The 72,089-nt window shown below is 45.0% G+C and overlaps 1 protein-coding gene across 1 annotated transcript; it reads left to right on the top strand.

The window, feature by feature from the left end:
- Positions 1 to 46,956: 46,956 nt before the first annotated feature.
- DDX18 (DEAD-box helicase 18) lies at positions 46,957 to 62,518 on the top strand. The gene is made up of 14 exons (XM_058664404.1): positions 46,957 to 47,107; positions 48,520 to 48,882; positions 51,174 to 51,299; positions 53,891 to 54,026; positions 54,348 to 54,448; positions 54,550 to 54,749; positions 54,838 to 54,952; positions 56,980 to 57,119; positions 57,683 to 57,844; positions 58,016 to 58,168; positions 59,342 to 59,455; positions 60,471 to 60,527; positions 61,179 to 61,356; positions 62,121 to 62,518. Exons 1-14 carry the CDS (start codon positions 47,023 to 47,025, stop codon positions 62,261 to 62,263), a joined length of 2,073 nt encoding a protein of 690 aa, XP_058520387.1. The 5' UTR covers positions 46,957 to 47,022; the 3' UTR covers positions 62,264 to 62,518.
- The last annotated feature ends 9,571 nt before the right edge of the window (positions 62,519 to 72,089 follow it).

The following is a 72,089-nucleotide window of genomic DNA, read 5'->3' as shown; positions in this document are numbered from 1 at the left end:
TGAGATAAAACTGAGCCGTCTTGCCGTTTTAGACCAGTCTTTTGAAATAACTGCACTTTTGGAAATTGGTCTCACATTTTCCGTAAAATATTCCATTATCACCTATCCAGTTCTTTCTCAGTGCTCGAGTGGGTTGATAGCAAAGAATACCATAAGAGCTTGTACTCGTTGATCAGTTCTTTTAGATTGTTGTCATTATGGATGTGCATGTGCTTACATGAAAAGTCATTGTTCAAACCAAATGAAGAATACTGACTTCCACATCCTTAGTTTACCTACTCTGGAACAGGGCTGCCATCGTGCAGGGGGTGTGCAATGGCTGAGTCAGCTCACGCTGCCTCTTAGCGTGCTTGTGAAGCCCTATCTGGGTTTCCCAGATACTTGACAGGAATCTAAGCATGTGGGCCATCTGGGCTGCTTTGCCAAGTGCACTGAACTGGATGGGAAGTGGAGCCAGTCTCGGGGTAAATGTTTTTATGAAATTTAAATTTATCTTATCCATATCATGCATATTTGTCTCCACAATTGCGAATTGACTTTGTGTATAAACTTATGCATATATATAAAAAGGTTGAAATTTCATCCATGAATGAAGATATTCCAACATGCATATCATTGTGAAAATAAAATCTCTCAATATCCCAGCTTTTTGGGTAACTGCTTGCCTAATGGGTACCCAGGGAAGCTTTCATTCAATCTTTTCAAAAGATCCAGGCTTCCCATTATAACGTTGCAGATGACCAAAATTTTAAAGTTATGTTCATACAGTTATCAGCCATTGTGACCCAGGTTTATTTATGTACTTTTGGCCTGTTTCATTATGAACACAAACCTTCTACTCATGGCTGACACATATGTGCAACTGTCATCAGTATACTTGCATGTTTACGCTTGCAAAAATATGAATGTTGCTATGGCTTCTTTTGTTGACTAATGTGATTGTAAAGTCTTTCATTACGTCATGTTTTCTTTTAAAGATTTTTTTTATTAGTATTGGAAAGCCGGATATACAGAGAGGAGGAGAGACAGAGAGGAAGATCTTCCATCCGATGTTTCACTCCCCCAAGTGAGCCGCAACGAGCCGGTGCGCGCCGATCCGAAGCTGGGAACCAGGAACCTCTTCCGGGTCTCCCACGTGGGTGTAGGGTCCCAAAGCTTTGGGCCGTCCTCAACTGCTTTCCCAGGCCACAAGCAGGGAGCTGGATGGGAAGTGGAGCTGCCAGGATTAGAACCGGCACCCATATGGGATCCCAGCGCATTCAAGGAGAGGACTTTAGCCGCTAGGCCACGCCACTGGACCCTACGTCATGTTTTCTTATGTTTCTCAAATAAATCTCTTTCTAAAAATGTACATTAATGTCTTTGCAAACTTAAATTTTTTCCTGGGATTGTATTTTCAAGATTTTGAACTTCATGATTTAAGAATTTTTATATTTTAGATTTCAACATCTGGAATTATTATACTCAACACAATGTTTCTTGGGCTTTAGCGGCCCCCCAAAAAAAGTTGGTGGGAAGTGAAGCTTATAAGAAAACAGGAAGAGTAGGGAGTGTTAGCATCATGTGACCTCTGTCCTTTGTCTGCTGCATGTCCTTAACCAAGGAACTTAGCTGTGCTCTGTCTCAGCATCACCATCCATAAAATGGAAATAATAGCAAGAATATCTCAGGAGCATTGTAAAGAATCAAAGAATGATCATGACAGACGTATAGTCATAACCCACAGATAATAAGCTTTCAATGAATGTTGATTTTCATTTACTCTCCGCCTCAGTCTCACTTAGCACAATCCAGAACAAAAACCCTCAACCACTGCACTATCATCAATGCTGTAGGAAGAGCACAGCATTTGCATGCACTTTAGTGGCTGGTTCCCATCTGGGGCCAAAGTTCTCTGCCTGGCTGTCTTGACACCCAGCTGCTCATTCATTGGTTCTCCACCTGAGAGCACACCAGGATTACCTGACAGGCGTGTTCATCACAGCCTGCTGAGCCTTCCCTGAAGAGGACAGCTGATTTAGTAGGTCAGGATGGAGCCTGGGAATGTGCCTCTCTAGCAGAGGCTGGTCCAGGAACCATACTTAGAGAACCACTAGACTCAACATATTTTAGAATATAGGAAGTCAGCTGGACTGTGTAGGCATATGATGTAGCCAACATTAAATCAGTGTGAAAACAAAGAAAAAAAGACTTCAGATCTTTCTGCCTTCCAAGGAGGATATCATGGAGAATTCCATGAATAATGGTAAGAAGGAATAGGATTTCCACCACTTTTCTTTTTCAGTAGATGCTGGTAGAGAGACAGTAGGTTTGGGGCTGCTGTTGTGGTATATGGAGCTGCTGAAGTTCTAGATGTGCAGTGACACTCAGAGATGACTGACTGACTTGGTCTTTCTATTGCTGTTCCCTAGTAAGCAGGGGACAGGAGGAGTGATGTGCACCAAGCAGGAGAAAAGAGGAAGGGGAAAGGAGAGAAGACTCCCAGCAGGAACCTGAGTTGGTAAAAAAAAAAAAAAAAAAAATGAGCTTTATAAAGAAGATCTGTCATTCTTGGGTTGCTTGCATGTTTAAGACAGTCATCTCTAAATCCCTGTCTCACCACCAAATTCAATTCATTGAGCTGAACCGTATCCCTCTAAAATTCGTACTTCAACAGTGAAATTCCCAATAACTAAGAATGTAGTACCTGGAGACAGGACTTTTACAGCAACAATGATAATTAAATGAAATTCCTAGAGCATTTTCTAGACCAGCACAACTGGTCTCCTTCTAATAAAAGGAGATTAGGACGCTGACACACAGAAAAGAAATTTTGTGAAGTTTCAGAGAGAGGGCAACCACTGACAAGCCAAAGACATGGCTTTCAGAACACACCTCAGCTGCTTGCCAACACCTCCATCTTGAATTTCTAATCTCAAGAATGATGAGAAGATAACTTTATGTTAGCTTCTAGTCTGGTACTTTGCTACAGCAGCCCAAGCAGATTAACAATCAACCACTCTACAAAGGCATTGGTGCAGCACTCCATGAAAAAAGACCTAGGAGCAAGGAAAGAGGCAAAATGGGGCCGCTCACACAGCAGCAAAGGTGGGACAATGGCAGTCTTTGGAAACTGGATTATCCCAGGAAAGCAGAAGCTTGACATCAATGGCAGTCAGCAGCACTGTGGGCCACTCCATTCTAACTGGGATAATAACAAATTCATTGCACAGTTCAGGGTTGCATTGATTTTAGTGGCATTGACCATTGTTTCATAAGCTTTTAGCCATTGATCTTTTTTCGAGAAACATTTATTCGAATTAATCTATTTCTCTTAAGTAGATATAATGAATATGTCAAGTACAAAAATAGTAAGAATCATTGCAAAATAATTAAGAATTTTCTAATTAAATGGTTTTTCAAAAAAGAGATAAAGCTTCCTCACCCAGAACATCTGGAAACGCAGGTGCAGTAGCATTATTCCCACTGACTGTGCAATGGGAACAAAGCTGACACCATTTAAATCTCAGTGGGCAGAACACCTCAGCTCACAGCTCTGAACATTCTGAAGGAGTAAGGAGAACTCTGTTTTTTAGGTTAAAACTTTCCAGAGGGCTCTCAATGTAGCCATGGTTACCCTGTCAGTGTCATTGTTTTGGCATAGCAGATGGCCACAGCAAGAAGGGGTCATGGATTCTTCTGACATGGTTGAAACTATGAATCATGCCCAAGCGTTTGGGAGTCAGCATGCTGTGAGAGGTAAAACCACTTACACCTTCTCAAGAAGCTTCAGAGACCCCAGGAAGGAATATGTATTTGCCCTGGTGGTTAGAATGTGGGATGGATTGTCCACGCTCCACATTGGAACGCTTGGGTTCAAGTCCTGATGACACTCCCAGTTGTAGTTTACACCCTGCAAGGCAACAGGCAATGGCTCAAGCAGGTCTCTGCCTCTCATGTGGGAGACATGGTTAGAACGGAGTTCCCAGTTTGTGGGACTTAGGAATTGAATTAGCAGTTGAGTTCCCTCACTCTCTTCTCTGCTTCTCCCTTTTCCTCTAGAACAAGTAAGTAAAAGAACTCCAGGGAAGGGGAATGCAAATTCCTAAGTCACGAGAACTGAGTAAAACACTAAGAAAAAAGCAGAATATGAATTGGTTGATGGCAATTGAAATTTAGCACATAATTTGTGTGAGCTTTCCACTGTGATTTATGTGATAACCTTTTTTTCTCCTCTTCAATAAAATTCCCAAACAGAGAAGACATCTGTTTATTGGTCTCCTGTCTCCCATTCACATCCATTAGGCATCTGGGTGGGATGATGGGAACTTGTAATTATTCTGTAACTAAAATCCTTCTCCTGACTTCGTACCTGCCCAGCCTAAGAATTCTGCAGTCACACATAAAATGAATGACCCAAAGAATAGCAAATATACCTAAAGATCCGTCAGAAAGTCATCTTCCTCAAATGTTCATCAATCTGAAACTTCCTTTTTTTAATCTTATAAGATTTTGCAATCCCTCTCAAATCAAGACAGATGCCTCACTTGTGAGCTTTTGAATACGTAGCTTTGGTTAATTTGTTCTCAGGCTTGGAATTTGTCTTTGACAGTAGGGAAACATGTTGGTTCACCACAAATCATTCCTTCCATTCTCTAGATAGGCTAGCAGAGGATAGGTCTGAAAGGGATGAGTCACAGATGTGTGTGGTTGGACAGATTCTGAAGTGAGACTCGGAGAAGAACATGAAGCAAGCAACCTGGGACAGCAAATACACACCAAGTGGGTGCTTATTTCCTGGGGTGAAGGGAGAAACAAAGCAGAATAGGAGAGGGTGTTTCTCAAAGTAAAGAAATGCTGATGGCAGACCTTACCTAAGTCATACTTGCTTCCAGTAACTGGCACACACACACACACACACACACACACACACACACGCTTTGAAAATATTGTGATTCTAAGCTAAACTCATCATATGTTATCAAATGTCTTGGATACAAAAAGCATCACATGGCCTTTTAAATGTCAGATTTAACTTGCCAAGATACTTAGTGTCGCAGAGACTCATACAGAAATCCTGGGAAGGTGGAAATGACTTACACAGGCCAGAACATCAGAGGATGTGCTGACATCCTTATTGGTGCCTGCTAAGATTCTCAGGACTCAAGTTGGCAAACCCTGTTTAGAAGGTGGAATGTCTCCCAGACATGGCTGGGTTTCAGAGATGTTTTGCCAAGACTTCTGAAGATTCACTGTCAGCCCCAGGATGCTGGTGAGAAGTAGGACACAGGTCACCTTTTCTGATGGATGTCACCACTCACTCTGAGTCATCCCCAGTCACAGGGAAGCCATCTCCAATATCCAGAGAAAAAGGGACAGGAACCAGCATTGCCTCTGCAGCTCCCATTCCTACAGTCTGTCTCCCTAACTCCTCAATAAGCTTCCGTTTTCCACCTGCCAAATAATAAGACAACAGACATGGTTGCTTTCAATATGCTTTCAATATGGAGCTCTTTTAAGTGGCCTCAAGTTGATTCACTTGGGACCCTGGTACAAATAAGGAAACTATATTCCTTCATTAAGCTATACAACTATTACCCTTGGTCTGAAGTGTTGCTGATGTGTTAGAACAAGACACTTATTGTCATCTGACACTTTTTTTGTAACAAGTATCCAAAGTAATGATGTAAACAATTCACATGCTTCTTGACCTGTGATAGGGTTCGTTCCTGATAAATTCATGGCAAATTGAAAATATCCTAATGCAAAAATACATTTGCTCCACCTGATGTTCTAAAGAACTTGGCTCAACAGCACAGTGCTATGGGTGATGGCTGTTTCCCTTCATGGCCTCAGAAATGTCTGGGAGCTGCAGGCTGCTGCCTGGCTTGGACCGAAAGCACCTTACCACCTCCACAGATACTTGAAAATCTTACTGTGAAATAAAATTGAGAGTTATGTTTATTTTCATGAAAAAACCTTGAAAAACATGAATATGAAAAGATCTTTAGAAAGTTCAGGGAAAATGTGCACTCTGAAATGAAGCCATACATAGATTTCAAGTTTGGGGTGCCGAATTAGATTTATACTCTAAATTCCACTTCTTTTGCAAACTGTGATGTCACCTCTTATTGCTAGTCTAGCAAAAGATCAAAAACAAAATTCAAAATGTGGCTTCTACTCAATCTGCTTAATGAATATTGTTTCCTATGGGATGCCTACCTGCCTCATACTAGTTTAAAATTAAGAAAAATAAAACCCTATGTCAAACCATCATAAGTTAGAGACTGTGTGTATAACAGAGCCTCCTTTGAGATGTGTCCTTTTGAAGAGTGTGACCTATGCAACCTGCAAGCTCTGTAGACAGAGGCTCCAAAAATGGACAGCAAACACCAAAGAGCAAAACCAAACCCATCGCTAGATGCTGACGGCTCCGACTTGCCTTGGGAATGCATGCTTTCAGCTTGGCTTTCCCAGAATTTCTGCCTCTCAATTTGAATTATGCATATGATAATCTTATCCACATAAGGTACATTGATATGGAGTGCAGACCACCGTCAGTGTTAACATGAAAAACAATACTTTTTAGAAAAGAATTGAAATCCTTTTCTCTTAGTCTTCACGAGTACTTTACGGTGAGAGAGAAAAAGAGAAAAAGCAGCAATCAACCTGCAAATGTCAGCTTTGCCTCAAAGCCAAGGGCAAGCTGCCCTCATGGCCCAGTGACAAGGCAAATGTGTGCTCCATTGTGCTCGGATAATCATTCCAACACAAGAGACCAACACAGCTTGAAAACCAGTGGTTTGGCTTCATTCACTGAGTGATCTTTGGCAGAACATTAAGGAGCCATGCTCTATAGACTGGGATGACAAAAAGACCATTTAAATGCTTGGAGTGGGCAAGCAGGAAAGCCAAGTTGTTTTCAAATGTACCAGCTTCCGTAGAGCTGAAAAAAAAAAGAAATCCAAGGAAATCAGCAGGGCCAGAGGACAATACATCTCTATGCTGTCAGTGAGCTGAAATCTCCAGGGGAAATACATCGGTGACTGTGTCATGGTGGCAATCCATCTTGATGAAGCAGAGTTTGTCTGCTGCAACTCTTCTCCTATGAGCCAGTGCATGGCTCACCTTCAACACAGCTAACGACAGCCATTTCCTATTAGAGTGCCAGGCACTGCATTCCAGCTCTTTGTGCTTGTCCTCTGCAGAGAGCTGACCTTGCTCCACGGTATTCCTCATCATATTCTTTAGGATTGAGTTGTGGCCTATTTCTCTTGGTACTTCAGGACATTGGCCATGGTAATCTGCACTGACACCAGCCTCACTGTCTCCCCAGCCTGCCTTCTCTGAGACTCTTTTTCCTGGATCCAGCTCAGTCCTGATCCGATCCAATCCAAAAGCAAGCAGTAAATAGCTCTAACCATAAGACCAGGATCCACCTTCTAAGATCCTTTTGACTCATTAGTCTGGAGGACTAGATAGAAGAAGTATGTTGACTTCCAATTCTGTTAAATTCTACTATGTAGGGAGTGTGATTTCAACAGCATTCCAATAAAGGTAAAACACAAATTCTATACTAAAATGCCAAGAAATGTTTCTTTGGTAAAATGGCAATGCACCTAACACCCCATGTGGGATGAGTCACCCCTACTTCACATTTCTTCCCATCACATTTTTGTTTTTCCTTTTAAAAGCTTGCTTTATTTTTTTGCTTATTTATATGTATTTATTTTTATGTGGAAGAGTGAAGAGTGGAAGAAAGAGAGGGAGAGGGGGAAGAGAGAGAGATCTTCCATTCTCTGGCTCACTTCCCCCAAATGCTTGCAATAGCCAAGTTTTTGCGAAGCCCAAGCCAGGAGCCCAGAACTCCATCCAGTCCTCTCATGCAGATGGCAGGGTCCCACGTACTTGACCCTTCAGCTGCTACCCCTCAGTATGTGTTATTAGGAGGCTGAATCCACAGTGGAGTAGCCAGGACTGGAATAACCATTCAGTTGTGAGATGCAGAAGTCCCAAGTGGCAGTTGAAACCCTGAGCCAAACACCTACCTACTCCTTCACCAAATTCTTAAATTACATCAACAAGTGATAACACATTCGCAAGAATATTATTATACAGCCAACCCTAACCACTGCAAATGTCAGCATTCAGCTCCTGTCTGAGTTACAGAGAGGATAAGACAGAAATGGAGATAGGATCAGCCTGTCAATAGTGTCCACCAAGTCAGAGTCAGGATTTGAACTCAAGTTTATCCGATTCCAAGGCCTGTTCCCTATTGTCTTTATTGATTCTGCCTTTTACACAATAGGAAGGGAGAGAGAGAGCAAAAGCATCAACCAATACAAATCTAAAGGAGTTAAGAATACATAATAGTGAAGTTCAGAAGTGAGTAACATAAGCACTGGTTAGTTGCAAAAGCATCATAAGAAAGTAAATTGGGAATGGAAAAACAAACTGAACTATATGAGGAAAGAGAAAAGAAAGAGTGAGAGAGATAGAGAGCTAAGAAGATAGAAGGAAAATGCAGTTGGCTTGACCTACAAGTCTGTTTGAAGTTCATGCCATATAAGTAATGCAATCATATTCAGCATGCTAGAAAGCTACAACACTACTTAATCACTGTCCATAACCAAACATGTAAAATTCAATCAAACTCAGGGCCCGGCGGCGTGGCCTAGAGGCTAAAGTCCTTGACTTGAACGCCCTGGGATCCCATATGGGCGCCGGTTCTAATCCCGGCAGCTCCACTTCCCATCCAGCTCCTTGCTTGTGGCCTGGGAAAGCAGTTGAGGACGGCCCAAAGCTTTGGGACCCTGCACCCACGTGGGAGACCCGGAAGAGGTTCCTGGTTCCCGGCTTCGGATCGGCGCGTACCGGCCCGTTGCGGCTGACTTGGGGAGTGAATCATTGGATGGAAGATCTTCCTCTCTGTCTCTCCTCCTCTCTGTATATCCGGCTTTCCAATAATAATAAAATCTTTTTTTAAAAATTCAATCAAACTCTGACCCGATATATTATTGCATGTCATACAAAGTTATAAACTTTAAATTTAACTTGCTGGGGGCCTCTGCTGTGGTGTAGCGGGGCAAACCACTACCTGCAATGTCAGAATCCCATACAGGTGCTGGTTCATGTCTCAATACATTCACTTACCCACCAGCTCTCTGCTAACAGCCTGGGAAAAGCAGTGGAGAGGATCAATGTGTCTGAAACCCTGCCGCCCTTGTAAGAAGTCTAGATGAAGCTCTTTGCTTCCATTTGTCCCATCCCTGGATGTTGCAGCCATCTGAAGAATGAACCAACAGATGGGAGAACTCTTTCTTTTTTCTCTCCTCCTCCTCCTCTCTATAACTCTGATTTTCAAATAAATGAACACATCTTTTTCTAACTAATTGGCCTGCTATAGATTTATTGAATTTTGAGTCCTGCCTACAATTGCCTTGGCAGAGCCAGACAAATTTTCATGGACTCATTCAAGCCTGCAGGAGGGATGCTTTCCACCCCTACCTTTTAGCAAATCACAGAGTCTGCTTCCTTCCTCGTGTTTTCCCACTCCCTGTGCTAAACACTCAAGACTTTCTAAGATGAGTGGCGAACATACACATCTAATCCTGCCAGGCCATGAAGAGTTGTTACAGGCAACCCAAATGTATGAGCATGTGAGAATACTGGCTCCTCGAGACAATAAGGAAATTTCTATCATATGCTGTGGACAATGCCCAATTTAACAAACACAGATGGTATTATGTGCTGGAAAATATCTCAAACCTGATGTGCAGACTTAAACTAATAATACCTGGGAGGTGATGCTTACTGCCACAACTTTTTGAATTCCCCCCCACCTCCAGCCCCAAGAACATTTGGAAGGGTAAGTGTGACACAAAATCCACCCGGGTTGTTTAGCTCAGGTAATTTTGTGTTTCGCAGAGATCACCGCCCAGAAGAATCTTGCTGAAAGCTTCAGGCAACAGAGAAAGGGGATATGGAAGGAGAGAAGACGTTTCCTCAACAGAGAGGCCAGGTTCTCTGAACTCCCACAGTCAGTAGCTACCAGCTCCATCAGTGGGGAAGCCAATTCCGCCAGCATCCGGATGGGCACCACCTGATGTGGAACACTCATTTCTCCAGACATCCACAGAAAAGTCTTCATCTCCATCTTGACCATGTTCATGTTAGTAACAGAAAACAAGGACATTTTAAAATCCTGAATCTCAAACACATTTTTAAAATCAACAAGCACATGGCAAGATCACTGTGCATGCAGAGGCATTTAAAGACCACATTTGCCATTATCCTGGAAAGCTCAATCGGAAATAATTTCATAAGTAAACAAAATAGGAGAGCACTTCAAAAGGTGTATGAAAATGCAATTAAAAGGCTGATTTTAATTTCCTGTTCCCCCCAAAAAGCTTTTACTGAACTTTTTATGGAATACATGTTTCATGTATTAATACATTAATGTATGGGATTATGAAAAAAATATGCATGGATTTTTTAAATTTATTTTATTTTTATTTGAAAGACAGTGTTGCAGAGAAAAGGAGAGACAAAGAGAGAAATCTTCCATCTGCCGATTCACTCTCTACATGGCTGCAATGGCCAGCATCAGGAGCCAGGAGACTCCTTTGGGTCTCCCACATGGGTGAGCCATCCTCTGCTACTTTCCAAGGCCATAAACAGGTAGCTGGATTGGAAGTGGAACAGCCTGGCTATGAACTGGCACCCACATGGGATGCTGGTGCCACAGACAGAATCTTAGTCTACTATACTCGTCTCAGAAATACATATGAATTTTAAAGAAATTTTGCACCAGAATAAACTCATATCTTTAAGTCAATTTTTCCATGGAGTTTTTTAAAGTGCCTCTAAGTGTATAAAGGAGGAATGTAAAGGCTTTTGTCCCCCATAACCCTAAATGTGCTGATGTTGAAGCTTTCCTCTCTCTCTGGGAGGCCAGTAGACCTGCCTTTACCAGAGCCAGTGTTGTTCACCTGCCCCAGCCAAGTTTGTCTTTGTTGTAGAGATCTGCAGAGACAGGACTCTGCATGCCTCACTCTCTTTGCTGCTACCTCTCAAACAAATTCCCACTGATTTACAAATGTCCATAGCCCACATAAAGAACAACTTCAGGAGGAGAACTGCCAGAAGAGAATGAAGCCAAAACCTGGAAATATTCCTCTTCCTGTTAATCAGATGAGAATATACGTATGATAATAATGATGGCTGCACGAAGCTCCAAAGGATTATGTTTGGATTCTGTGTGCTCCTTGCTTGCTGTGTTTGTGGAATCCCTGTGCATCCTTCCAGCCCCTGCCCCCATGGAAGTGTTCCTTTCCTCAGTACCAAATTCAGTATGGGCATGGCAGTGCACACTGTTCTGTATGGAAGAGCATCTCATGTTTGATGTTCAAATCAATTATGGCCAAGCTCTTTGAGAGAATATACTGCGTAATATGTAATACACAACACCACTTTGCCACACAGTGGATGTTCAGTCAACATTTATTGACAGAGATCTCTAAAGGAAAGTGATTATCCACCTCATCAATAATATCCAAACATCTACAAGGAACAGACAAGACAGGAAATCATAAAACTATTAAGTCCATCAATTCACCTGGCAGCCTCTTTTGGAATTAACTCTGTAAAGGAAGGAGTTTTTTTTTTGTTTGTTTTATTTTTTTTTTCTTCCCAAATCTCTAATATCTGGGATTTTGTACTAAGACTTCCCAGTTAGGTAAGCAAAAGATTTTAGAATCCAAGAACTCAACAAAGGGCTATACAACCCAGCATTTTTCACCTTTTCTACCACATGTTGCCTTTCAGTACTCTTGGTAAAGAGTACTGAAACACATCACACTCTGAAAGTCCCTTGAATATCTCAGGAGCTGAATTAAACACTTTCCTTTATCAGCTCACTCAATTTCCACAAGCCCTCTAGATAAATAATATTAGCATCTCTATTTTAAAGATAGAGATAACAACACACAAAGAAGCATCTTTCCCTTGTCACAGATCCAGCAAGTGGGAGACACAAAACTTAGCCTGGGTACTCTGTTTGCAGACTACACTGTTCAGCTAACACAAGCTTACCCCCACATCACAGAGGAAAAACAGAACAGGTCACTTACAAAAATTCCCCAGAAGTGGGAAGAGCCAAGAGGCCTCATCAAACAAGGACATGTGACTGTTTTTGTGGAATCTAATGATGGTACTCACCCAGTATTTTCATTTCTGGACACATGGTCAGGTCATACTTCCTAAACCCCTGTATGTGAATGAGTTCATGTGACAATTCTCAGAGAAATGACAAGAGTGTCATCCCACTGACAACATGGAGCAAACTTTAGAGGTTTGCTCTGAAGTTCAATGACATCAACAAAGTTGACTTTCCCATTTCAGTTTGCCACATCAGTTGCATGGTAACAATCTCCTATGGTCGCAAGGAAACTGCCGCAGCTGTCTAGATCTTGTGCCCTTCAATGGCAGTGTTCAAAGAAGAAATCAGGGGGTGTATTTACAAACTTTCCAGAACATCTCTCTTGTTGAAGAGGCATTTAAAAAACAACCAACAGCTGCAATAGAGCTCCTCTTTCCCATAATAGGCCATTGTAATACTCACTGGCAAAGGGAAACATGATCACTATCATGGTCACGTTCCCTGAGGCTAGACACATTACAGCAACAACAAAATGGACATTCTGAGAACAGGAGAAAGGGGGTATGGTCCTTGGTATCCGTTATCAAGCTAATAATTCAGAAAGAAGAGCCCTGAGCCCAAGACAGTCCCTGACTTACGATGATTCAACTTAAAATTTTTCAGCATTGTGTTGACTATGTGATACATTCAATAGAAACTGTGCTTGGACTTTGGAATTTCACTCTTTTCCTAGACTAGCAGTATGTACCTCAAAACTATCGAAATGCTACACAGCAGCAGCTCCCACTCAACCAGCAACATGGTCATAAGAGAAGACAACCTGTGATCCACAATGTTCTCTGCTGCAAAGCTGTGATATTCCATAAGGTAAGTACATTAACTGCACTTGACTTGCAGCATTTGTAACATATGGTTGGGCTGTAAGCCTTTGTAAGTCAAAGGGCATCTGTACGCGCTCTGCCATTAACTTTGTGAAGTTTGTAATTAAGCTCTCCATACAAGAACACAGATTTTTCATCTGCAGAGTGAAGAGGTTGGGCTGAATGCCGTCTTCCTTGTTAAATGGTCTTTTAGTCTGTGAACTTTCGTATGTTTGTTGCAAAGAAATGAGTTCTTTGAGTGTCATCTTCATGTATATGTGTGTGTGTGGTGTGTGTACCTTACAATGATAGTAACTCTAGTATGTCTTTGATCATCTGTCTTTTAAAGGGGATATTTTAGCAGAAACATTTTGCACTATTTATTCCCTACTGGTCCTTAAGTATAACAGATTTTTTTTCTATCACTAGTAACATTTAACAAAATAGCCACTCAAAATCAGTTGTTAGATCTTAAAATCATTTCTGTTTAAAATGATGGCTTCCCAATAGTGTCCTAGTGAAGACATTCAAAAGACGCTCATATTTGTGCTACTAACTGTAATTCCCAACTACATATTATTACTCAATTTAAACACAAGAGACTCAGACAATGCTGTCTTAAACATAAGGACCTGCAGCATTAGCAGAAGATAAAATTGGAATCTTTAAAGTACCATGGTAATAGACCCAGTCTCTGCTCTTTGAAAGTCACTGCTGCTAAAAAGCTGGAAAACAAAACGTGAATTCCAAAACATCAGTGGAAAGGCAAACAAAAATTGGTCTCATTATGGAAAATGATCATGAGGAAACAAAAAGAACCAGCCCGTGTGCTTTTCTCTCTTGGCATACCCTGTACACAGAGATTACTCATGCTGCTCATGCTGGTGCTCGAAGGATGAATATTACATGAATAAATGGATAAATGACTCAATTTCTTTGTCAGAAAGTTCCATTTAGATGTTTCTTGGAATCTCCACACATCAGTCAGCTTAGTTCCTCACTCCTGCTGTGTCTGACAAAGATTCATGTCAGTTATTACCAATACCAACTCAACAGTCCATCGTCTTTGATTTCCATGTTCCTACAGAGTCAAGGCAAGAATGCTCAGAGGTGCTGGAAGAGTTCTGCCCCCTGGCCTGACACACAGATATTCTGCTCACCTCTCAGCAGAAGTGGAATAATTGATCCTGGAAAGATCAATTATTGATAATTGATCCTGGAAAGACCTCTTGGCACCTCTATTCCTTTTTTCTTTCTTAAAGATTTTATTTCTTTTATTGGAAATGCAGATCTGCAGAGAGTAGAAGATATAGAAAGATCTTCCATCCATTGGTTCATTTGGAAAGTAACCCAGCAGATGGAATATCTTTCTTTCTGTCTCTCCTTCTCTCTGTAAACCTGATCTGCCTTTCCAACAACAACAACAAAAAAAAAATGCTTCAAATCTTAAAAAAAAATGGGAAATGACAAATGACAGCAAGGAAGGTGTTTCTAGATAAGTGGCTGATAACTGTAAGGCGTATTTAATGCTTTCAGCCTTAAACAAGCCTTAGCAGAATAATGAGCAAGATGTCAAGACTGCAGGTGGTTGACTACAGGAATGCGGACATGGAAGGTCAGACCAGGCCAGAAGTGACTGTTCCACAGCACCAGGAGCCACCACCTTGCCCTGTTGGAGCATGTGTTTGTCACCAATCCAGCTTGAGAGGCTTCTGTTTTACCTAGAATAAGAGAAGTTTCCATTTGCAACTGGAAAACAAGAGAATCAGTATCACAACATCCTCTTTAAGAATAGGTATCATTTCCCCGGTGGCGTGGCCTAGCGGCGAAAGTCCTCGCCTTGAACGCCCTGGGATCCCATATGGGCGCCAGTTCTAATCCCGGCAGCTCCACTTCCCATCCAGCTCCCTGCTTGTGGCCTGGGAAAGCAGTCGAGGACGGCCCAAAGCTTTGGGACCCTGCACCCGCGTGGGAGACCTGGAAGAGGTTCCAGGTTCCCCGCTTCGGATCGGCGCGTACCGGCCCATTGCGGCTCACTTGGGGAGTGAATCATCGGATGGAAGATCTTCCTCTCTGTCTCTCCTCCTCTCTGTATATCTGACTTTGTAATAAAATAAATAAATCTTTTAAAAAAAAAAGAATAGGTATCATTTGTAAAATTTTATTATTTTTTCTGTTTAAAATTTATTTTATTTTGATTTGAAAGGCGGATTTTTGCAGAGAAGGAGGGAGAGAGAAAGATCTTCCATCCACTGATTTACTCCCCTAGTGGCTACAGTGGTCGGAGCTGAGCTGATCTGAACCAGGTGCCAGGAGCTTCTCCCCTTCTCATCAGGGTACAGAGTCCCTAGGACTTAGGCCATCCTGCACTGCTACCCCAAGTCATAACCAGACTGTATCATAAGTGGAGCAGCCAAAACATGGGCCAGCACTCATATGGATGTCTGCACTTGCAGGCAGAGGATTAACTTGGTACACCACTGTGCCAGCCTGCATTTGTACATCTTTTAAAAAGCGAAGACCTTAGACTCTCTAGGCGAGCTGAGAAAAAGAAACATATGTCATTCAGTTCTTGTATTTCAGGCTGCTAAAATGATGCTGCTTCTTATTAAAAATTCTTCACAAAAAAATTTAAAAAGCAACATGACTAGTGTCAGAAATAAAACATGAATTCTAAAAAAAAAAATTCCACATTGCACCTTTCCTCCCCATCTCATTCCAAATCAAAATATGTACCACTTTGATTCATAAAAGGATACATGCACTTGTGGATTTTAAAAACCCAAAGCTGGACAGTTTGAAATGAGGTCTCTAACCTCCCAAAGCAAATGAGATCATTTCCTTTCTCAGCTCTGCACTCCCAGCAATTATCCGACTGCATTTTCACCTGACTCTAGGGGAGGAGGGAAACATCTGTTTGCCCTGGCTGAGGAACACAGCAATCCCTACCCAGGTTTTCTTCCTGTCTAAAAGCCTGCCTCAAAATAAGGCTTCTTTGTTTCCCCCAGCAGATTTCCACCCCCAGACGTGCTGGCCTTGCATCGCAAATGACCCCATTCTGGCGTTTCCTGGCTGTGATGCCAGTAAAGACAGGAGCACCTCCTGCTGCGCGACTCAGTGATTTAATAATTATTAATGAGACATTATGTTTTTGTACATTTGTGACACATGATGGAGTGTGCTAGGAATGTTGAACATCACTCTCTGACGTCTGGAAATGTGATGCCAAACACCCACTCGCACTTCACACAATCAAAAAAGACAAATTCGATTACAGCTGTCCGGCAGCTTTATTGATTTGGGTGAGGGCAATATTTACAAACTGCAGGTAAAAGGTAATATGAGAAAATGCATGTGTGATGATGGCAGGCCCATTTACTTGAAAGGTTTTTTTTTCTTCAGTCATTTGGAAGTGATTTGTCTTGTAGACAGTGGTATTGGGAAACTCCAGAGTTGACTTCTTGCTTCCCTGCATGGCAAGAGGAGCCTCAGTCATGCTCTTAAATGTGTGCTCCATTTTTATCAATCCCTGGATACAGAGACTGCACTTTAGCTCAGAGATGTGATCCCATGGCAGAGTCACCAAGACAATTATACCAGTACATTCCCAGACTTCCTTCAAAGCAATTAAATCCAAATCTCTCGAGTTCATTTTAAGGCATTAGTTTTTATTTTTCATTCCAGAATGTTTCTGAAATATAGCCAGGGTTGAAAACTCCGATTTTTTTCACCTGCTGCACCAGATTTTAAAAAATGACCCAAAAATGCCTGGCTAGAGCTCCCAGCAGCAGGTAAGGTCTAAAGTCGCCTCTCTAGACTCTAGCACTGGGATAAACTGACCAATAGATTAAAGCAGAAGGGATGCTATGCCAGTTTCCAGGCTTAGGCCTAAACATTTGATAGTGTTTACTTGCTCTCTGTCCATTGAGACCTCACAGAATTAATTAGCCTCTTGGCAAGTAAAATTATAAACTCAAAATATTAATTATCAATTTTCATTTGGAAGACAGTCTGATGAGAAGAAAACCATCTCTGAAGAGCCAAATTCTGGAAAAGGATATATAAAGGCTTAAGTGAAAAAATAAGAATACAAAGGTGGATGAAGAAATGACAGCATAAGCATAGCCAGAGGAAGTTCAGGCACATGGGCAACTTTATCACCTGTGGGACAAGCAAGCTGTGTTGTTTAATCAGGCTGCTGTTGTAAGATTGACAGTAAGGTCTCTCTTCCCAGCTCCCAGACCTTATTATCTTACCTTCTCACTGTATCCTCATGTGGCCTGTCTTCTGGGAGGAAGAGAGACAGGCTGACAGAAGGAGAGGGCAGCAGAGGGACTGAGCAGCAAAGAGGGCTCTCTGATAACTTTTTCTCTAGTAAAATTTCCTACTCAGGCTGGCCCTTCCTTATACCTTCATGTACCCTTCATTGCCTCCTTGAAGATCATGTCTCCAAAGCCGGGTAACCTTGGGGGTTAGGGCTTCAGCACATACTTTTTACAGGAATACAGTTTAGAAGAGAAAATCTTAGAATTGTAGGAAAGTTCTAAATAGAATCACACCATTAAAAAAACTTTTATTAGCCATATTCTTTACAACTGATTTCATGAATGTTCAGTAGTTTACTCACAACCCTCTAGATTGTAAATCTCAGAATCTTAACAGAGAGCCATGAGCTTCAAAAACCTGTTGGCAGATCTAGCATTGCAGTATAATGAATTAGGCCAATGCCAATATCCCATGTGGGTACTTGTTTCAGTCCTGGTTGCTCCACTTCTGATCCAGCTCCCTGCTAATACTCCTGAAAGGACCCAAGTCCTTGGCCTCCATCATTCATGTTGGAGATCCAGAAGAGGCTTCCAGCTCCTGGTATCACTCTGGCTGTTGTGGTCACTTGGGAGACTGAATCACAGCAAATGGAAGAGCTCCCTCTCTTCCTGTGTACCTCTGTCAGTGTGGATGCTGTTGTTGAAACCAAGCCAAGGGATGCTGTGGTAGGGAGGGAGTGTTTCAGAAAGTCCTGTGGAGGCTTGGCTATGGTCCTAGTGTTTGCGGCTCCACCTTTGTGCACCCCTCAGCAACTCAACCAAAGCAAATACATCCTGACTGCCCACCCTCAGCAGAGCAGCTCCCTAAAGGCCTCTGACATAGGTTTCCTTACAGCCCATCAATCCTGACTTCCTAAGACTGTTTTTGCTTACTTCTTCTGCAACTCCTCAGTGCCACTAACCAACCACTGATCATGCTCAGCCAGCCCTAAAATGTTACTGACCATCCTCGCTTCTCCCTTCAATTTTTATTCTAATAGCTGCATTCTTTCAAAATGCAGAAAAAGAATCTATCACTAAATTGATAGAAAGACCGCTAAAACTCCAGTGGAAGGAATGGCCATAGTTTATCACAATTCCCATTGCAAACCTTAGGATTCTGCCAAGTTTACTGCCAATGACCTGCACTGATCCTGACACTGCTCCTGAAGCGTGGAGGCACAGCACGTTCAAAGGGAGAGTTTAAGCACTGCCCAATGTTTCAGCACAACTTTAGCTGTCCTATCCAACAAAACAAGGCAGGTGTATTTAGTGCAATAGAAAAAAAAACAACCTCTTGCTATCACAAGGAAGCTATGTTAACTGAAGGTAGGGAAACCCCAGGATTTTGCAGCCAGTAATATACCCTCCTTCCTGCATTTCAGCCAAGTCTGTCTCTATCGCTCTCTGCAATCTTAGTCTCAACCCAGAGACCTCAACATGCCCTCCAACCCAGCCTCAGGTACCAACAACATGCAAACTGTTTTATATTTTTTCTTTACCTTATACTTTTGGCCTGTGCTTTATGTCACGTATCTCTGTTGGAAACATTTCAAAGCACTGTGTTCTTTAAAAAGGAAATTGTCATAATTTGTCACAAAGACTTTTAGGAGGGAATGTAAGATGCAGGCATGATTACATAGTCTTTCATTCATAGCATAAAATTGTTATTACAAAGCCAGGGACCTGCCTTTTCTTTTATGCCTGTTCATTAAAATAGTTTGTTTTTAAAACCAATGTTCTACTTGTTCTATGAAAAACCAACATGCACTCCTATGTTCATCAGTAATTGCACAATCAGTAATTGCAAAAACATGGAAGCAGCCAAAATGCCCATCAGCAGAGGATTGGGTAAGAAAGCTATGGTTCATCTACTCCATGGAATACTATTCAGCTATTAAAAAAAAACAAAATGCAGTTCTTTGTGGCCAAATGGGCCAAACTGGAAACCATAATGCTAAGGGAAATGAGCCAATCCCAAAAGGTTAAATACCACATGTTCACCTTAATTTAAGATGATATGATGTTATGTATAACATGTTATGTTATGTATGTTATATGTTGTGTATAAACTAAAATTGAAATGTCAATGAGGTGGTCACAGAAGGTGGTTAAGAACTCGCATTTATTTTTAACATATTGGCTACACATTACTACGTCAATTAATTCCATAATGATGTAAATTTTTACTGATGGTATGTTGGAGCTTTTAATTGATCGGGATGATACTCTGCCGGCTCTGTCTTCAGACCAGAGAGGGTATACCTAAGAAGCCATTGAACTTGACTGGACAATAAGATGCTGGACTCTATGTTTGGTATATGCTTGCAATGAGGGAATCTCAACTGAACTTGAACTGTGGTTATGCAACAAGGTGGAGGAATCCACCATGGTGGGAGGGTTTGGGGAGGGGTGGGGAGAATCCAAGTACCTATGAAACTGTGACACATAATACAATGTAATTAATGAATAAAAAATAATAGTAAAACACTGAAAACTAAAATAAATAAATAAATAAAACCAATGTTCTGCGTTTTGATTGATTTTTTAAGATTTATTTATTAATGTTTGAAATGCAGATTTACCAAGAAAAAAGGAGAGACACAGAGTGCCGTCCCATCCATTAATTAACTCCCCAAATGACAGCAATTGTCAGGGCTGAGCCAAACCAAAACTAAGAACCAGGAGCTTCCTCCAAGTCTCCCCACATGTGAGTGCAGGGGCCCAAGCACTTGGGTCATCCTCCACTGTCTTCCCAGTCCACAGGCAAGCAGCTGTCTTGGAAGAGGAGCAGCTAGGACTTGAAACGATGCCCACATGAGATGCCAACACTGCAAGTGGACAATTAGCTTGCCAAGCCAGCACATCGGCCCCTAAGTTGTCTTAACGTTATAAAATTGATGTTCTAACAAAGTTGCTTCACCAAACACCACACTTTTTCCATAAGATGGTTTACATCCAGAACAACAACCTGGTGTATGGCTCTGTTTTGATAGCTTTAACCATCTGAGAATGTTAGACAAAGCTCTAGCAAGTGGGGACAGTGTTGTGGTACACTGAATTAAACCATGGCTTGCAACACTGGCATCCATTTTGAAGTTCCAATTATTCCACCTCTCATTACGCTCCCTGATAATGCACTTGGGAAAACAGCAGAAGATGTCCAAGCAGAAGATGTGCTTGGACCCCTGCTAGCCACGTGGGAGACCTGGATAGAGTTCCTTTAAACCTGGCCTAGCCATGGTTATTTCAGTCTCCCTTTCTCTCTCTCTCTCTCATTTTCCTCCTCCCTACTCCTTTTGGACTCTGACACTCTCTTTGAAAACAATTAAATATAAGTTTTCAAAGCAAGCTTCAACAATGGAACACATAGATGACCTTTACCAAGGGAGCGGGCATTGAGTTTAGTGCTTGGGACACCCACGTCTCACATCAAGGAGTGCCTGGGTTTAACCCAGATCCCGAAGCTGGCTTCACAAGGAGGTAGTGATGGCAATTCAAGGAACTGAATTCCTGGCACTCAAGTGGGAAATTTGGGTTCCAGGCACACAGGTCAGCCCAACGACTATGGGGCATTTCGGGAGTGAACTAGTGGTGGAAGCTCTCTCCTTCTGTCTCTCTGTACCTCTGGAGCTCTCCTTATGACTCTCAAGTACATTCTTAAAAAAAATTAGGAGCTAATGATGGGGAACTGTCTTTCCTGATAATCCCCTGAAATCACTCTAAGGTTTGCCCTGGCAAACAGGGCACAGATGACTGAAACCTCCTTACCTGATGGGTGAGAATAGAGGACTGGGGGGAATATGGGTAGATATGTAGTCAAACTGATACATTATTTTAATTGATTAATTCTTTTATATCTTTAAAGGTTTATTTTGTTTCTAAGAAAAGCAGAATGACAGAAGGGAAGAGAGGTCTTCCATATGCTGCCTTACTCCCCAAATGAGTTGGGCCATGCTGAAGCCCAGATCAGAAACTCCATCCAGCTCTTCCACACAGCTGGAGGGCCCAACCACTTGCACCGTCTTCTGCTGCTTTCCCAGGCCCATTGGCAGGGAGCTCAACTGGAGGTAGAGCAACTAGGACTCAAGCCAGTGCTCTCATAGAAAATGCCAGTATTGCAGCAGTAGCTTAATCCACTGCACCACAATGCTGGCCCCTGGATGAGTAATTTTGCCCATAGACGATGAAGCACATTTTTATTTTTCTCAGTAATTTAGTCTACCTCCGCTATACTACACTAGAACACACAGAAAGAGGGTCACAAATGCAATGACCTTGTATCTGGTCACGCCCAGAAAAGTACACAGAAAAAAAAAACTTTCAGAATGGAACACCCTAAATGCAACAGGAAGAGACTTTTTACATAAAATGTATTTATTTTTATTTGAAAGAGGAATTTACAGAAAGGAGAGACAAAGAGAGAAAGAAAATCTTCTATTTGCTGCTTCACGTCCCAAATGGCTGCAACACCCAGAACTGAGCTGATGTAGATCCAAGAGCTAGGAATTTCTACTGAGTCTCCCATGTGGGCTCAGGGGCCCAAGGACTTGCGCCCTCCTCTGTTGCTTTCCCAGGCCATACACAGGAAGCTCGATTAAAGGTGAGAGTAGCCAGGGACACAAACCAGCACCCATATGGGATATCAGTGCTTGAAGGTGAAGAATCAGTCTGTCAAGCCATGATGCTGCTCCCAGAAATGGACTTCTTAAAGTTCATAGAAAGTATAATTGAAAAAAAAAGTATATTTTGCTGAAAAAAAATTAAGTCCATGCAAATTTTGTGTCTTCAAAAACTCCATGAAAGATATGTTATGAAAAGTGCATGGAATTCAATTTTATCACATCAAAACTAGCTTCTCTTGTGTTTACTTTTCATAATTCGATCTGTTAGAATTTTATTTAAGAAGCAGAAAGATAAATAGATCTCATCTTCTTCCCAATAACCACAACAGCTGTCACTGGGCCAAGCTGAAGCCAGAGCCCAGAACTCAATTACTTGAGCAATTACCTACTGCCCTCCAGACTGCACAAGAGCAGGAAGCTGGACTGTGCAATAGAGCTGGTATCTGAACCCAGGCACTCCAATATAGGAAGCAGGAGTCCCATCCATCAACTTACATGTTAGTGCAAACATCCACCCCACAAACCAATCTTTGATGCATCAGCTTCGCGGGGCCATAGACTTCCCAGATATTTGGACAAACAAGATCTTAGAATGTTGATGAGACTCTTTCTGAATGGAATAAACATCTCCATCAGTAAACTGAGTAAGCAGATTATCTTCACCCATCCTTTGAGAACCTGAATACAGCATATTGGACGAGTCAGGAAGAATTCTCTCTACACCTGCCTGACTTCAAATTGTGACCCCAGTCTTTGACCTTCAGACTCAGTTTCCATGCTCATGGGAGCCAACTCCCTGTCTTACACACTGACAGACAGAGAGCAAGAAAGAAATGCTCCTCCATCTATGAGGAGTATATAGTAACTTAATTTCCCTGACCTTGATTTTGTGACCTGAAGAGATAATGCTACATTTCAGGACATGGTAGGGAATGAAAGGAGGTTGTTCAAAATAGAGCGTTAGGCCTTAGGCCAGTCAGTGACACAGGCTCCTGTGTCTCTCGCAATACCCACCTTGTAAACTAAAAATAATGTAAGTTGGGGCTGGCATGGTAACCTAGAAATCTAATCCTCCACTTGTTAGCACCAGCATCCTATATGAATGCCAATTTGGTGTTCCGGCTGCCCCACTTCTGATCCAGCTATTTTTGGCCTAGGAAAGCAGCAAAGGATAGAAGACAGTGGAGAATGGCCCAATCCCTTGAGCACCTGCACCCATGTGGGAGACTAGGAGGAAGCTCCTGGCTCACAGATTCAGATCAGCTCAACTCTGGCGATTGTGGCCATTTGGGCAATGAACCAGAGGAAGCTTCCCATTCTGTCATTCTCTCTGTAAAATCTGCTTTGAAATAAAAGTAAATAAATCTTTTTTTAAAAATATTGTAAGTGTAAGTTGGACACATTTATAACACATCTCCTCTACCAAACACATCTAAACATGCTCAGAACACAACATAAGCCTATAGCTCGGCCACTTTTCTAGTGCAGAGTTGGATATATTGAAACTAGCCTGCAAGTAGGTTTGCTTTCTCATTACCATAAAAATGGAAAATTCACCATCCAATCATTGCAAGTTGAGACTATTAGATATGTATGCACAACCTCCTGCTATTTCTCTGAAGGACCCTGACTATACGTAAGCTTGTCCAAAAGTTCATGAAAACATACATCATTTTTCATTCCATGTATTCATGAACTTCTTCTTGAAGCCCCTCATTACACCATGAACTGAATGTGTCAGGTCTCATCAGAAAAAAAGAAATCGAGACAGACAAATATAGACAGAGGTGGAGCCTGACAGAAACAAAGCAGGAAAATAGAAGCAGAGCAGACAGAAGCAGATGTGGCTAGGCACAGGGCAGAGAAACACACAGAGGCTGCTGGGGAAAAAGCAGAACCAGACTGTATAGGCGCAACAGACCCAAGATCCACCCACAAAACGCAGACCAAAAGGGCCTACGATGTGCTCATCAAGCTTTTTCCTGGGGGAGGAAGACATGGCCTCCATATTTTAACCACTCTTCTATTGTCAAAGTCACCTGTCAGCAACCTGCCTAAGCCCACTACTGTGACCTGAAGGTTTGCAAGCAGCTTCTGTGAAGGTTTGTCACAGAGGTCCAGGTTGGCAACCTACAGCTGCAGCCCGAGATGAAGCTAACACCAAGGAAGGGGGTCCACTCCAGATCAGGCTTATCAACACCACTGCCAGCTGCAGTCACCAAGTCCCGAGGGAGAGGGGCACCAGGAAGCAAAGGCTCCTCTGTCCACGACCCTAAGCCTGAACTGTGGAGTACACACCTGATAGTCCTGTGAGCAGCTAGGTTCCAGCATGTTCTCCACCTGGTCACCCAACAGTTACCACTTGAAGTCTACTCCCAAGTCTTTCCCAAAGAGCATGGGAAAGACACAGGAGCCTGTCCACTGACCAGCCTCAGGCCAGATGCTGTTTTACAAAACCTCCTTTCATCCTCACTGTGTCCTAGGATGTAGCATTATCTCTACTTTATGAGCCACAAAGTCAAAGTCAGGAAAATTAAGTGATTAAGGTCAGATAGCTAGGACGCAAAGTTGCGGGATTGGCAACCTCATGGGAAATACTTTGATGGGGGAAAAGATTTGGGGTTTCATCCCCCCGTGCTCCACGCTGCCTTCCACTGTGAGAGCTCTGACCACTAAGCCAGCCCTGCTCTGGCAGAGCATGGGGCCCCACCCTCAGGAGGCAGCAGGGTCTTCCATCTGGATGATTTTATTGAGGTCCTGCCACCTGCACATGCATTCCACTGTCACTTAGGTTAGTCCTGTCTGAGAAAGGACACAATTAGAACATGAGCCCACCACAAGTAAGAGAGCAGGAAAGAGCTTAAGCCTCTTCATTGACTTTAATTAAGCTCACCAGAGAAGTAGATCACGAGGGATTGTGCAAGACTTTTTTTTAGCTTTATTTATATTATTCTTAATTCCACTTTAACAAAAATGTTTTAGCTCCATCCTATCCCATTAAGATAGCACTTCCCTATTCATTAAGAAACAGTGCCATCTACTGATCCATCTTCATGATTCTTGTAAACCGGCAGGGCATGGAGGTAGGGGGAATTCGTTACCAACTGTTGTTCATGCCTCAATTACGAATGCTTTCCAAGACATGGCCCTCTTTTCTAAATAGCTTCTCTGCACTTAAAACCATCTATGCTATTTCCTTTTGCAGCCACACATGGCACGTGAGTTTGGAATTAAACTAGGACATTCAAGTGTAGGAATTGGAAAAAGGAGGCTGCAAATCCGAAGGTGGAGCAGCCAGACAGCCGGTGCACAGGTGCACCGCCAAGAGGCCAAGGGATCAAGGTGCCCTGTACAGCCGTGACCACAGATATTGGCCTGAACCCACCCAGGAGTGACACAGCCAAACCCAGAAGGGCATGAGCCCTCCATTCCAAGACAACGAGTATCAAGAAATCAGCCTCAAAAATAGACGCTTTCAGCAGTTACCCAGAACATGATAGGAACATTATCAAGAGAAATCAAAGAATAGCTGAGTCACTGGACAGCTGCACTAAGATTGAAACACCTTTTCACAGTATGGATGAAATCACCCCCCGACCCCACCCCATCGCATAAAGGTCAGTTTTGGAGGAGGATGAAAGGTTTGTCTCTTCCTTCATGCCAAACATAGCTACACAATGTATCTATGGTATCATAATTCCACAGTCAAGAGAATAGATTAGGGATGGGGAACATAAGGGAAAACAAAGATAGAATGTACTTCCCAATCAAAACCTTCATCAGGTGATTCTATATGCATGTCTGAGTGCATAGTCTGTGTATGCACAGATGTACATATGTGTATGTGAATTGTCAAGATGGTCCAAAGATGCACAGAGATACAAAAGGATGGATACCTGGAAGCAAAAGTGCTGACCATAAAACAAGTTTAGCGAAGCCACACGGACTAATCCAGTGTGGTTGCAGGGCTAACGGTAGGCAAAGGAATTTATAGAATCAGCTAGAAAGCACAGAAACAAATCCTCATCTGTCTGCAAATTAGGTTTATGAGAAGGACAGCCTTTTAGCAAACGGACTTTGGGTTAGCATAGAAAACCCATCATCCTTTTCCAGACCAGCAGTGTCAGCTTCTTTGGAGACTTGTGAGGGATGTGTGTTCTGCAGCCCCTTCCAGACCTGCTGATTCAGAAGCCACAGTGGGACCCAGCAGTTTGTGCTTCCACAGCCATCTGGACAACGCTGCACACACAGTTTTGGCAGCCACCACCTTGCAGGCTCATTGGAAAGGATATTTGCCGGAAGGAAGAAAAGGCGTATTTGACAAAATACAACTACAAAGGAAGACACGGATAAAGAAAAATGTAGGACTTACATCCATGCAATGATATCATAAACAAACCACCTAGCAGATGGGGAAATATACACATCTAGGACACATAAAGAGCTCTGACATGCCAGGAAGAAAAAGGCAAGCAGAATAAAAATGGACAAGAGGCTGAAGATATCCAAATGGGGGATCAACCTGAAAAGGTGTCCAAAGTCCTTAGAAGTCAGGGAACGAAGAATTTATATTACAATACTACGTAACTACAGACCCACCAGGATATATATAGCATATTATATATATATATTACATAGCATTTTAAATATAATGCACATTTTATTTATATATATATGATAAACATTATCAACATTAAGTGTTGGTGAGATCATAAACTAAAGACTGGCAAACTTTTCCCACAAAGGCTGCATGGTTAACATTTTAGACCTTGCAGACAAGAGACAAAACAAGGAAAACACGAATACAGGTGCTCATGTAGCAAGAGAGAACTTTGGTTTGCCCATATGACTAGGCTGGGTCATTCTAGGTGATGAGCTGCCGTCCCAGCCTACTTGTGGGCAGCAAACAACCTAGAGGAAGAACAGCAAGCCCAAGGAAGAGAGGCGTGATACAAGACAGATTCTACTGTCAGCTCCCCCTCAGGCCCAGGGACATTCAGGATCCCCCATGGGCTTCTATCTTGAGAAGCCTGGCCGGGCCATTAAAGTCAAGAAAAGATCAAGAGGGTAGCCATGGTAATTGGTGGAGAGTATAGAACACTTCTGTAACTTTGGGAAAACTCTATTTTTGGTCCTGGGTGCTAGTAACACTTAAATTTGTGTCACAGTAAATGAGAGATTGGTAAACCTCATCTGTGATACAAACCCACTCCATCATCTATGTTTGTAGAGAAAATTTTATTGAAGCCCAGTCACATGTTAGCTTACACACTGTCTGGCTTTACACTGACAATAACACAAATAAGCAATTTAAGCAGACACCCTGTGGCCCTTGGAACCTAATACATATACCAAATGGCCTTTTGCATAAAAAGTTTTCCAACACTTGCAACAAATCAATGAGTTACGTGTTTCTATTTTGTATGCTTTTCTGTAAATGTTTATAATGTCCAGTTATAACAATCTGTATTTGGACAACTAGATTCTTCTGTTTAGCTCTGTCTCATAGGAAAGTACATCAAAAAGTTCATGGAAAACTGAATTAAATGATAAGATTTTTGGTGCAAAAAAAATCAAAACTCATGTATAATTTTCTCATAGAAGACATTTCCATGAACTTCTTGTAGATCTTTTATATTTGGCCATAGACTTTCTATGCATAAAATAAGTGGAATCAATTACCTTGGAGAGAAAATCTGTTCATTAATCACATTAGTTATATATGATAAAATAAACTCAAGTTTAGTACTAATTTTATTCTCAGTTTCCACATCTGCAAAAGAACGAATCCTCAATATTCACTCCAAATAGTTGGATGATATATTTCCAAAAGATATGTTAAAAATTTCAGAAGGATACTTGAAAGCACTTGCTACAAGTGCCTTGCCAAATGTTGCCACATCTCTATCTGAGTTGTTCTTAAAAGATTGAATCCAGGTACATATAAACACTCCAAAACAACCAAAGGCGTCATTTTCAGCAGCACCTTATTTATTCAGTGTTGTGGGGGAATGCAACTTTGCAGACAGCTTGATTTTCTCTCTTTGCATTTAGTAACAAATATTTGCTCAGTAACATTCAACACTTAGCATCTACTGTGCCAAAACTTTTCTTTTCCTCATTTTAATGCAAATATCTCAGAAATATTTTATCTTTCCCTGCTTTTTACATAAAGAGTACAGAATAATTTAATATTTTCTTTATGACTCAGTCTTGTTATGAAACCAAGCTACAGGCTAAAAATGTTAATTTTCAAATATATGTTTTAGCTTAGGAGCCCACTACGGAATTCTAGCAATTCTAGCACAGGAAATGAATACAAGGAAGAGCTGGAAAGCTGAGGATGTGTTCATATTCCATCCACTGTTGCTTGCAGCAAAACACAGAATCATTAGACTCCAAGAACCATTGTTGGAAACCACTGATGCTGAGGGCCAAGGCTACAGAACTCTTAAGAACTATTGAGTGTTAGAAACTGTTCAACCAATCTGGACAATAAGTAGCTGGACTCTATGCTTGGTATATGTTTGCAATGAAAGAATCTTGATTGAATTTGAACTGTAATACTGCATCAAGGTGGAGGAATCCACCGGGGGGAGGGGAGGGGGAGGGAGGGGGGGATTCCCAGAGCCTATGAAACTGTCACATAATGCAAAATAATTAACAATAAAAAAAAAAAAAAAAAAAAAAAAAAAAAAAAAAAAGAACTATTGAGTGTGGCCAGCATCATGTCACAGCAGGATAAGCTGCCAGCTGGGACTCCAGCTCCAATTCAGATTCAGCTCTCTGCCAGTGCACCTGGAAAAGCAGCAGAAGATGGCCCGAGTACTTGAGCCCTTGTCAACTATGTGGGAAGACTGGATGGAATTCCAACCAAAAGACATTGGCCTGGGCAAGCTTTGGCTGTGTTGCTGTTTTTGATGCGAACTAGCAGATGGAAGATCTGTCTGTCTCTCCCTTTTTCCCTATAACTCAGTCTTTCAAATAGGTAAAATAACTTTAAAAAAAAAACCAAGATTTAAGAACTGATGAGAGATAGAAGGTGTGGTCTTTTGCTTGACATTCCTAAATTATGATCCAAAATTACCATAGTTTTAAAATGTGTTCCATAAAATTCTTCTTAAGATCAGTCATCATTTCCTGCTGTTAGCAGCCTGGCTCCTGGGCAGCCTGGCTCCTGGGCAGCTGAGCTCTCCTCCAGCCCACGCACCTCTAACATTTGTAGATGGGAAAATCAAAGTCACAGGCGCATGGGCAAATTAAGAACCCAGCGACCAGTTGGAGGATAAGAGACAAAGGCTTGACATTCTGGACTTTGAGTGATTTATTTTGCCAATTGAACATCTATTTTTCTGCTTAATTTCCAGATTACCAAATGCATATTAGAACTGTAATCCTATATTTGCAGCAGCACAATCTACAATAGCAAAGACATGGAAACAATCCAGATGTGCATCCAAAGAAGAGTGGTTAAAGGAACTGTGGTACATCTACTCCGTGGAATATTACTCAGCTATTAGGAAGAATGAAATTTACAACCAGGTGGTCCCAACTAGAGACCATTATGCTCAGTAAAATGAGTCAATCACAAAAGAACAAATACCAAATGTTCTCTCTTACATAAGGAACTCAACATGGAAAGTGTAACTCCAGTAATCCAATCCATAATTTTTTGTTTGTTTGCTTTTTTGGCTATATCCATGTGTTTTGATGTTTTTTATTTCAGTTTGGTTTATTCTAAATAATTTCTCTTCTCTTGTCGAATTCATCACAGACTCATGGATTATACAATGGCATCATTTTTCCCATGAGACTTTCGTGTTTCCTTTTTGTCATCCATGTGTTGGTTACTCAGTGGCGCACTTTTTCATGGTGCTGTAATTTGCTGTTGATGTTGTTGTTATGGCTGTTCTAACTCATACCAGTTGTTGACCTTGTTTCATGGCTTCTCACTTATGGAAATGTATAGTAATGTAGTACTGGGTTCTATCATATACAGACATGGGGTATAATGAGCATTCATCCATGTTTCCAGATGAAAGATGAACTCCCAATGAAATTGTTGAACATGTGTAGACAATGGGATGCTGGACTGTCTGACATTGTCTGTACCAACAATGTTGGGTCCACTTAAGTAAGAGACTGATAAAATTATGATTCCTTATGAAGGACTACACTATTGTAACAAAATGGAAAAAAAATCTGATGGGGTGGGAGTTTGGGGGGGAATCCCAGCCTATACTAAATTGTACCACATAATTCAAAATTCAAAATAAAAATATATTAAAAAAAAAAGAAAAGAGATGCAGTGGCCTCTAGGTAAGCCAGGAATTGTCTGTCATCAAGGAGAGAATGTCTGCATTGCAAATGGAAATTCTGTTTTCTCCAGGGAGGAAATGTTTCTCGAATCTCTCAGAGCAAGAGTTCTATCAACTCGTGACTTCCTAATGTAACTATCTGAATTGAGTCTAATAAGTTAGAATGTACTTAACCTAACATAAATTAATACTACTAATAAAAATCAGTATTCTGCCCTTCGCCACCCACCCTCAGTTTGTACCCACATATATACACACACAGAGGAAATCTTTGCTCTTCCCTTAACCCAATAGTCTTGGAACTCACCCAATGTAAAAAAGCTGCTTCCAGGAATAAGGTGTTAAAAGCATTCTAAGACAATCTTGTCTTTCCCCATCATTTCTGAGTCATACTAACGGCAGCCATTTTAGCAAATTGACATCATTTGCAGGTATTCTGAGAACATTTGGTTTAAAACAAAGTGCCTTGCATGCATTTAATAAGAGGAAAGCATGAGTATGGGTTTAAAGTAAGTCACAGAGGCAAATGTCTCCATTACATCCTGTGATCTGTCATAGAAACAAAGTGTGTGGCACATCAAAAACATTTTCTCTACAATTAAGAAATCACAGAGTTGGAGGAACTACTTTTAAATATATGTGCATATGTATTTCTTATATTTGGAGAGAAACAGAGAAATAACTTCTATCCCCTGTTTGACTGCCCAGCACCCACAGCCAGCGGGAGGGGGCCGATATTGGAGCTGAGAACTCAGTCCAGGTCTCCATTATGAGCAGCAGACACTAACATTTAAGAATCATCTCCTTTGCCTCCTAGCTAGGACTCAAGCCCAGGAACTCTGACACAGGACATGGCCAACCCTAGAACTACCCTAACTGCTGCACCAAAAATCACCCTCAAGAAATGTGTTTGTGTTTCTCTGTTGACAACTTTTCTGAACAGTTCCCATAGCTTCACATATCACTATCAAAGAGAGCCTAGAAAAACATATAAACATGGCACTGATAATAATCTAAGACCCCTAGCCAACTGTCTAAGTACCTTAATCAACATTTTAAAAATTAGTGTCCAATTAGAACCTTGAACAAAACAAAAAATGCCAGACTGGCATAGTAGCCTGGTAGCTAATCATTAGCATTGCGACAGGATCCCATATGGGCACTGGTTCATGAGCCAGCTGCTCCACTTCCCTTCCTGCTCCCTGCTTGTGGCTTGGGAAACCAGTAGAGGATAAACCAAAGCCTTGAAGCTCTACACCAATGTGGGAGACCCTGAAGAAGCTCCTGGTACCTGCCTTGGTATCAACCTAATTTCAGCCATTTTGGCTACTTGAAGAGAGAATCAGCATTAGGAAGACCTTCCTGTCTCTCCTCTCCATAAATTTGACTTTCCAAGAAAAATACGTAAATCTTTAAAACAAAATAAACAAAAAAATGACAAAAAAGAAATGTGCTGTGATGAACACCGTACTTATTGCCTGACTTCGCCATGTGTAAAGTATAAATGGACAGTATGTCCAGGACCTCTCTTCCCACCAGGTACATGACACTTTAATCTCTCCCACCGAGTGCTTTCCTTGTCCTTGAATACAGGATTAGAGAACTTTCTAGATTACTTCTTTGTCCTCTTCTTAATACAGTATATTCATTTCCACTTAACACAAAACTGCAAAAGTCTTGTTAGTCTGAGGATACTTCGAAACTTCATAAACAATGAAATGGAAAGAGATCTTCAGTCTGGCACAAATATTGAAAATCATGCATAATTCATTTTCCATGAAACTTTGCAGAGAGCCCCTTAGCGTGAGAATGTCAATGTTTTTGCACCAGCTATGGTTATCATTTAATTTATTTCTCTGTGAACTTGTAAGATCACATTGCAGATCAGTAATAAATTTACTGGAGTTGATTCACAATAAGCAGATAATGTTTATTTTTGTAAATAACAGAGCCTTAAGATCTATATTCTTTGAAGACAGTGTGATTCTCCTCCATGCCCTACCCTCAAAAAATCCATATTCTATTAGTATCCATTAGTAGAAATACTTCTTCAAACATTTCAATGAATTGCCCACATTAGTAAAGATATTACCAGCATCTGAATGTTGGTGTGCCCTCAACACCATATGCCGGGGCCCGTGCTGTGGTTTAGGAGGTAAAGCTGCCATCTGTGCCACTGGTGCCCCAGATGGGCACTGATTCAGTCCTGCCTGACCCACTTCCCATCCAGCTCCCTACTGATGCTCCCAGGAAAGCAGATGGGTCAAGTGTTTGAACCCTGACACCTACACCAGGACTCCCGGCTCCTGGCTTCAGGCTGGCCCAAACCTGGCCATTATAGCCATTTGGGAAGCGAACCAGTGTGTGGAAAATGTCTGTCTATCCCTCCCTCTCTTAGTAACTATTTCAAATAAATAAATCTTTTTTATAAGAAAATTATATTAAGACCTGACCCCAAAATGATGGTTATGAAGAGGTGGGGGGGGCTTTGGGAACTGAGTAGGTTGTGGGAGGGAACCTTCAGGAAAAGCATTCATGTCCTCCAAGAGATCCGTGGGAGTTTGCCCTTCCCTATGAGGACACAGCGAGCAGGCACCGCGTGAACTCAGGGGGCACTGAGCCTGCCCTGCTGTGTTCCCAGCCTCCAGGGCCACGTGTAGTCAAGGCTAATAAGCCTATGATGCCTTCCTAAATCCCAGACACAAATCACGCCCGCTTTAAGCACCAAACCATTACTTTATAAGTACAATAATTCACAACTCCTGTGAAGATAACCTGGGGTTCCTGAAATAGAAGATCCCAGGGAGAGCTCAGGGGAGGTCTGATATGAAAACACCACACAGCAAAGTCCCAGCTATCCTGGCTCTGCGACAAGGTGGAGAACCCTTACTAACATGTCCTTCATGCCTTTAATTGAAGAAGCAAGAACATTATTTTTCTTACCATAACAAACGTCAGGGCTTGGCAGTGTGGCCTAGTGGCTAAGGTCCTCGCCTTGATCCCATATGACCGCTGGTTCTGGTCCCGGCAGCTCCACTTCCTCTCTGTCTCTCCTCCTCTCAGTATATCTGACTTTGTAATAAAAATAAAATAAATCTTTAAAAAAAAAAAAAAAAAAAAAAAAAAAACAAACGTCAAATTTATACAAAACCTTAGCCCATCACAAAGCCAAAGATATAAAAGATTATTCAACATTACAGTAAAATTATACATATGTGTGTGTGTGTGTGTGTATATATATATACATATATATCAGAGAATGTAAAAGTAATCTCAGCAGTTGCTGCTGTATTCAGGGTGAAAATCTCCGTGCAGAAAGGCAAACTAGAAATAGAGACCAGGGCAGTCTCTTTATTTGCACCAGGTATATTTTATCAACTTTTAAACTCCGTGAGCGACTGAGCCTGGAAATCAGACAGAAACGCTTCTAGGGCCCTCTAGTGGTATTTTGTGGAACTTAGACGAAAGTAAAATGACAAGAAATGAAGCAAGCTGAGGATCATGGGGTTCAAGACCAAACTCTATAAATTTACTATCTCCTCTGCATAGCTCTTAACATTTTCAGGGGATGGAGTCTGTCTATCTCAATCAAAACGTGTGCAGTCTTTGTAAATCTAGTCACTTGGAAAATTTTTTTATAACCTCTCAACTTCCTGCAACTTGGGGGGGGGGGGTGTGAAATGAATGTGGAGTTCCTGACACCAATAATCAATACTGTTTCTCTAATAATTTTAATCAAAAGCACAGCTCTTGTCCGATACCATGGTTAATATTTCACAATAAAATCTCATAAGTCTTAGTGGTCTTTATTTATTCATAAGCACTGGCAAATGAATTACTGCTGATGTAAATCTTGCAACAGCCAATATGCTAAGAAAGGCATGGTTTTAACTGGATAAATAGTATATAACTAATTTCACCAGGAAATGCCATCAAATAGGAGATGTTCAGAGATCTAAAATCAGAATGCCTTATCCTGCCAGGTGAGATTCATTTGAGAGTGACAGAGAAACGTTCCGTCTGCTGGGTTGCTTCCCAAATGGTTCAAAGAGTCAGGGTTGATCCAGCCCAAAGCCGGGAGTCCATGAATGCATCCAGGCCTCTCATGTGTATGGCAAGGAGCTGGGCACCTCAGACATTTCTACAGCTTTCCCAGGTGCATCGGTAGGGAGCTAACTCAGAAGCAGAACAGCCAAGACTCTGATGTATGATACTGGCCAGGCAAGCACTGGTTCAACTCACTCAGCCTCAACACCAGCTACATAAACTATGCCTCTTAATCTACCTAAACCATGGCTTGTGCTACAAGTAAAATCTGATTCACCAAAGACCCTTCTGGAAGGTGTCCATCCTTGGCTAAACATTAGAATTCACTGGGGAGTGTTTTTTAAATGAGGAATCTAGCCTTATGCCAGACGCTCTGGTCGAATCGGCCTTGAAGGTGGACCAGAATATCAGGATTTTGAAGAGCTGCCTAGGACTTATGGAGAACCACAGGAGAGGGGGGTCCTTCTCCAAGCCCTCCAAAGAGGCAGCCTGAGCTGAGCCCAAACTAGAAAGGGTGACTTTCTCCACACACCTTTACCCACTCTGCCATTTCCTCCCTTTGACGACTTGAGGCAAGACTTTGCTATAGATAGCAATATACTCTGCATTACTGCTCAATTGGCATAGTTTAGAATATGTCAGGATAACAGCCAATTATAATTTTTTGAAATATTATTGTTCATAGAAATGATAAAAACTGAGCTTCACAAGAAAAGTTTAAAATTGATGAGTTATAGTGTTTTTTTTTTAAGATTTATTTTAGTTTTATTGGAAAGTCAGATTACACAGAGAAGAAGAGACAGAGAGGAAGAACCTCCGTCCACTGATTCACTCCCCAAGTGGCCGCAATGACCAGAGCTAAGCCGATCCAAAGCCAGGAGCCTGGAGCCTCGAGCCTCTTCCAGGTCTCCCACATGGGTTCAGGATCCCGAGACTTTGGGCCATCCTCAACTGCTTTCCCAGGCCACAAGCAGAGAGCTGGATGGGAAGCAGAGTTTCTGGGACACGAACTGGTGCCCATATGGGATCCCAACATGTGCAAGGCAAGTACTTAAATGGCTAGGCTACTGCACAGGGCCCGAGTTACGGTTTCTTATGTTGCCCCATCACCAAACATCAAAATTTACTAGGAGACATCTGAAGAGATTTAGCTGTCAACTAGCACTTTCTTGAAACCTTTTTTTTTATCCTTGGGTGCTATGCCACTACACTTTTTCTTTCTACCACCCTTCCTCAAAGATTGATTGATTGATTGATTGATATATGCATTTATTTATGTAAAAAGGTAAAGTGACATAAAGAGAAATAAATAAAGAACAAGATCTTCCACCTGCTGGTTCACTCCCTAAATGCCCACATCAACCAGGACTGGCTCAGGCCACAGCCATGTAACTGGGATTCTATCTAGGTCCCATGTGTGTAGGTGGTTAAGGCCATCTGCCTCCTAGGGCATACACCAACAGGAAATTGCATTGGGAGCAGAGGACCTGGGACTCAAAAGGGTACTCCAATATGAGCTACTGGTATCCCAAGAGTCAGCTTAACACGCTGCAGCTGTAACCCACCCTTAAGACCTGCTGTCAAGGGCCACAGGATCACCTGGAGGTCCCATCCCATACAGCTGGGTCTTGTCAAATGCAGTCTGTTGTTGACTCAGTGGGTCCATGGTCTGACCCCAGAATTTTCTTGCTAGCAGATTTCCACTTGCTGCTGCCACTGGCCAAGGCACTACACTTCATAAAACACCATCCTACATGACATGGTACAATTTTTCCAGTCTTCACCCTGGATCTCCCCATTTCACTTCTCAATCAACACAGCCACTTAAAAACGACATGAGTGGCACCATCGTTGTCTCTGGACAGACTTGTTGTTCTGTGAACATCTAAGCCCAACGGTCCTCTCCACACCCCTACTTTGTGATCTCAGCAGTTCATCCTACCAACACCGCAAGGCTAGACTTGTGTGACCTTGACCCCACTCAAGCCCGATCCTCTTCCTCTCCTGTCGTCCCCTGTCATAGGGAATGGCTGTGTCACCCAACCGCATGATCCCAAGCTGCAACTCATCCACTGCGGTTCATCACTGATGTTTCTCTGTAACAGCCTACTCCACCCCGGTCTGGCTGTCATCATCTCTTACTGGAACTGTAGTTCCCCCATATTTACCCCCTGTCCTACCCCTCCTCTCTATATTTTCTTCATACCACAATCAGTTATTTTTCAAAGTAAAAATTCCGATTCCATTACTTTATGTCCTTTGGGGCTTTCCATGAACTTTAGAATTAAAATCAAAATGTAATGTACGAATTACTCAGAACTATGATATTTATTGTAAGAAAGAGCTTAAAGGGTCAGAAGCAAGCAGGCATTTGGCACAGTGATTAAAATGCCACTTTGAACACTCGTATTCTATATTGAAGTGTCAGGCTTTAAGTTCCACTCTCTGAGTTCTAGCTTCCCGCTAATGCACACCCTGGGCGGATCCAGGTGCTGGGTCAGCATCCAGAGCCCTGCTTCTTCTATGGGAGATGTGGATTAAGTTTACAGCTCCTGGCTCCAACATGGCCTAGTCCTGGCCATTGGGGAGTGAACCAGCACATAGGATATTTCTGTCTGTCTCTCTCTTTCTTTTTACCTCTCCCTCCCAAACACAAACAGAAATTCTTGCAGTTAAAAAGATGAAGACAGAAATGAAGATTTAATTTTAAACGAAATCTTGACTTTCTAAAACTTAACTTGATCACGTTAGTGCTTGAATTTCTGAGACAGGGTATAATCAAGGACAATGAGACTAATGAACTTTTAAACGATACGTTTACTTCCTTGTGTTCTCTTACAAACAATACCAGGATAGGCAGTCGGCCCACTAGCATGGCAGTTTAAAAGCCTGCAGCACAGCCTGGGTTAAATTGTTGGTTCTGGTTTCTAATTCTGGATTCTCATCAGTGAAGACCAGGGCAGTAGCAACTCGATGGCTCAAGTAGTTGGATTCCTGTCCCTCACACGGGAAGCCTGAATTGAGCTCTGGGCTTGTGGCTCCAGCTCCATCCTGGCCATGGCCATGGCAGCAGCTGCAGTAACCCAGCAGATGGGAGCACCCTTGTTCTCTGCTTCTCAAGGAAAAAAAAAGGCAGGAAGCTTATCATTTAACATGTTTTTTTTTTTCAGTCACAAGAAGAAATCCTCAATTCTCAAAACTGTAAGTCCAGTACGAAAGTTGAGTGATTGGGGAAGTATTTTCTCAGACACTGGCTTAAGAGTAGAAGGTAGACTGGAAACTTTAAACCCAGAGCCGTAATGACTTAATGTCACACTGCACATTCCTAGGTGGATTCTTACCCGTTAGTTATTTAATGAACTGAAAAGGATGAGCTGGGTTTAACCTACATTTCTCTGTGTGTGTGTGTGTGTGTGTGTGTGTGTGTGTGAGAGAGAGAGAGAGAGAGAGACAGAGAGAGAGAGAGAGAGAGAGAGAGAATCAATGATGACTTCAAACATTTTTTTGGTGGCAGCATAGATGTTAAGGATTGGGATGCATTTGAAGAAAACAGAATGTATTCACTTTATTGAGAACCTTCACATTTAAAAAAAAAGAAAGAGTAGCTTATTATAGAACAGCCCTCTACCCTAGGGAAAATTACGATTTTAAGGATTATGAACCCGTCATTCTGTAAGTTATGAGCCAGAGGCAGGATCTGAAGTTTTGATTAATCTGCTCATTATTCAGTTGACCCTACTTGAAAGCCTTGACAGCAAGTAGAGAGATCTGCAGCACTAATGTTGTTTCAAGTAGAAAAACATGAAAGCGCCTTAACTGCCAGGCTCCTTGCAGCCTGCTCAGGAGATGGGGACATTTCTGAAGCCCTCTGCCCCTCCAAAAGGCTTCCTCCCAGCCCTCCTTGGGAGAACTTCAAGCTAACAGGTCTGAGCTCTCTGGAACTCTCGGGAGCGTGTCCAAGAGGGTTTGCCGGTGGCCAAAGATTAAGACCAGACGGAAGGCATGCTTATTCGCCCACTCACTTCCTCTTGAGGATCTTCTTTGTGCTGGGCGTTTCGCACTAGGAAGAGAAATAGAACAGTATTTATTCCCCGTGGCTCTAGGAGCTCGGAACCCAAAAGCACACTTTGATGGTTTCTCCTGCTACTTCTGGCCTGTAGACGTACAAACACAAAACAGTATACGAGAGGAACACCATGAGGATGCTAGCCAACATTGCATCTGCTCTCAGCACTTGACAAGTGCTTACTCATTTACCGGATGGCCCTATAAAGCGGCTATCAACAGCATCCCCGTTTTAGGCATAAGGAAATGAGTGTGGATTTCAAATTTGAATAGCTTACTCTAGGCATTGTAGGTATGTAATGGGGCGCCGCCATTGATGGCACACACCGCTGGTCAGGTTAACTGACAGAGGAGGACAGGGAACAGAAACGGAGTTTCCACTCCCGGCCCTTCCTACCTCCTCTCGCACCATTTACGTTAACCGCAAGCGCGAAAAGTACACCCCGCCCCTCCGGTGCTCCGCACCATTCAGAATAATTGATCTCACGGCAATCACCCCAGGGGTTCTGCACACCTGGCCTCTCCTGCCTCATGCTGTACTGTTAGGTGAGTTAACTCTAGGAAAACTTTGGGCTGTGGTAACTCCCTTCCTGTCTGAAACTTCGTACTGGGTGGCTGTCAATCTGAATGGAGGATGAGAGCTCCTGGAGTGTAGCAGGAGTTGCTGTTACCAAGCTTGGGGAATAAAGGCTCCTCCTAACGTCCTACACTTGGGTCCAGTGTGGATCTCTCTCGCACCCCGCAAGAGGTGCTGGGAGTGGCAGTTGTGGGTACCCAAATGCCACATACAAGAGGATAAAGAGGCATTCTTCTTTCATATTCACAAATGTGAACTTGTGAGGACAAATACCAGGAGAGCTGCCTGCATGTGCTCTGAGCTGACACCGCCATGTGCGCCACCAGCCCTTCCTTTCCAATACCTGCACTCTAATGCTAAAGCCTTATGCTTAAGAATGGGAATATAGCTGTGTGCAAGAAATAAGCCCCTGATAATGAAGCCTTGTAGGCATAAGACTTTTAATATCAACAATACTGGGCTCTTGCTTTAGTGGAATTATTTTCCTAATCCAAACCCAGGTAGGTGATGCCTATTTCATTGCCTCCTTCCCACGTGGAAAAATACCTAACAAAATTTAATCAAAATGTTTCTATAATCTGCAAGCTAATGTTCATGACGGCTTGTAACGATGGCTTCTCCATGTCCCCAAAATGCAGGTTTTGGGGTCCCTCTCCTTCCAGCCTGTGCTTGACAAGGTTTATATCAGATGCTCCAAGACTCCTGACTCTGAATCATGAAACTCCCTACTCCGTACCCCACCTTCTCCTTCCCAGATCAGCCCCTAGATCTGGTTTGGGAGGGGGGGTGAGAATCAAACATTTTGTGCAATATGACGAGTGAGAACATGCACATCTTCATTGAGATCCAATCAAAGACATCTTGAGATTTGTGCCATGAGCTTGAGAATTAACCCTATTACACAATTTTCAATGTTCAGTTAAGGTATATGAAGATACCAGTTTGGTGCTTGCTTCCACCATGGTAGCACCCAGCTAGCCTGGGAGGAGGTAGGGGATGGAAGAGGCTGGGAACTCAGGTGGAGCAGAACATGCCTAGCAACTCCCAAATGTGTGTGGGTTTCAGGTGGGCAGGAGGGGGGCAGGTGCTACTGCCCCAGGCTGGCATGCTGGTGTGGTGTACTGATGGACTGGGCTTGGGATTCAGTAACATATTTGAGTTCCTGGTGAGTGGAGAGTAGGGTTCCAGGCCTGTGCGTGTGCCGGAGGAATGACTCTGGGGTCTTGGATGGACAGAGAGGGCTCCAGGCCTGTATTCCACCCTGCCAGAAGACCGTGATGGGGAAGCCATGCGCTCGCAGGTGCTGGGGCTGTGGATGTATCAGGCAAGGTGGTATGGGGTGTGCGGGACAGGGAAACACTGAAGGAATAGCTTGCAGATGAGGAATGACTTTTGGGGGACTTATACCAACAAGGCCACTGTACTTGCATGCAAGCAAGGGGGCTAAAACTAAGCAAATTGGAGGATGGGAGCTAGAGAGCCTTTCTGGGTCAGACAGATGCACCCGCCCCTGTGGGACACCTGAGCTGAGCTAGTTAGCATCAACCACCACCAGCCAGCACACACCAACACACACTAAAACTAGGGCTGGAGGCCCACCTTGCAGGGCTCGATCACAGTACCCACCAGTGAGTGTCAAAATATGGATGGGTCAACATTAGGCTGGGCCATGATACTAACAAGCACACAAGAGAACCAGGTATGGGGGCAGATGCTGTGGGGATATGTCAGCTCACCCCTATGGAACTGCAATGTCCACTGGTTTGCTCATGAGCTGGGAGTAGTGACTGACTGAGCTCTGAATGGCCATGGAACCCCTCAACACTCATGGGTAGTGGGGTTGGGGACAGGACAGACTGGTCCAGGCTGCAGTACCTGTAGGCACCCCCAGGAATAGGGTATGCAGCAGGCCAGGCCACAAACTCCACCAGCACACACAGAAGCCAAGACAGAGGGGAGCAGACTGTGCCGGGTAAGAACATAGCACCAACTAGCACACATGAAGTCTGGGTCTGGGAGTGGGCCTGGAGGAAACTTGGGGAACTCCCCTGGGGGGCTGTAGTTCCTGCTGGTGAGCGCATGAGTCAGTGTTAGGTGTTGGTCAGGCTAAGCAAGACTGTTCCACTTGTCAGCAAGTATTTGGGATAGTTCTGGGGTTAGGGTTAGGGTGTGGGATGGTTAGGGGTTAGGCAGACTGGGCAGGGCTAGGCCAAACACACTGATATGTGCAGGAGCCAAGATAGAGTGCCAGCTGAACTAAGCTAGGCTATCACACCTACCAGTTTGCATGACCAGGGATGGGAAAAGACTGGGCAGGACTGGGCTGCAGCACCCACCAATGAGAGTTGAGATTGGGCTGGGACAACCAGGCTGCAGCATCTGATGGCAAAGGCAAAGATGGGGGATGGGCTATGCCAGGCTGCATCAGAGAAACAACCGGCACACACGAGATCAGTAGCTGGGAATAGTCCTGGTCGGGGAGCTAAGGGGACACTTTAGCTGTGTTGTGATTCCCACTGAGTGAGTGCAAGAGCCGGAATGTGGGGGTGGCAATCCGGGCTGGACATGGCTGCAGTATACCTTGGCATGGATGTGGACTGGGTATGGGGTGTGCCAGACTGGGTTAGATTCCAGCAGCCACTGGCCCTCACAAGAGCTAGGGTAGGTATAGGACAGGCTGGGTTAAGGCTCAGTACCCATGAATCATGCAAGAGCTGGGTGTGGGGGTGTACCACATGTGGCTGGGCTGTAGCACCCAACAGTAAGAGCCAGAAGGGGGCGGGCCAGTCAGGCAAGACAGGAGGTAGGCCAAGTCAGGCTGGGCCGAGACCCACTAATGCGCACAAATTTGCCACTGGGAGCAGACCTGATAGGGGAGGTTGGGGAATGCAGTCCCTGTCAAGATGCAGTCCCTGCAAGTGAGTGCAAGAATCAAAACTGGGAGCACCAAGACCAGGCCAGGTTACAATACTTGCTGGCATGTGTATGGGTCATGTCTGGAGTCAGACCAGGCTGAACCAGCTCATAACCAGAAAGGAATACAAGACAGTCCAGGTTGGGTCACAACACCAGCCAGTTCATATTAGGGCTGGGACTAGGGGCAGTCCAGGTTGGGCTAGGCTGCAGAACCTACCAGTATGAGCTGGAGTTGGGGGCAGGCCAGGTTAGGCTAGGCTACAGCACCCACTGACAAATCCCAAGGTGGAGTGGGCCACACCAGACTGGGACACAGAACCCACACCAGCAAACATGAGTTAGGGGTTGGGGAAGGGCAAAGGGGGAGTCCAGTTGGAGGGCAGTGAGGACTGCCCTGCCGGTCCACTGCTCCCTCTGGTGAGCATGAGAACTGAGACCTAGGTCAGACCAGGCTAGGCAGGGTTACAATACCCATAACCTGCATGTGAGCTGCGTTTGAGGGAGAGTCAGCATAACTATCCGACGGTACCCACTGGCGCTTGCATGAGCCAGAGTAAGGGCAGGCTGGTTGGGCTTTGAGACAACATCACTGGAAAATGCTGGGGATGGGAGCAAGTTCTGTCAAGCTAGACTGCAGAACCACCTGAAATGTGCAAGATCAAGGGCTGAGAATGGGTCTACAAGAGAAACTGTGGGCACCTCTCTGATGGGCTGCATCTCCTACCAGTCAGCATGAGAACCAGAGCTGGGGATAGACCTGACTGGACAGGCAGTAGTATCTGCCAGCTAAATGTGGGCTAGATAGTGGGGTCAGTTGGGCTGAGCTAGGCTGCAGCACTCATTGGTGTACACAAGGGCTGAATGGAATGTGGGACACATTGGTCTAGTGCGCTGCAAATGCTGCATGCGAAATAAGTTTGACCTGGAAGAGCATCATTTACATGCAATAAATATGTGTAATACATGCTGTAAATTATATGTTATGTATATAATCAACATTTAATATATGATGTAGACATGTAAATTATAAAGCATTACATATCAGTATATAAGCATTTATCTTAGAAATTGTATCAATACATGAACTAAGTACCTAGAGTCAAAAAAAAGTGGAGTAACGGCCTCAGGCTTTGGAGTGAGAGAGAGAAAGGCTGTAGCTTTACAGAGATTTACCCCTTTTTTGTCCTCAATTTCTTTATCTGTTCCAGGGATTTTATCTCACAAGATGGTATGACGATTCCAGGAGGTTATAAGTGCCAAGCGTGTTTAGCTTGGTGCTTAGCTCTTATGAAATAACATCTGTCATTACTATTCAGACACACAGAGTAGAATTAAAAAGGAGTTGACTGGTGATAAACACAGCCTGTGAAAGCCAACTGTCAGAAACCCTTCGAGATGAGGCTCAGAATCTCCACCGAGAAGAACAAGTCGGGGACAAGGAAAACAGACCTAACCCATAGCCACACGAATGCTTTCATGGCAGTTTAACGAAACCGTGTTTACAGAAGCATCCAGTAGGAGAATTCCTGTGTTTCTACAGGAAACCTGGGTTGAAATGCTGATCACACTCACTTGATCCAGCTGACCATGTACGCAAGCCAAAGCCACCCAGCTGGATCAAAGAAAGGAGAACAGGTTAGCCACAGGGTCTTCACTTGTCTCCATTAATATTCTCCAAATTCTTTATCTTCATGAGTTTCATGCAGCACATCTTAAGCTGAGAAAGTGTTTAGCATCCCGCACTCTCTTTTTTTTTTTTAAAGATTTATTTTATTTTTATTACAAAGTCAGATATACTGAGAGGAGGAGAGACAGAGAGCAAGTGGAGCTGCCAGGATTAGAACCAGCGGCCACATGGGATCAAGGCGAGGACCTTAGCCACCAGGCCACGCCGCCAAGCCCCCGCACTCTCTTAACTACTATATCCAGTGTGTTACCCCGTTATGTTAGTACTGTCCAAAACAATGTGTCTCAGGCATTCTTTTTAGCCGCACATTTTAGCCCATTAATGCCCCTACTGAGCTGCTGTGATAACCTTCTGACGAGCCTTCTTGCCACAAAAAAAAAAATTTAATTTTTTTAAGGTGCCAAAATTTATTGAGAGTCTAATGCTAAATGAAATGCTAAGAAAAAGTGTCAAACCTTGGAAGCCTTGTTCTCCCATATTGTTAATTTTTTTAAAGAAATAAATAAACAAACTTTTTAAGAGGAAGATTTCTTTTGTTTCTGTACCATGTCCAGCTCCTAGGGAGGGATCCCAGGATTAAATGCAAACCAGGCTAACACCATCGCACAACTCCTTGCTAACATATGCACACTCAACAAAACGAGATGGAAACCCCTTGTAACAAATCCTTACCAATTAGGAAAAGATCTACGTCTCCAGGGCTCCCTCAGGACGTCGAGCCTTCTCAGCAGCTAACAGACAAACGTTCACTGTGTTCTCTGGCAATAACACGGGAAAGACATAAAGTCAAGATTCAACACCTCAAGGCTTCACCTCTTCTGTTTCTTTTAAGATTTTTTTTTTATTTTGATTAGAAAGTCAGATACACAAAGAGGAGGAGAGACAGAGAGAAAGATCTTCCATCTTCCACCCCTAAATGGACACCATGGCCAGAGCTGCGCCACTCTGAAGCCCAGAGCCCAGAGCCTCTTCTAGGTCTCCCATGTGGGTGCAGGGTCCCAAGGCTTTGGGGCATCCTTGACTGCTTTCCCAGGCCACAGGCAGGGAGCTGGATGGGAAGTGGGGCTGCCAGGATTAGACCTGATACCCAAATGGGATTTTGACACACACAAGGTGAGGACTTTAGCCACTAGACCACCACACTGGGCCTGGCTTCATCTCTGTACCAGTCACTCGGATCACACTGTTTGGAGCTTCTCTTGCTCCTACTTGAACCGCTTCTACTCTCACCATTACGTCCGGTCTCACAACTCATGACCAGCACCAGGACACAGGCCTGGACTCATCTCACCAGCTCTCCTGCAACCATGGGAGCACTGGCACAGCAACAGCTTGCGGTGGTTGGCGATTCTGTGGGCTAAAACGGTGTCCCACAGCCACCCATGCCCTGGGGATGTGCTCATCTGCTGAGCACAACCCAGGAACTCACAGAACCAGAGGCTGGCCCAGGCAAGTCAGGCATGTGAAGGAAGCAGCCTGCCTGCTTACAGTAGTATTCAACTGTTTAACATCCTGTGTGCTGTGGTTAACAGGACTAAAAAATAGTGGAGACAGCATTATGGTGTGACAGGTTAAGTCATCACCTGTGGCGCTGTTCTCCCATTTGGGCACCAGTTCAATACTCAGCTGCTCCACTTCCCGTCCAGGTCCCTGCTAATGCAAATGGAAAAGAGTGGAAGGCAGCCCCTCCCACCTACAGGGGAGACCCAGATGGAGTCCAAGGCTGTAGGCGTGAGCCTAGCCCAGCCCCGGCCACAGCAGTCATTTGGGGAGTGAACCAGCAAATGGCTGATCTCCCTCTCTCTCTCCCTCACGCATACATGTGCTCTCTAATGCTGTCTTTCAAATAACAAAAATTTTTTTTAAAAATCAGCATTTTAAAATTGCTAAAAAAAAAAACCACTTCAAGAGTTTTAATTTGGGTCCAGAGTGGTAGTCTAGTGGCTAAAGTCCTCACCTTGCTTATGCCAGGATCCCATATGGCCACCAGTTCCTAACCCAGTAGCTCCACTTCCCATCCAGCTCCCTGCTTGTGGCCTGGTAAAGCAGTCGAGGATGGCCCAAAGCCTTGGGACCCTGCACACACATGGGAGAACTGGAAGAAGCTCCTGGATCCTGGCTTCAGACCAGCTCAGCTCTGGCTATTGCAGCCACTTGGAGAATGAACCAACAGGCAGAAGATCTTTCTCTCTGTCTCTCCTTTCTTTGTAAATCTGACTTCTGATTTAAAAAAAAAAATCTTTTTAAAAATCTTTTTTTTTTTAAGTTTGAATGCATTTCCTGAAGAGGACAAGTCATTTTTTTCTGATTGGTAATTGAAAGGTTTTCATGAAAGAGGCTCACTTCTTTACCCAACAAAGTTGAGCACTTTTTAGTTGGATAAGAATAAACGCAAAAATGCTCCTTTAAAATTTTATAAATACTTCTGCAAGGTTTCAGATTCCGAAAGATTGTCAAAAGAGCAGTTGGCCAAGATAGGGTTCATGTTGGATTTGAATACTCTCAGACACTCTACGGCTCCCCTGTCTCCCTCCAAGCCAGGGAAACCACTAACTAGTCAGACTGGAGCAGCTGTCCTGGACTGCTGAAGGGCCCAGGGAAACGTTTTCAGGATTTATAAACCTTTTTCAAGTCACAATCCATTGATAACAATAAGTAAAAACAACTGAGTACCTCCTCACCAGCACTTTTAACAGGCATAGAATGGTCTAATTGAGAATGGCTTGCATGTAATTGATTGCAAATAAAGGAAGAAACTGCAGTCAGGGCACTGCTTTAAGAAATGCGGCACTTGAGACCAAGGTTGTGGCATACTGAGTAAAGGCGCCAGGCATCCTGGCTGCTCCGCTTCCCATCCAGCTACCTGCTAACGAGCTTGCAAAGCAGCACAAGATGACCCAAGTGTTGGGCACCTGCACGCATGTGAGAGACACGGAGCAAACTCTTGGCCCCTGGCTTTGCCCTGGGCCAGCCCTGGTCACTGAGACCATTTAGGGGAGTAAACCAGCGGTGGGAAGATCTCTCTGTGTGTAATTCTGCCTTTCGAATACATGAAACACATCTTTAAAAGAAAGAAATGAAACGATATGTCTAAGGGATATGGAAAAAATGGGCTTAAAGAGCATGGTCAACACATTCAAACGTTAGTTTTCACTAGATTTCGCAATCGTGCGAAATCCAGACAGCGTACGAAAATAAAAGCCGGGACTCTGTTTCTTCAGTCCTAACCTATTACAAGGCGCAAATCACCAACGTTCAATTGCCCTAAGCAGCCGTTCTAAGTGAAGATGAACCTCCGTTGCACAAGGAGGCGCTACAAGAACGGTCGCCACCGTTAGCACAGACACTGAGCTCTTGCTTCTTCCTCGGCAGCATTTCCGCCCCGCCTGGCGCCAGTCTTCCGGGGACGCACATCCGGTGCGCTGAGCTGCGCACGTGCGACGGGAAGGAAGTCGCGCCAGGCGGCGGCCGAGACCCCGGCAACATGTCTCACCTGCCGATGAAGCTGCTGCGGAGGAAGATCGAGAAGCGCAACTTCAAGCTGCGGCAGCGGAACCTCAAGCTGCAGGGTGAGAGGGAGCGTCCGGGCTGGGACCGGCCGAGGGCGTCCCGGGGCTCCGGGTGGCGGCCTGGGGGCTCCTGCCGGGGCTCGTGGCTGTCTAGGAGTTCCTGCGGGGTTCCCGGGTGGCAGTCTGGGGGCTCCTGTTGGGGGCGCGTGGCTGTCTGGGGGCTCGTGGCTGTTTGGGTCTCCTGCAGGGTTCCCGGGGTTGCTGTGTGGGGTTCCTGCGGGGTTCCCGGGTGGCTCTCTGGGGGGCCTCAGGACCACCCCCGTCCTCACTGTGCTCCGCTCAGGGCACCCGTGCTGCCCGTGGACCGTCCCCCTGGCCGAGCCTTGGAGTGTCCGTCCCCCCTCGCGTTTGTCAGGCACGCGGAGCTCCCGGCCTGCCTCCCCGCGGCCCCTGACTTTGTGCGTTTCTGTCCTCCGTCCGGAAAAGCCCCATCCTTTCTCAGCATGGCTTCCCCGGCCAGCTGCCTCCTCTCTCCCCCATTGCACATCCCGAGTCTCGAGCTTAGGGAAGTCGCCTTCTCCCTTGGAACACAAAATCCGACACGCCACTCCGCCCTCCGCTGTGTGTCCGTGTCACTCCCGGTTAGGATCACCTCCGGAGTGTGAGAACAACGTCTGTGTAAATGTCGCTTTAGTTAGTGTTGTTCTGCATATAAACAGGGAAAGTTTGGTGCAGACAGCCTTGTCCATTTGTATGTGATCCAGATTGACAAAAATAAATAAATAAGGGTTTGGATGAACTGAATTTTCACTGCCGCCTACGAGCTTTATATATACACACACGTATATATATGTTTTTTTCATTTCAAATTCAGACTTACAGAGCAGTCTTCCATCCACTGGTTCACTGCCCATATGGCCAAAATGGCCAGAGCTGAGCCGCTCTGGAGCCAGGAGCTTCTTCCTGGTCTCTCCCACACAGGTGCAGGGTCCCAGGGTTTTGATCCGCCTGCCTCTGCTTTCCCAGGCCGCAAGCCGGGAGCTGGATAGGAAGTGGACACCAGCCAATCCCATATGGGATGCTGGCGCTTGGAGGTGGAGGATTCGTTTGTCGAACCTTCCCTCTGGCAGCACAGCGTGAGAATTGCCCAATCAGACCCAGGTGTCATCTTTGATGTACTCGGGTTCACCCGGCGCACTGTATTGGAATAACTGCCACTGTATGACTTGGTCTGTTTAGATGTTTGACCTCGTTGAAGTTTTAGAGAAAGGTAGGCTATTTGAAGTCAACAGACTAGTGTAGCTTTCCCTTTCTCAAGTTTGGCGTGAAGGAAGTGGCAGCCAGTTTGAGCAGCATGCACCTGTTCTTAGCCGACAGGCCCAGACGCCACGGTCTGAACGGTGCAGATGAAGGCGGTGCACACGCCGGAGGAGTCCCTTCCTTCTGTGTCACAGTGTGTGTTTTCTCTAAAGCCAGGGCCTCGGATGTGAGCCTGTCAGAGGATCAGAATGGAGACGTGCCTGAAGAGGCCATGGCCCAGGGGAAAGCCAAGAAGGCCCGAAAACGTTCCATGAGTGCCGGCTTGTCGGAGGCGCAAAATGGAGCCACGACTGAAGACGTGGTGGAAAAGGTCAAAGTTAAACAATCCCCCCAGAAACCCGCAGCACTAACCAACGGAGAAATGGCAGCAGAGTCGCCCAGTCCCGAATCGAAGAAGAAAAAGAAGAAATGTGCCACACCAACCAATGGCGAAGCGGCAACAGAGTTGCCCAATCCCGAATCAAGGAAGAAGAAAAAGAAGAAGAAGAGAAAGCTGGTGAATGATGCTGGGCCTGGTAGGTGTTTTGTTTTCTGAGCTCAGCCGTTCAAACTTTTTCTCAGATGTTCCATGTTCCTCTGGTGTGTGTGTGTGTGTGTGTGTGTGTGTGTGTGTGTGTGTGTGTGTGTGTGACTTGGTGGAAGTCGGTCTTATTCCCCTGTGTACCACAGATTGGCCTGGCAGCTCAAGGAAACATGTTATAGGGAAGAGGTGTTTGGTGACAGAATTTTCTGAAAATACTGGGACGTCTTCCCAGGCCTGTCAGAGAACTTGTCACTAATGATTCTCTTCATCTGTGTTTTTGCACCTGCGCCTGTCATTTTCCTACCTTGGATTCCTTCCTTTGAAAGGAGACATAGTTGCAGGGTGTGGAAAGTAGCATTTAGGAAACATGCAATTATAAGTAAAACGTTGATTTCCAAATGAATAGAATAACAGGTAAGTCAAGGGAAGGGGTGAAGTGTTGTTGTTTATTTACTGAGTTACTGAGAGAGCTTGTTTCCATCCGCTGGTTCACTGCCCGGATGGCTGTACCTGCCGCAGCTGGGCCAGACTGAAGCCGAGAGCTTCATCCAGGTCTCCCACGTGGCTAGGCACCCGAACACTTGGACCATTTTTGGCCAAACCATTAGCAAGGAGCTGAATCGCATGTGGAACAGGCAACTTGACCGGCTTCGCCACAGCCCTGGCCTCAGAAATGGACGTTTTGTTTGAGATGTGGCTAGGCAGGGACACTGAAGTAGGATAAGCCGAGTTAGCCAAGTGTTGGCTCTTCCACCTGTTTGAATTAGTTGATCTTACTACATCAGAGCCCATGTGGCTTGCAAAGCCTGGAGTCTTCACTGCTGATGTAGCTGAAGTTTTCAAAGCCTTTGGGGTCCTTGTTTATACTTTTCCCAGGCAAGTGGCATTATTTCTACTCTCGGGCACTGGGAGCTGGGAGTTTAACCCTCTGGAGCAATGCTAAGAAGTGCCCTGGGGACCAGTGAAGATTTCCCTGAGGCTTCTGAACAGGTCGAGTTCTCAGAGTTGGCTGCAGCAGGTCAGGCCTCTGCCTGTGCTGTCAGCGCAGTGAGAGCCTGTTCCGCTGCTGGCTGCTCGGTAACTCAGGTGAAGCTCCGCCTCACTGCAGCCCAAGCCTTGTGGCCATTTGGGGAATGAACCGGCATGTGGAAGATGACATGTCTGTCTCTATTATTTTTAAGTTCTCTTTCATTTTCTTTTTTTTTTTTTTTTTTTTTTTTTTTTTTTTAAGATTTCTTTTTATTGCCAAGTCAGATATATAGAGAAGGAGAGACAGGAAGATCTTCAGTCCGATGATTCACTCCCCAAGTGGCCTCAACAGCCGGTGCTGAGCTGATCTGAAGCCAGGCGCCCGGAGTGTCTTCCAGGTCTCCCACACGGGTGCAGGTCTCAAGACTTTGGGCCGTCCTCAACTGCTTTCCCAGGCCACAAGCAGGGAGCTGGATGGGAAGTGGAGCTGCTGGGATTAGAACCAGAGCCCATATGGGATCCCAGCACGTTCAAGGCGAGGAGTTTAGCCGCTAGGCCACCACACTGGGCTCCTCTTTTCTTTTTCTAGGTCTGCCAAGTAAACTTTTAAAGAGTTCGCTATTGTCTAGAAGGATGGCTTAAAGCAGCACGCCTGGCTGCAGGGAGCACGCAGTGCTCTCTCCCAAGTCAGTTCTAGTCACGCTGACATCACTCACTGCCATGATAGTAAAGCCGCATGACCCGCAGTGGAGCGTGTGACAGTCCTGGGAGGTGGGATGGGCAGCTGATATGGGACCGTGGTGTCGATGTAGGAGTAAGACGCTAGGAACCTCTTCCTGTACCCTTGTTCCTACACTGCCAGGAGAGAGTGGCCCTGGCTTCATTGTTTGCAGGTATGAGGAACCTTTCTCTTTCTTGCTCATCTTTAAAACCAAAGGCAGCTTTTTATTAGAAATTTGTGGTAAGTGGCATGGAGTTAGGAGTTTATAAAGATACATGGATGTGGCAGGTCTTTTCCCCTCAGTGAGGTCTGTGGAATTCACAAGTAATGTTTTTATGTTTGATTCAACTTAGGAAAGCTTTTCATGAGATGGTATTCGTTGGAGTGGCTGAAAATGGGCTTTGTTGCCAAGGCCACATGTGCCCAAAATTACTTAATATCCAAATCTTTTCATGAAAAAAATCTTGATAAATTCATTCTGAATATTTTAAATATGGTGAGAAGTACCTCTGCAGCACAAACCTTTTATTGATTTCATTTGATGTTTCCATTTTAATTAAAGAACATGTGTAATTTGTTCTTCTAAACCAAAGATGCAAAAAAAGCAAAGGTTGAAGGCAGCGACACCGAGGCCCCTAAAGAAACGGCGTCCAGTGTGGCGGCGGCAGACAGCGAGGAGGAGGACAGTGAAGTCCCCAGCCTGCCCCTGGGACTGACAGGTAACACCCACGTGTCTCCCAGCCCTCTGCCTGATAGATAGCCCTTGTGCAGCTCCATCCATGAGAGATGTAACATACATCTTTCAGCTCCTCTTTGTCTTCTGCCCTGTGATGCCTTAGTTCTTTTGTTCCTATGTGACTTTTTTTGTCCATGACCCTGAGTATCTTTGTACCCGGCCTCTAGGAGCTGTCCTCTCTGTTGTCTGTCCTTCCTGTGCTGTCATAGGCAGGTCGTTGGCCCAGAACCCTGGAGATCACGGGTTTAGTGCAGTCTTGGTAACTGCCAGGGGAAGGAGGGTGAAATAGAGCTAATGGAAGGACTTGTGCCAGGTTAGCTTGGATTCAGTGTTACCTGTGCCCAACTAGAAATATCTAAGTGTTGCCTGAGTTGTATGTTTTCAGGGATTTTGTTGAAATTACTGAGGCTCTCATGTTGGGCCCTGTGTAAGGTTCACCCTACCACACTTATAAGAGTCAGACCGGGTGCTCTGGGTTGAGTGTAGTTTGCGTCCGTTCCAGAAGTTGAACTCCCAAGGTCGTAAGTTGGTGTTAGGGAATGAAAGCTTAGCCTGGGACTCTCGGGCCTGAATCCTGCTGGCACGGACAGCAGTACACACTTTGCGCTGTATCCCGCTGCATGACTTTAAAGTAAAATAAATAAGTAAATGCCCAATCCCGGATGTGCTCATATCAAAGTTTCGATGAGTGTGGCAGGGTTTCTCACCCAGAGCAGTTTTGCATGCTAGATGGGATGACCAGCTCCTCCCAGTTTGCCTAGAACTTGCAGGATAACCCTCAGCTGGGCATTCAGGAATGGTTGATCACGGTGCCCCCAGGAGACCCATTGGATGCCAGACTGTCAGGGCAGGGTCTGTCCTAATCCAGCCACAGAATAAATTGGACATGGCATTGAAAACACCTCCTGAACATCAAGCCTTGGCTGTCCCTTAACAGGCTCAGAATACTACATAAGCCAACAGCTGGACAAAGTCATCTTAACCCCAAACCCATTTTATAATTAAGTACATTGAATATTGCTATGTTTCTATTAACTATTATATTGGAATTTAAAGCAGTGGTCTGCCCTTGCGGGAACATGTGGTTTCTGATGGTAAGCTGGATATCACATACTTTCAGACCTAAGCGTGAGCTCTCCAGGCTGTGTTGATAGATTCCTCTCCTGGCAATATACCAGTTGCACAGGCATTTGGCACAGCGGTTGAGTGACCACTCAGGAGGCCCACACCCGTAGCAAGGCGCCTGGGTCAAGTCACAGCTCTGTTCTCCATTCCACTGTCCTGCTGCCACACAGCCCAGGTGCCGCTGGTGGTGGCCTAAGCACTTGAGGACTTTCCACCCATATGGAAGACCCAGATGGACGCTGGGCTCCTGTCTTCCGTGTGGACCACACCGGATGCGTGAACCCGCAGCCAGAGGGGTTCTCTCCATCTGTTCTTCCTCTCACAGGAATGCATACTTGGCATGGAAATTCTGTAACATTTGGCAGCCACATATGACTTTGCTGAGGTGAAGTGAGATTAAGCAAGTTTTTGATTTGACTTCATTCTTAGCAGCCCAAGACTATTGGCCAGAAACTCATTCCAGGGAACCCAGTTACCAGGGTCATCACTCACTCTCAGTGCCTGCATTATTAGGAAGTAGAATGAGGAGCCAGAGTTGAGAAATTGAACCCAGCATTCCAGTGTTGAACATCAAACTCCTGCAACTGTTTCTTTTGATGTTAATTTTTAAATTAACTTTATTTTTTGTTGAGAGTCGGGGTGAGAGATCTTCAGTCCACTGGTTCACTCCCCAAATTGCCGCAATGACCAGGGCTGAGCCAATCTGAAGCCAGGAGCCATGAGCTTCTTCTGGGTTTCCCACAGGCCTTGGGCCGTCCTCTGCTGCCTTCCCAGGAGCATTAGCAGTGAACTAGAGTGAAGTGAAGTGGCCAAGGCTCACACTGGCACCCGTATGGGATGTCAAAATCGGAAACGTCTTTGTGCCACAGTACCAGCCCCCATATTAAATTTCTTAAGCATTTCTTTCTGCTCTTCTTACTTTGGCATTTCTTTTCCCCATAGAAGTACCTCATTACCCCTTTATTTATTTGATAGGCAGAATGATGGAGAGCTTCCATCCACCAGTCTGTTCCCCAGCTGTCTGCGATGCCAAGGGCTGCCCCAGGCCAACTCTAGGAGCCTGGAACTCTGTTTATTCCATGTGGATGGCAGGGGGCCCAGGCAGTTGGATCTTCCTCTACTACTTTCCCAAGCACCTTAGTAGGGAGCCAGATTGGAAGCTAAGCAGCCAGGGCTCAACCCAGCACTCCAGTAGGGATGCTAATGTCTCAAACAGTGGTTGAACTCACTAACCCCAACAGTGGCAGTCCCTGGACTTCAAGTCATACACCTCGAGCAATTAAAAATATTAAGACTACATGGTTTTGTTCACTGTGGTAGGAAACATTGTAGGAATGACAGGTTTAGTGTTATCTTATGGTAGGAAGCTCTTGTAAGCAAAACTGACTGAAGCAGCTATTAGCTCGGAAAGCAGATGTTCACTAATGAGGCTCGCTCCCTTCCACCCAGGAGCTTTTGAGGATACTTCGTTTGAATCTCTAAGTAATCTCGTCAATGAAAACACTCTGAAGGCAATAAAAGAAATGGGCTTCACAAACATGACTGAAATTCAACATAAAAGTGTCAGACCCCTTCTGGAAGGCAGGTAGGATTAATACTGATTCTCGGGTACTGGTTTTCTGTTTTAAGGGCTGATGGATGGTAAAGAAAAGGGTGTGGTGTTTGGATGTTTGTGTACGATATGTTGAGCTGTATATCCATCCCACGTTGAAGGTTTTTATGTTAGTTATTTCTAAAGGCTAGGATCTGCTTCTGTTCTGTAGCATAGCTCTTATTTCTGAGTTAGGAATTTTTGCACAGGTGGTTGATTTCGGCAGCAGTAAAGATGGGAAACTTGTATTTCTTAGGAAATACTTTCTGAGTAGCTAGGTTAACCATTTTTCTCTCGTTCCCATGTAACATGTAGAGATCTTCTAGCAGCTGCAAAGACAGGGAGCGGCAAAACCCTGGCATTTCTCATCCCTGCGGTTGAACTGATTGTGAAGTTAAAGTTCATGCCCAGGAACGGTAAAAACTTCTGATGTGTTGGTCCCGTTATCACCTCCCCACGAGCCAGGATGGACGGCCTCAGTTCTGACTTCTGCCCTGCGTGGCTCTTTGCACCTTAGGAACAGGAGTCCTGATTCTGTCCCCGACTAGAGAGCTGGCCATGCAGACATTTGGCGTTCTGAAGGAGCTGATGACCCACCATGTGCACACGTACGGCCTGATAATGGGGGGCAGCAACAGGTCCGCCGAAGCACAGAAACTTGCCAACGGGATCAACATCATTGTGGCCACCCCCGGCCGGCTGCTGGACCACATGCAGGTATGAGAACGGCCGTGGGTGGGGCCCGGCTCACGGCCTTGGCTGGAACGGGAATGCGACAGCTAACCGGTGGTTTCTGTTTTGTTAGAACACCCCAGGGTTTATGTATAAGAACCTGCAGTGTTTGGTGATTGATGAGGCTGATCGCATCCTGGATGTTGGATTTGAAGAGGAATTGAAGCAAATTATTAAACTTTTGCCAAGTAAGTAGGTAGCATTCATGTAACATAAAAGGCCAAAGAGGTGAGGATCTCATTGGTGGGAAGCTGGAACTGGGAGTAGAGTGAGGACTTGAACCCAGGATTTTCAGTATGCAGTTTGAATGTCCAGATGATGTCCTCACTGCACTGTACCAAGTATCCACCCAAAGGGAAATTACTGTATTGATGCCAGCATGTTACTGTAACCAAATGCAGTAGTTGGAATGGAAAGTCTAACTTCAGGGGTTACAGTACACATTTAACAGTCTTAGCAGGCATGCTTCCGTCTTACCTAGATGGTTGTTGTATGGTTCGGTTTTTGGGTTTTTATTTTTTTCTGACCTCATCTAAAATCTCCAGGCAGCTGTAACCTTGTGTGTTTCATTGGACCTATATGTGCCTTGATGACAGTCTTACGTTAAAGCCTGCCTTTATCTGTAGTAGGCCATGATGCCGTTCGTCGTGATTTGTTTTTAATGCTTTACTGAAACGCAGATGGCATCATTAAGCTGTGCACACTGAAGGTTTGAAAGTTGGTACTTTGAAGGCTTTACCTCCGAAACAGCTGTGTGAGATGGTGAATGCGCACAAAGCTTCCTGCGTCTGTGCACTCCCTCCCTGCTGTGCCCCTTCGCACACAGACATGTCTCTTGGGTGGCTTTGATCTGCTGTTTCTAGAGATTTTTGTGAGCAGAATTACACTGTGGTTTAGGTTCATGAGGGGCAGACCTTCCATCCACTGGCTCACTGCTCAGGTGCCCACAGTAGGTGAGGCTGGTCCAGGCCACATCCAGGGTCATGGACCTCCATCTGGGTCTCCCACTGTGGACACCAGGAGACCAAATCCTTGGGCCATCTTGCAATTTTTCCCAAGGTGCAGCAACCAGGGCTCTGAACTGGTGCACTCACGTGGGAGGTGCACATCACAACGGCAGCTTAACCTGCCATGCCACGGGTGCTGGTGTTGTGGGTTTTGTTTGTGTTTTGCAGTTCATTTGATTGCATGTTGTCAGTAATTGTTTACTTTTTTTTTTTTAAAGATTTATTTATTTTTATTACCAAGTCAGATATACAGAGAGGAGGAGAGACAGAGAGGAAGATCTTCCATCCGATGATTCACTCCCCAAGTAAGCGCAACAGCCGGTGCTGCGCCAATCCGAAGCCAGGAGCCAGGAGTTCTTCCAGGTCTCCCACTCAGGTGCAGGGTCCCAAGGCCCCGGGCCGTCCTCGACTGCTTTACCAGGCCACAAGCAGGGAGCTGGATAGGAAGTGGAGCCGCCAGGATTAGAACCGGCGCCCATATGGGATCCTGGGGTGCTCAAGGCGAGGACTTTAGCCACTAGGCCACTGCGCCGGGCCCAGTTGTTTACTTTTTATTCCTCAATAGTGTCTCATTATAAATATGCTAGTTTATCTGTTCACTTGCTGGGTATTTCTGTTGTTTTGAGGTTTGGAGTTGTTGGAAATAAACATGTCACGAACATTGATCTGAAACTCATCCCAGTGGCGGGTATCTCCCTTTCTCTCGAGTAGCCACTGCCCACGGGGGATAGAGGCGTTTAACTTTTATAAAACACAGCCAGCTGTTCCCACAGCAGGAAGGCCGCGCTGCCTTCCCTTCAAGTGCCAATGACCATTCCAGGTCTCCCTGTGAGGTCATGAAGCCAGGGCGTGTTAGTGCCTAAATTTGTATTCTTTCAGAATTGTTCTGGTGAGTTTTGCCGTTTATATTCCAGTGTAAATTTTACAATTTGTGTCTCCCTTCCTATCCCTTTTCCCGCCCCAAAACAGTCCAGGATCTTGATATAGATTGTGCTCGGTAGAGGCCACTGTGGAGGACAGAACCGCGTCAGGGAACCCATATCGGCCTTAGAGGTCTCGGCTTCCTCCATCATGTGGCGGTTTTCATTCACTGTGTGGGTCTCGTTTCTAGAGGGCAGGACAGAGTAGCTTCTCCCGGATGCTCTGTGCCTGTGGGTGGTTCCGGAGGCTGCACAGGGTGGGCTTACTGATGGGCGTGTGTATTGTAGCCCGCAGGCAGACCATGCTCTTCTCTGCCACACAAACTCGGAAAGTGGAGGACCTGGCGAGGATTTCTCTGAAGAAGGAGCCGTTGTACGTCGGCGTCGATGACGACAAAGCCAACGCCACGGTGGACGGCCTCGAGCAGGTGCTTGGTGTGAACAGCCCCAGACTGAGGGATCATGTTGGATACTGGCCAGTAGATGCTGGGGTGATCATTCAGAAAGCAAATGAGTCCGTGACCCTTGCATTTCAATGGACTCGGGGATTGGGTTGCTTTAGAAAGAATGCATGAACTCTGAGTAACTGGGTCAGCTCCCTGCTCTGGATGTGGGAGGCTTTGTGCCTCACTGCCAATTCTGCAGGCATTTTTTTTTTTTTTCTTTTGTAAGGGTGTGGTTTTTAATCACTTTCTCCGAGTTGCGTGGTGATTGAGGTGATAGAGACTGGCATTGGGGCACGGAGCTGTCGTGGTCAAAACGAGAGGGCAAGTACAAACAAGCTCATTAAGGTTGAGTCGTAGATGAGTAAAATATTCTGTATAACCTAATGTCGGTCTGAAAACCTCTAGTGGTTGTTGAGTCTGTTTTTTCCAGTGCTGCAGGACAGGTGTGGTGGTCTGTGCAGCGAGTTTTATCAACGCTCTCAGCTGATAATACTGCATATCATCCACTTGATTGATTTGTGTCTGCTGTCTTGGACCGTTTCCAGGGATATGTTGTTTGTCCCTCAGAAAAGAGATTCCTACTGCTCTTCACATTCCTTAAGAAGAACCGAAAGAAGAAACTCATGGTCTTCTTCTCCTCCTGCATGTCCGTGAAATACCACTACGAGCTGCTGAACTACATCGACCTGCCCGTGCTGGCCATCCACGTAAGTGACTGGAGGCAGCTGTGCCGGGTGCGAGGGCTGCAGAGGAAGAGCAGCGCCCTCCCCGGGGCCTCGCCGTCCAGCTGGGAAGGGGGAGAGAGGGTTTATGCCTCCACGCTGCCCACAAGTAGCCTCAGGGGTCTGCATCCGATGGCTCTTTGGGTTGGATTCCAGGGAAAGCAGAAGCAGAACAAGCGGACAACCACGTTCTTCCAGTTCTGCAACGCAGACTCGGGGATATTGCTGTGTACAGATGTGGCCGCAAGGGGGCTGGATATTCCTGAAGTGGACTGGATTGTCCAGTACGACCCTCCGGATGACCCTAAGGTGAGTGGCAGCCTTGGTTTGGCTTCCGGGTGGTGCTGCCCTGAGGTGAGCAGGTATTCCTGGGGTGCCCTGAGAAGCATTCATCCCACGTCCACTGGGTTTGTCCCTGCTCTGAATATCTTCTCTGATAATAGTGTTTTCAGGGCCCAAAGGCAAGCTGAACAGATTGCCTGTGATTATAGAGAGGGTAGATAGATCTTCCATTCCACTGCTTCACGCCCCGTATGGGCGCAGTGACCAGAGCTGGAGCCGGGGGTTCTTCCATGCCGTCCACACGGATACAGGGGCAGAGCATTTGGGCCATCCTCTGCTGCTTTCCCAGGCCTTTGGCAGGGAGTTGGATTGAAAGTGGAACAGCCGAGACATGAACCAGTCCCCTTATGGGGTGCTGGCACTGCAAGCCAGGACTTAGCTCGCTAAGCCACAGCACCAGCCCTTAGTGCTAGGAAGTTTGAACAATCCAGTGGGACTTACATTAAGAATGTTTGATCCCTGGAATTTTCTGCAAAGAACAGCAGGTGATTGGGAGAGAGGTAATGTACTCAGACATGTTAGAACACATTATGCAGGATTTGTGGAACTGTCAGCTTGTTTGTAAGTGTGGTCCCTTAAAAGCCATTTTGGGGCCTGGCGCCGTGGCCTGGTGGCTGAAGTCCTCACCTTGAACGCCCTGGGATCCCCTGTGGGCACCAGTTCTAATCCCAGCAGCTCCACTTCCCATCCAGCTCCCTGCTTGTGGCCTAAGAAGTCAGTGGAGGACGGCCCAAAGCTTTGGGACCCTGCATCTGTGTGGGAGACCTGGAAGAAGATCTGGGCTCCTGGCTTCGGACCAGCGCAGCACCGGCCGTTGCATTCACTTGGGGAGTGAATCATCGGATGGAAGATCTTCCTCTCTGTCTCTCATCCTTTCTGTATATCTGACTTTCCAATAAAAATTAAAAAGAATAATAATAAGTAAAAGCCATCTTGAAGGTGAAACATTTGATATTCATGCTTTGATCACGGGGTTAACATGAACATTGTGCTCAGTTTTGTTGTTTGTGTTTTGTTTGTTTAGATTGGTTTTGTTGGCCCGTGGCCTGTTGTCACTTTGTGGGGACGGGGAGAAGGTGTGCCCGTCACTGGGCTCGATGGAAGTCACTGTGCTAACTTGGCTTACCTTCTGCACCGCAGGAATATATTCACCGTGTAGGCAGAACAGCCCGGGGTCTGAACGGACGAGGGCACGCTCTGCTCATTTTGCGTCCAGAAGAACTGGGTTTCCTTCGTTACTTAAAGCAATCCAAGGTAACACTCTGATGAGAAGAATCTGAATTATGGAGGAGAATGCCCGTGGCGGGGGTTACAGGCTAGCACCGTCCGTGGCTGTCGGGAGAGAGCGTAGAGCTGGTAACAGTTGCTGCACAGTTCAGGAAGCAAGCTTTTATGTGCTTCTGCCAGGAAGTACAGCCACCCAGCACATGTGGCCCAGCGGTGCCAGGCTCTGCTCTCCCATTGTTCACTGCCCTGTTTGAAATCTGACGCTCCTTCGGGCTCCCTCCCAGTGAGCCGTCTCTGCCTCCTGCACTGCTGTCTGCCTCGTCCTGCAGGCGTCTTTCCCCTTAGCTCCCATGAGGCAGTGGGATCCCCATGTACTTCCGCCTCTGACGCCCCCCGGCCTTTTCCTATCCCTGACTGACTAGTTTTTGAGCTTCACACTTTCCCCTGTAGTGAGTGCTCTACTGTCGGCTGTCTCGCTGTAAAAGGGAGCTTGAGCCGTCGTACCCGCTCTCCTGCCGCTGCCTCCACGGGCCTGCTGCACGCTGCCTTTGCTCGGCCTGCTCTTAGAAGGCTGCAGGCTCCAGAATTTGGCACGTTTCTTTTTCCCTAATGCCCTGCACGAGGCTGATGCTCTTTGTTACCTGATAAGCAATGACTGATAGTAAGTTCTTAGTTGAGTAGTTGACTGCCATTGCCGCCTCTGCGGCCACGAGCTCCGTAGCAGGGCCACGTGGCATCAGGACAGCTTTCCTGAGGTGGAGAACAAAATGAGGACTGTCGAAGTCCAGAAAACTGCCTCCCCAGTTCCTGTCCCTGTCCGGGTCCTCGCCAGAGCCTCTCAGAGGGAAAGATACGTCTAATGGGTGTGGAGTCAGCAGAGCCTGGGTGCAGCTTTCTTGTTGAGGTTCGGGCTGCGACGCCAGGCAGGGCTTTCTGTCTGCCATGGCCTGGCTTCCTCCTTGTCTTCAGAGCCTCCCGAGCCACGGGCCGTCTCCTGCTGACCTCTGTCCATGCAACACTCACCTTCATCCTTGTTTTCTAGGTTCCATTAAGTGAATTCGACTTCTCCTGGTCTAAAATCTCCAACATTCAGTCTCAGGTACCGTGTTCTCTGTTTATTTGAGTGACGTTTATGACCAGGAGGTGGCCTGGGCACGGGAGCACCTCCTGTAGTGTGTGTATGTGAGCAGGGACTGTCTGAATCCGTGCTGCCACATGTGGTGCTCAGACTGCGTGTTGTAGTCACAGAGCCTAAGTGACTGCTTGTGCACGAACTGTTTTTGTGACAAGATAACAGAGAGAGCCGGCTGTGGATAAAATGTGGAGGTGTGTCTTCCACTCCGTTGTCACAGCAGAGTTGGCTGGCCCCTGTGTTCAGCCTGTGATGCTGACGGTGCTCTTGCATGGAGACATCCCATGCAAGGGACATAGATGGCTGTGTCTGGTCTCCAGAGCCACCAGGATTTAATACTGGGGAGAGAGCCCAGCTCCAATGACCTGCCCTTGAACGTCGTATATTAGGACTTTGGGGGGGCCATTGAGCATCCAGCTAACGCCAGCTGTAGCCACTGAGGGCCACGTCCCTGTTCAGTCTGCACCCACAAGAACTGCAGCAGCATTCTTACTGTGGAGTGGCTTTACTACGAAACCAGCAGCAGGCGTGCAGATCAGGTGCTCTATACGGGATGGCTTTGTTCTGATGTTTCTAAAGGCTGTTCTTCCTTTATTAAAACCAGTGTTTCTGTTTCAGCTTGAGAAACTGATCGAGAAGAATTACTTCCTTCACAAGTCAGCCCAGGAAGCCTATAAGTCATACATACGCGCTTATGATTCCCATTCTCTGAAGCAGATCTTCAATGTCAATAACTTAAATTTGCCTCAGGTGGCACTGTCTTTCGGCTTCAAGGTGCCTCCTTTTGTGGATCTGAGTATCCTTTTGTGCATTGAAATGTCATCCTAAAACTCAGGGACCAAAGCTTTAGCAGGGGTATTAGAAGCTTTAAAGCAGGTTGCTGCATGCTGTGACTACAGGCTGGGGCTTTAGTGTCCATTCTGGCCAGCGTGCTGGCCCAGGGCACAGGTGGGACAGAGTGAGCAGGGTTAGAGGACACCGGGAGAGGGAGCTTTGTTCTCCACCTTTAAAAGGTGTGGCTGTCGGTAAGGCACAGCTCAAGTGATTGCTGTGGCTGGGCTGTGTGTCAACAGGATCCTGGAACCTTTCTGGCAAGTCTGAATCCCCTGAAAGGTTCTTGAAGGGTCTACAGAAGGAAATAAAGCCTCTTTGTGGCCTGAGACCAAAGGCCAAGGAACTACTTCCTTTGCTTCCATAGCATTGTATAGTGTGTGTCTTGCTGCCACTTTTTCAGCAGAAAGTACTTGATCACCCAGCTCAGGGGGTCCTGTTCTCTAATGCTGGGGTAGATCTGCGGGGAGAGGGGCTGGGGCAGCACACTCTGGGTTTGCATCCCCGTTCGGGCCCTGCAGGAACAGCAGCTGACGGCCGTGCATTTCAGGTCCCAAGGAGGGACGAGCAACCCCATCATTTCAGCATTCCCAGGTCTGCTGTGATGGCAGAGTCCTTGGTCATGACACCAAGACTGCCTTCCAAGCGCATGCGGGAATTTTTTCTTGGAGGTGTTCATTTGGAGTTCTTCCCCTTTGCGGCCGTGTTTTCCTTAATGGTCCACTTTAGATGTGAACAGCAACGATGGGAAGGTTCGAAAGAGAGGAGGCGGCGGGGGATTCGGCTACCAGAAAACCAAGAAGGTTGAGAAATCCATCATCTTCAAGCACATCAGCAAGAAGCCGTCCGACCGCAGGCAGTTCTCTCACTGAAGGTGCCCCTCCGCTCAGTCACTGTCCCGGAATCGGTGTTTAATTCTAGCCAAGGAATCTTTATAGCCTTTACAATTGAACTCAACCAGTGAGTGCTCAGGTTGCAACAGTGGACGCTGTAATTACCAGCAAGGGTCTATTTTTAAGATTTTGTAGAATATAAAACAGACTTTGATCTTTCTTGATAGCCAAATGACAGAGCAAGGAACCTTTTTATTTTTGTTCTGATGGTACAATATATGAATTTTACACACACTTCCCCCTTCTGTCATCGTTTTAGTATGACTCTTGCACCTTTCCCTCCTAGCATTTCAGTGGCCTCATGTAGGCAGATTGTGCATGAATTCTCTCAGTGTATTGTTTTGGCTTGCGTTTACTAGGCCTTGTAGCTTCTGAACCTCTTGAAAAGGCTAAGATATGGAAGCAGAGAGCTATGGGAAATAGGAAGCATGTTGGGATAAAGGTAGCATCACTTTTATGTCTTAAATTTAAAACCATGAGCCTTTGAATATTTCTCACTGTTGTTTTCACGAAGAGGCTGAACTATAGGATATTGGGACAGGGAAGGGAGCGGGAGGTGTGGAGTTAAGAGTGCTGGCCTCATGTGTATAAGTTCAGATACTGTATTGTTCACTATTTGGTGACTTGGCCAAAAAGACTTGCAAACGAAATAGTGATTTTCTCATTCCAGTGTTCATCCTGCAGCGGACAGGGTTTGGTTCAGTCCTTCTAGCTCGATGCAGTATTTCAAACGTCACATAACTGCTGGGAGACGAAAATCTAAGCCGTCATATGGTTCTAGGTCTGCATTACATTAGCTCTGTTAGAAAGTTGACCTCGGGCCCAGCGCCATGGCCTAGCAGCTAAAATCCTCACGTTGAACACACTGGGAACCCGTATGGGTACCAGTTCTAATCCCGGCAGCCCCGCTTCCCATCCAGCTCCCTGCTTGTGGCCTGGGAAGGCAGTGGACGACAGCCCAAACCCTTGGGATCATGCACACGCATGGGAGACCCAGAAGAGGCTCCTGGCTTCTGGCTTCTGGCTTCAGGCTTCAGATTGGCTTAACTCTGGCCATTACAGTCACTTGGGGAGTGAATCAGTGGATGGAAGATCTTCCTCTCTGTCTCTCCTCTCTGTATATCTGAATTTGTGATAAAAAATGAAATCTTTTAAAGAAAGAAAGTCGGCCTCCTCTAGGCCCGTGACAAAAGGTAGATTCACAGTGAAACCTGCCTGGAACTGAGCAGATCAGAACTGTAGTCAGGTGTTTGTGGTAAAACCACTTTGTTTTGAGCCATAGATAGATATGAAATAACTATTCAAAGGCAGAGGTGTTAGCCTAGATCTGCTGTGAAGTGCACTGAGGCCGTCAGCTGTGGAGGGAATTCTCTGGTACATAGCATCCCAGGTTGAAATGAAAGAACCACCGATGCCTTGGCCGCTTGCCCTGGGCTTCATGCCCGACTGCATAGTTCCTGCTGTCTCAACTACTGACATTGACTTTCAACAGGATTTGGGGGTTTTGTTTTTTCTGTCATAAATCCATGTTTCGTAAGGTGCACAGAAGCAAAGATTTGATTACTAAACAGAAATAAGCACTGTTGAGATTTGGATATATGAGCTTTTAGTTTGATGTATGTTTGTTCATATTTCTTTTATAGTTTTTTATTTTTCTTCAAAAGTGAAGCCATCCTCTCCCTGTGGTAACCATCTTGTTTAAAAGTTTGCTTCATTGAATCTGTCAGTCTTGTATTTCACATAAGACTGTGCTGTGCTGACCCTTCCTCTACCAGGATTGGGGCTCTGTGGTACCTGCTAGTCCCATCCAGGTCCTCCCAGGTCAGGATGTCTAGTCCCTTCTGTTGTCTTGCCATTGGTGGCCTACAATATGAGGCAATCTTAAGAGGTTTTGTTGAAAGGGTATATGAACAGAAAGTAGGAAGATGAATTGCACTGTAAAAGCTTGTTTGCTTCATACAGTGGGGAAGGATGAGCTGCCGTGCAAAGGGCATAGGACTGTTCTGCGAATGAAGTGCCAGGGCATGTTAGCTGTCCACTTGTGTGCACCTGGTGTGAAAAGCTTGTTGCCAGGCAACATATGCAGGAACTCAAAGATCCAGAGCTAGCTTAGGCCTCCTGGAGTGCCAGCTAAGGATTTCCACCAGTGTGAAAAGTAGTGCTGGGCTGTGGAGAGCAGTCAGGTTCCACGGCTCTGCTACATGGCTGTCAGACTGTTGCCATTTTTGAGGCTCCTCTGATATGTACTGAGTGTTAAATGAGGGCAGAGCAGTATGTGCTGGGTGACCTGAATTTGTCATTAAATGCCTGTCGTGTGTCAGGAAGTGCAGAGGACAGGCAAGCTTGGCCTGGTCCAACTTATAGGAAGAAATTGGTTAGTCGTTTAGCAGGGACAGGGAACTTATTTTCTGCCAAGTCATTTGGGTATTGGCAGCAGCATTTGTGGGCCATTATTATCACAAAATTAGTGTGCTATCGGTAGATTAAATTTTGAACCCTGCCCACAGTTGCCCTTGGCAGAATGAGACCAAAAGATTTCATGAGCCGGGTGTCCCATGTCCTGTAGAGGTTGTCAGAATTACACTTGCTATCCAGTATTGAGATCAGTGCAGAGAGAATCCTCCCCAACCTGAATTCTAAGCCTTGGAACCTGACATCTTAGCATTCTAGGCTGTTTCCCACGGATTTCCCATTATGTGGTTATAAAATAGTTTCGTGGGCCAGGCGCCGTGGCCTAGCGGCTTAAGTCCTCGCCTTGCACGCACAGGAATCCCATGTGGGCACTGGTTCTAATCCCTGCAGCTCCGCTTCCCATCCAGCTTCCTGCTTGTGGCCTGGGAAAGCAGTCGAGGACGGCCCAAACCTTGGGACCCTGCACCCGCGTGGGAGACACGGTAGAGGTTCCTGGCTCCTGGCTTTGGATCGGTGCAGCACCGGCCGTTGCATTCACTTGGGGAGTGAATCATCGGACAGAAGATCTTCCTCTCTGTATATCTGACTTTGCAATAAAAATAAATCTTTTTTAAAAATGGTTTCTTTATCTATTCATGATAATTAAGTTGCTTCTACCCTTTTGATTATTGTTACTAGAGTGGCTTCATAAACATTTGCATACATTTTTTTGTTTTAACAACTTGTTTTTAGTCCTTTGGTGAATGTAAGAATAGAATTACTGAGCATATGGTAATTCTATTTCAAGTTTATGGAGGAACTGACCAACTGTTTCCCGTGGTAGCTCTGCCATCTTGCATTACATTACATGAGGGTCCAAATTCTCCACATCTCCCCCAAGCTTGTGATTTTTTTAATTATGTTCTCCTTGTGCACACAAACTACTTCTCATTTTGAATTTCCTGGTGTGCTTGCTGGCCATCTGTATACCATTTCTGGAGAAATGTCTGCTCACTCCCTATGCCCAGTTAAAATCTCACTGTTTATTTTTTGTTATGGAGTTCAAAAGGTTCTGCGTGTATTTTGAGTAGTACACATATACCAAATATTTTCTCCCAAATACATGATTTGTAAACATTTTTCTCCCAATTTGTGGGATGTCTTTTGGCTCTTTTAATAGTGTCCTCTAATTGACAGAAGTTTATAATTCCATAAAGTTTATACCTACTTTTTCTTATGCTGATGGTGTCATATTTAAGAGAACTATTGGCAGTCAAGGGCATAAAGATTTTTTTCAAAGATTTACTTACTTTTATTACAAAGGGAGATTTACAGAAATGAGAGACAGAGAAAATCTCCCATCTACTGGTTCACTCCTCTGGTAGCCACATGGCTGGAGCTGAGCCAATCCAAAGCCAGGAGCTTCTGGATCTCCCACGAGGGTGCAGGATCCCATGCTTTGAGCCATTTTCCACTGTCTCCCCAGGCCGTAAGCAGGGAGCTGGATGGGAAGTGGAGCAGCTGAGACACAACCCAGCACCCATATGAGATGCTAGTATTTGCAGGTGGCATATTCACCAGTTGAGTCATTGCACTGACCCTGGTCAAAAGATTTTATTCTATGTTCTTATAAGATTGTACACCTTGGGGGGTTGAACGACAGCCTCATGACTAAATCCTCACCTTGCATCCACCAGGATCCCCTATGGGCGCGGGTTACTATCCTGGATGTTCCACTTTGCTTCCAGCTCCCTGCTTGTGGCCTGGGAAAGCAGTCAAGGACGGCCCAAGGCCTTAGGACCCTGTGGAGACTTGGAGGAAATTTCTGGCTCCTGGCTTCAGATTGGCGTAGGTCTCGCCATTGTGGCCACTTGGGGAGTGAGCCAGGGCATGGAGGATCTATCTCTGTCTCTCCTCTTTGTCAATCTGATTTTCCAATAAAAATAAATAAAGCTTTTTAAAAAAAAAAAAAGTGCCAGGACCTCATGTGGTGCCAGTTTGTGGCCCAGCTCTCCACTCTTCCAGCTCTCTGCTTGTGGCCTGGGAAAGCAAGTGAGGACGGCCCGAAGTCTTGGGACCCGGCACCTGCATGGCAGACCAGTCAGAAGCTCCTGGCTCCTGGCTTTGACAAAGTTAAGCTCCAGCCTTTGCAGCCACTTGTGCAAATTGCATTTCCAATAAAAATAAACATCTTTAAAAAATGCTTATCATAAAAATGTCATTTTCGAAAATTCTTACTTCAATAACTGTCAACAAAGTAGACCTATGTTCCTATAGTGTGAGGTGAGTTTAGCTTCACCCTTTTACACGTAGAAAGTACAGTTGCCCCAAAGGCATTTGTTAAAGAGGATATTCTTCCTCTTTGAATGATCTTGGCACTATTATGAAGTAGTCATTATTACATGAGCTCATCTGTGGACATTCAGTTTTGTTTCACTAGCCCGTATGTCTGTCTCTGGATTAATATCACACTGTATTAATTACTGTACTTTAAAAAATATTCTTATTGGAAAGGCAGATCAGATTTACAGAGAAGAGAGAAGGAGCAAGCTTCCATCTGCTGGTTCACTCTGGTGCAACTGCCAGAGTTGAGCCAAAGATAAGCCAGGAGCTTCTCCCAGGTTTCCCAAGCGGGTGCAGGATGTCAAAGCTTTGGGCCGTCCTTTACTGCTTTCTCAGGCCATAAGCAGGGAGCTGGACAGGAAGTGGAGCATCCAGGCCACGAAGCAGCACCCATGTGGGGTCCTGACACAACATGAGGATATAACCATGGAGTTATCGTGATAGGCCCTATTTTTTTTATTTCAAGCATTTGTTTCAATGAGTTTGGCAGGAAAACAATGGGAGTTATCCAACTTTGCTTTTCTTTTTTGAAAACTTGGGATATTCAGTCCCCGTGAAATACCTTATAGAGTTTAGTATTAGGCTTTCTATATCTGAAAAGCTGGATGCAGAGGAGAAGGATTGTACTGACTCTGGAGGTCATATTGAGGAGTGTTACCATGTTGATACTGTTTTCTAGTTCTTGAACACAAGATGTCACCCACTTACTTGGATCTCTAAGTGTTTTTCAGCAGCATCTTGGAGTATTTACTTATAAATCTGATACCTCTTTGGTTGAGTTTATTCCTACTTATTTCACTCTTTCCAATGCTCTTATAAATGGAATTCTCTCTTCATCTTCTGCTTTGAACATTCATTACTTGTTTAAAGAAGTACAGCTCCTTTTTGCATGTGGACTGTGTATCTTGACATTTTGTCTAAACCCTTACTACAAATGCTTTTTGTGGATTCTCCAGAGTTTTCTGTACATCAGATCACACCATCTGCACGTAGAGACAGTTCTGATTATTGCTTTCCAATGTAGATGACTTTTATTTCTAGTTTTTGGGTAATTGATCAGGAGATAAACTGGAACGAAAGAGATGAAACTGAACATCCTTATCTAGTTATCAATCCTAGGTTGAGACTTTTCAGTCTCATTATTGAATATGATGCTAGCTATGGGTTTTTCATATGTATAGTTTATCATGTAGAGAGGGTTATCTTCTGGCCCTGGTGTATTGCATAACTTGAAAAGCATTTGGATTTGTCAAATTATTGTCCTACATTCAAACACAGTCCCCACTTTTTAAATTTACTTGCTTTTATTGGAAAGGCAGTTTCCAGAGAGAAGAAGAGACAGATTCCATCTGCTGCTTCACTTCCAAGTGGCCACTATGGCTGGAGAAGAACTGATCTGAAGGCAGGAACCAGGAACAACTTCTGGGTCTGCCGCATGGATGCAACGTTCTCAAGGACTTGGGCCATCCTCCACTGCTTTCCAGGCCATAAACAGGGAGCTGGATGGGAAGTGGAGCTGCCAGGACATGAACCAGTACCCATATGGAACACTGGCAGGTGCAGTTGGAGGATTAGCCAGTTGGGCCACCTTGCTAACCCCAAAGCACAATTTTTTAAATATTTAGCAACAACTCCCAGAAGCCATTGTTCCCTTTTTACTATTTCATATTCAAACCACACAGAAAAGAGAAACAAGTTTTTTACTTTTCATTGTGATTGACTGCCACTAGCCATTCCTTAAGTCATTGATGGAAAGAATGGTGATTGGCTGAAGAACCTTTAAAAGATAGACAAATAATTTCCAGAATTTGTCACAGAATCAATCATAGCATGGTAAAGACAGGACACTATAGGCTGTCTCAGCCATTTCACCCTTATTAAGAATGCCAGGACTGGGCCCAGCACAGAGGCTCAATTGGCTCATCCTCCCCCTTCAGACACTAGGATCCCATATGGGTGCCCATTAATGTCCTGGCTGCTCCATTTCCTATCCAGTCCCTGATTGTGGCCTGGGAAGGCAGCAGAGGATTGCCTAAAGCCCTGAGACCTTGTGCCCATGTGGTAGAGCCAGAGGAAGCGCCTGGCGTCAATCACCTCAGCCCTGGCCTTTGTGGCCACTAGGGGAGTGAACCAACGATGGAAGACCTTACTGTCATCTCTCCTCTCTATGTAAGTCTGCCTTTCCAATCTTTTTTTTTTTTTAAGATTTATTTATTTATTTTTTATTGGAAAGTCAGATATACAGAGAGGAAGAGAGACAGAGAGGAAGATCTTCCATCCACTGATTCACTCCCCAAGTGGTCGCAATGGCCAGAGCTGAGCCAATCCAAAGCTAGTAGCCCGGAGCCTCTTCTGCGTCTCCCACGTGGGCACATAGTCCCAAGGACTTGGGCCATCCTCAACTGCTTTCCCAGGCCACGGGAAGGGAGCTGGCTGGGAAGTAGAGCCGCTGGGATAAGAACCAGCACCCATATGGGATCCTGGCATGTGCAAGGTGAGGACTTTAGTCGCTAGGCTACCATGCTGGGGCCCAAAATAAATAAATCATTTAAAAAAAAAAAGGGACTGGGAGTTTCAGCTCTTGCCAAAAGAATACAGATATTACTCCAAAAAGACAAGGAGGAATATGTCTAGACTGGAGGAGTTCAACTGTCAAATGGCTCGGGAAAGAGACAAATCTTCAGTGAGCCAGACGTGTATAACACGAGATTCAACAAAGAAAAACAGAAAACAAGGAAATCCTCCATGACAAGCTCATCTGGGACCTGAAAAAAGCAAGGTTTGTAATGCAAAAATCAAAACAGCTCCAGTCCAGTAAAGTCTGTTATTTATTTTTTTTCATTTCTTCATGTTTGACTTAAAACTCACCTGCTTCCAAAAAGATGTACGTTGGGAAAAGGAGACTACACATAAAAGATGGAGGTAGCTCATTAAAGTACAGCAAAGGAAGGGAAAGATAGGCATAAAATTCACTGGTGCAACTAGGAAGGAAATATGAATCACAAGAGACACTGCCTCACACCTATTATCATTTGCATAATTAAGAAAAATACAAAATGAGAAGACCAGAATGCGACGAATCCTGTTTCATCTACTGCTGCTGGAACATAAAATACTACAGCTGCTGGTGACTCCTGCACAGGCGAGAGAATTTCCACTTCAGCAAGCAATTCCACTCCAAAAGAAGTGAAAACGGGCTCAGCGAGACTGTGTGTCTGTGTTCACTGTAGCATCATTGACAACAGCTGAGGTGTGCGCAACCCACGTGTCCATCAACCGATGAATGGCTTAATACAGCTCAGGGGAAGATCATTCAGCCATAAAATGGAATGAAATTCTGATGCTTGGTGGATTTTTGAAAACATGCTAAGTGAAAACAGACACAAAAGAACAAATATTATACCATGCTATTAACACAAACACCTAGAATAGGCAAACTCACGGAGAAGCAAGGCAGGGTAGCGATTACCGGGGAAAATGGACAGCTATGGCTCTGTGTTACAGAGTTGCTGTCTTGGGTGATGAAGCAGTTTGGAATGAGTGGTGACCATTGCACACATTGTGAATGTAATTCAAGGCAAGAGAGGAATCAGTTTGCTTGTCAAAATCAAGGCTGTTGGCTGTTGTTTAAGAACAGATTTCCTTATCCTGAAGACGCTTTTTATATGAAAAGTAGAATGTTAGATCGAGAAAGAGAGACAGAAGAATTTGCAATGGCTGGGGCTTGGTCAGGCCAAACCCTGGAGCTCCATCTGGGTCTCCCACACTGGTAGCAGAAGCACAGGTCCTTGGGTCATCTCCCCATGTGGTCCCACATTAGCAGGGATATGACAGGAGTCAAACTGGCATTGCAGATGACAGCTACCCATGCCACAATGTTGGCAGCGAGGACAGCTCTGATGCCACTCAAGTCCTAGCTACACATCAGATCCATACTCTGCTTGCATACTTTAGCACCAAAAGTTACAGATTGGTGAACAACTCCAGGCAAACCACTGCCTTGGTGAGGAAGAATCTTTGGAGAGGAGGGAAGTGTTGTCTGGGAAGGGAGAGAACAAACATGCTTTGGCAGCACTATGCTTGCAGGGTACGGGGACTGGCAGTCTCAGAGCCTTCCCTTCCAACTCTCCCACCTCACCCCTGTTTGTTCTGTTTCCCATTTCAGAGTTCAGGCAGAACCGTAACCCTCTGATGATCCTAACGCATCGGGCCAGTTCCTTCCCTGCTGGCCAGTGTGTCACTCCCCTGGCCTGTGGGATCCCTCCACATCCAACCCATCCTGTAAACTGCTGGGGAATTACTACCCCGTAAGCACATAAACCTAGAGTGGGGAAAGCAGAATGGGGCGACTCCAATAGTTTCTCTCCAATTCCCAGGGTGACATGCTAGCATCCCACAGGGGGAAGTATAACCACACCGAAATCATCAAATATTCATCAAAGCACTTTGTGTACTTGTGAGACTTTGTGCTGCCCACCTCCTGGTGGTGCTCATAGGCTAGGCTTCCTAAGATGTACAAGCTGAGATGAAAACTAGTGTGCAAGACATTTACCTTAAAAAGTTACAAAGAGCAAAAATTTAGTATGGGCCAGGGAGAGGTTGAGCAAATCTCATCTGGACTTCTGTCTTTTTTATACCCTGTGTGGGTGACGGCTGAGGATTGCTCCTGGGAGAGCAGCTGTGAACTTGGTAAGGTGATTGATTGCAGAAGGGGCTAGCGGCTGTAGGCTCTGCCTGCTTTCCGAGTCCTGGAAGGAGGGACCTTGGTAACACAGCATCACATCAACTCTGATGGCTCAAAAAAGAGAGGAAATGTTCCCAACATCAACATTCATTATGCAAGTACCAGGTCTATCCCTGGCTGCTGCATTTGCAATCCAGCTTCCTACTGATGCGCTTAGGAAGGCAGTGGATCGTGGTCCAAATACTTGGGTTCCTGCTATCCACACGGATGACCCGGATGAGATGCTGAGCTCCTGGCTTTGACCTGGCCCAGACCTGGATGTTACAGCCATTTGGGGAAATGAACCATTGGAGGGGAAAATTCTCTCTCATTCTGTCTTTCAAATAA

Source organism: Ochotona princeps, chromosome 5 (assembly GCF_030435755.1).
Source record: "Ochotona princeps isolate mOchPri1 chromosome 5, mOchPri1.hap1, whole genome shotgun sequence".
Lineage (NCBI taxonomy): Eukaryota > Metazoa > Chordata > Mammalia > Lagomorpha > Ochotonidae > Ochotona > Ochotona princeps.
The sequence above is the reverse complement of the archived record's forward strand: the minus strand, read 5'-3'. Positions and strand labels throughout refer to the sequence as shown.

Bases quoted from the DNA above. Each gene is read 5' to 3' on its own strand.
- DDX18 (XM_058664404.1), top strand. From the start codon at position 47,023: ATGTCTCACCTGCCGATGAAGCTGCTGCGGAGGAAGATCGAGAAGCGC. The intron at 54,449-54,549 runs GTAAAAACTTCT...TTTGCACCTTAG, and splicing joins AAAGTTCATGCCCAGGAACG to GAACAGGAGTCCTGATTCTG. The intron at 60,528-61,178 runs GTACCGTGTTCT...TTTCTGTTTCAG, and splicing joins TCTCCAACATTCAGTCTCAG to CTTGAGAAACTGATCGAGAA.